General features: G+C 42.7%; 1 protein-coding gene across 2 annotated transcripts; it reads right to left on the bottom strand.

The window, feature by feature from the left end:
• Positions 1–21,101: 21,101 nt before the first annotated feature.
• Positions 21,102–45,727, bottom strand: LOC127323149 (DNA polymerase epsilon catalytic subunit A). 2 transcript variants are annotated; one of them, XM_051351336.2, is made up of 50 exons: positions 45,420–45,727; positions 45,265–45,330; positions 45,138–45,197; positions 44,902–44,997; positions 44,311–44,471; positions 44,050–44,138; positions 43,741–43,958; positions 43,307–43,393; positions 43,082–43,216; positions 42,659–42,781; positions 41,343–41,426; positions 41,016–41,180; positions 40,340–40,516; positions 40,049–40,162; positions 39,497–39,601; positions 37,977–38,095; positions 37,771–37,912; positions 37,605–37,699; positions 37,307–37,412; positions 37,150–37,229; positions 36,861–37,037; positions 36,156–36,240; positions 35,965–36,045; positions 35,685–35,828; positions 35,473–35,568; positions 35,166–35,366; positions 34,883–34,937; positions 34,654–34,796; positions 34,405–34,585; positions 34,158–34,329; positions 31,858–31,999; positions 30,686–30,883; positions 30,525–30,599; positions 30,218–30,408; positions 29,477–29,648; positions 29,326–29,390; positions 28,414–28,546; positions 28,220–28,321; positions 28,030–28,113; positions 25,915–25,989; positions 25,470–25,529; positions 24,774–25,030; positions 24,630–24,678; positions 24,226–24,386; positions 24,088–24,154; positions 23,861–23,986; positions 23,593–23,763; positions 22,740–22,943; positions 21,878–21,984; positions 21,102–21,749 (listed from the first exon to the last, which is right to left on the bottom strand). In XM_051351336.2, exons 1-50 carry the CDS (start codon positions 45,645–45,647, stop codon positions 21,389–21,391), a joined length of 6,585 nt encoding a protein of 2,194 aa, XP_051207296.1. In that variant the 5' UTR covers positions 45,648–45,727; the 3' UTR covers positions 21,102–21,388. The 2 variants fall into 2 exon arrangements, with proteins under 2 accessions (XP_051207296.1, XP_051207295.1); XM_051351335.2 differs by having other exon boundaries at positions 34,158–34,585.
• Between the last annotated feature and the right edge of the window lie 26,362 nt (positions 45,728–72,089).

The raw sequence follows: 72,089 nt of genomic DNA, 5'->3' as shown, positions 1-72,089 counted from the left end.
CTGCCGATGGCAACACCACCACTACTCCTTGCAGCATCAGCAACCGCCATTTGTAGCACCGACGGCCGCCGTTGGTAGCACCGCCGGTCGGCGTTGGTAGCACATGCAGCCACCATTTGCAGCCCCCTAGCCTCCGTTGGTAGTACACAACTGTAAAGCCGAATCTGATGAGCGGGTCAGGCTATGGTCGGAGCAGGACGAAGAAAGGAGAGGTGCACGCGCCACACTAGGACGCAGCGGTGCAAGGAGGTTGATGCAGCCTGACCTTCGGTCTTAGCCGCATCATGGTCGTCATCAAGAACTACGCTCAAGTCCGATGTCACAGAAGCATGGAAGAGGAGACGGAAGAAGACCTGGCGAAACCGGGGCACAAACCGGCACCGCCGGCCCCCACGGCGAACCCAACCGACGCACGAACCGGCATGCCGAAATGCTCGCCGAACCAGACCGGCGTCCAGGCCGGCACCACCGGTCTTACCGCCGGAATGCTACGAGGAGTGCTGCATTTTCCATTGGTCTTGTACCTAAACTACCCCTCCTTAGTGGCTCCCTATATATAGTTGCCCCTCCCCACCTAAGAACCCTAGGTCATAACTTGACATAGAACTTGGCTTATGCCTCCACCATCCCTAGTGGATTAGGGCAACCCCCTCCTCTCTTAGACATCAATCTTAGAGTTGTATCAAGGCACTCATAATATGATTTATCTTTCGCACATGTGATTCTACCACCGGTTTCTCACACGTGTGACTCTATAGATCGAATACCGGTCTATCTCTCGGGGATTCAACCTCGTGTCTTTTCCTCGAGAGATTCTATCGGGATAGTGGTTCGGTCTATCAAGAGTAAACCGGAATTGTATCGGGTTACGTTACGTGCGTTCATCGTATTCTTCGCCGCATTTTTCGTGTTCTTGGTGTTCATCCCTCTCCCCCTTTTGTTCATGGTCAATTCGTGAAATCACGCCACAAATCGAGGATTAAGACCTCATCATATTTTATTGCGCCACGAATTTGACGCCAAATCTTTCCAATTTCGCCCCAAAAAATAGCTCGAAATTTAATTCTCCAATTTTATTGCGTTTTTTGTGATTTTGATCTAGCAGTCTACAATTTCCTAATTTTCTGTGCTCTAATTCGTCTAATTTCCCATCAAATCTGAGAATTTCTTGGCCAATTTCCGCGCGTGTTCTTCGCAGATGGACATCGAAGTTCATCGGGTGGTACTACTCGAAGGACACTGGCGGTACTACCGTCGTCACCCAGGCCAAACCCCACCGCCGGCCGCCCGCCCGCTTCTGCCCCAGCGCACCACCACATGCTTCCTTCCACCAGTCGCGTTGATCATTTCCTTGGTTGCATCTCCAACCAGCGCCCGTGGAGCCGCACCAGCAACCAACACGCACGCAGCGCCCTCCAACTCCACCTTCTCGCCTCAACTACGCTCGATCCGTTCCCCAGCACGAAACTGCATGCTACTCCCGCAAGCAGCACCGCCGCACACCACTCCCGCGCGCGCCGCCCACCCTCGGTCCGCTCAGCTCTCCAGCGCCTGGCCCAGCACGCCGCCGCACAGCTCCACCCGCCAGGCCATCTCCGCTCCACCAGCAGCCTCCGCTCACGCGAGCGCAGCACCCGCCCGAGCCTCCCCTGATTCCGCTCCCCACGCGCCGGATCTCCCGCTGCTCCGTCTGCATCAAGCTAGCCCGCCCCTTGCTCCTGCCCCGCGCACACGTAGGCCCAGCCACCGCTCCACGCTGCTCTCGGCCACCAGGCCAACTGCGCCTCGCTCCACCCTCCTCAGGCCGCTCCCGCGCGCATCTCCCATACTACAGCGCCGCTGCCATCGATCGATTCCCTGCGCTCCTCAGCTACGACGCAAGCCGCGCCCTCGATCTCCACCTGCTCGTTTCCAATTCGCGCACGCAAAATCGCTAGAAAATCCTTTGACCGGTACTACCATCAAATCACAAGCGGTACCACCGCTACACCTCAACCGGTACCACCGGTGCCACTACCGGCGTCATTACAGTCTAAGAACTTGTTATAGGTGATTTTGGTGATGTGAAGGAAATAGAATAAGGAGAGAGAAGAAGGTTGTCGGTAAAGTTCCATACAGTAAGCTCAAACATCTTACAGCTACCATTTTTATTGTTGTATGAAGAATGTCTATAATTTATAGGTGATATAGCTATGGCTAAAAATAGACAACTTACAGACAGATTATTGTATACACTGTTTATATCATTGTCTATAGATGACATGGACTAGTACTACAGACATCACTACAGACACCATCGGTTTAAACCAATATACATGCCCTTACAGTATACCATTCACTATTAACCGGTACCAATCACCGGTACCACTAGCGGTACTACCGCCTAGGCTTAATTCTGTTCAGTTTTTTACCCCATTTTGACCCAAACTTTTGACAACTTTTTCGAGCCCGTTTGACTTTAAATTGTGACAACTTCAACCGCCCGTTTTGACCTAAATTTTCGAGGACTTTGTGTTCGATTTCCGTTTTAGAGTGCATCGGTTGTCTATTTCGCTTCCGCGCCTACATCAACACCGCGACGACACCTTTGACACCCCGGATTCCGACGCAACTTTGACACCATCATCGACACCACTTTGACATCGCAAATTTGTGTGCTTGACACCGTCTAACATTTTGAAAAGGTATAACTTGCCCCTCACCCCTTGTAGCCATGTTTTCTTTCTTTGTGTACCTATCCCATTTAGAGTGGCTTTCCGAGTGTTGTGAATCATTGTGCAAGTATCACGTCCGTGAGAGTGTGTGTGCGTTGTGTTGAGCAAAGCTCTAAAGCAAGCTCAGTGAGAAAGACACACCAAAGAAGAAAAGTGTGACATAGAGAAAAAAATAAAGGTTCTAAGCATAGAGAAAAAAATGAAAAATAGAAAATAGATACAAAAAAAAGAGTGTGTGTCCACCGATACAAAGGAGTCCAAAACTTCTAAGCGCAAAGAGAGAAAGAGAAGAGTGACATCTTGTGCAAATCTAGTTGCTTCTCTCATATGCAACCAAGCTACGGTCTCTCTTGTGTTGGCGTGACACCGAGCGTATAGTCTTCGTTAGGACCATTTTATTACTAGCTCACTTCCTTGGTTGCGCTAACCTTATTGTTCTTGTTGTGTGTGTTCCGTGTTTCCTTGACATAGATCACCACTTTTGACATTTGAGTTTGGATCTTACCCACATTTGACAATAGACTTTTCTGTTGGTCTTTTTCGTTTGATATCCACTCCTTACCCACCACATATAGAGTTTCTTAGCCTTTTGTGTGTGCTTTGAGTGCGTGTGTGTGTGTGAGAGTAACCCCGATACATTTTTACTTTGCTCTTCACTTGAACCATTTTTTCGATACTTTCTTGAAAGGTGGGATACTTGTGTACTTTTTCGAGAAGCCAAGATGACCCCCCCCCCCTCCCCCAAGACAAAGCCGAGTGAAAATACTACTTCAAACACCTTGAGAGCAAGAGCGACACACCACATGAGTTGAGTGAGGATGTTTTGATTTCTAACAACTTAACCTCTACTCATCTTGTGTTATCTTCCTATTTGCTAGGTTGCTCGGACATCGACGATGTCATTGCCATGGAGATGAGGGACTCCACTATATGTGAGATGAGTGATTCCACCATATGTGAGCTTGAGTGCCTCCACTTCGAGAGCATGAGTGATACACCAAGTGAGATGAGAGTGGTAGTTGATAGGTTATATGAGGCCATTTTCAATTCTAACATCTTACCCTCTACCTCTAGTGTGTTTCCTTATGTCTCATTAGGTTTTATGGACGACGAGACGCCGATCATAAGAAGAAGATGTACATGGTGCATGAAGATGATGATATCACACCATGCTTGCTTGAAGATGAACATGGAAGTCACATGGAGCCTACAACTTCCACAACACCTACCTCATATGAGCGGGATTACAAAGGTACCTATATAGGTGTTGATGATGCCATGATCCCACTAGTGGACATGATGACTTATGAGTGCATGCATGATCTTGATGATACAATTTCCATGTCATATGCTTCATTCATTCTCCCATGTGATGCTGCTTCATAACATTGTTGATCATGTGGAATTGGTTGCTTGTGACAATATGATCATGTCATGCTATGAGAGTTTCACTTTCTCTCCTATTGCTTGCAATATATCGAACAATTGTTCTTTCCCATGTATTGCTTGCAATGAAAATGATAATGCTTGTGTTGTGACAACCTTGATGAAACAATTGCTCTTTCCCTAGGTTGGTCGACAACAATGATAAAATCTTGAACATGTTTTGTGCAAAATGCTTGCAATATTCCCCCATTAGTGTAACCAAAATGTTGAATACTTGCTCTTTCCAATGCTTGGTTTGCAATGATGTTAATATGTTTGTGAATGAGATTTCCCCCATGGCTCTCTCAAATTTTTGAGATTTTGCTTATGTCCATGTTGAGCATGTTTCCATGTTTACTCCGCATATTCACCATATCTATTGTGATGCTTTGCTTAACGCTAATGCTGATGTGCAAAAGAAATGGACCATCATTATGTATGATGTATATATATATCATGCACACACGTTCTTTGCTCTGCCTGTTGTGTGTGTAGGTACGCGGAAGACAAGGTCAACCTCGATTGAGCACGAGTTGACGAAAAGAGTTGTTGCGAGCATGATACAAGTGAACTCCCATGAGAGGTTAGATCCCAACAGGCCTACTTCACATGACCTCTCCATGAGAGCCCACCGGCACTTTGATAAGGTGACCTCCTACTTAGGTCTATTGCTATACCCATTGGACTTTGGCTAAGCTTTGAGTGTTCCTTTCCTTTTCTTGTGTTATTGATAGGGTTCATGACAAGTGAAGGGACATTCAAGTGTTGGTGTCATCTACCTCCTCTACACGTTCATGATGCATTTTCGTCGAGGACGACTCTTTTTCAAGTGGGGGGAGATGATGCAGCCCGACCTTCGGTCTTAGCCACATCATGGTCGTCATCAATAACTACGCTCAAGTTCGACGTCACGGAAGCATGGAAGAGGAGACGGAAGAAGACCTGGCGAAACCGGCGCACAAACCGGCCGCTAGCCCCCACGCCGAACCCAACCGGCGCACGAACCGGCATACCGAACCAGACCAGCACCTAGCCCGGCACCGCCGGTCTTACCGCCGGAATGCTACGAGGAGTGCTGCATTTTCCATTGGTCTTGTACCTAAACTACCCCTCCTTAGTGGCTCCCTATATATAGTTCCTGATCCCCACCTAAGAACCCTAGGTCATAACTTGAGATAGAACTTGGCTTATGCCTCCACCATCCCTAGTGATTTAGGGCAACCCTGATGAGGACATCCCATCTCTTGATACAACCGATGTACCTACAGCCACACAAATACAAGGACCAATCACTCGAGCTCGTGCCAAACAACTTAACTATCAGGTACTTTCGTTTCTTGGAACTATTCCTCACATACATGAGAATATGATGCTGCCTAAATCAGATATGTTTGTTACTCTTAGGAATGATGGACCGAGCATGGATGAGGAGGACAAGCATTGGAGCATGATCACGCATGGAGGAGATGGCAGCAAGCGTTTGAGGATTGAAGATGACGCCGCAAGTGGAGATTTCAGAACTTTGAAGCCACCATAAGAAGAGATGAAGACATGGACGAAATATAGAGTTTCCCACTTCATAATTTCGTCCATAGCATGTTATGGTGCTGCGTCACCTTTAGTTTTGGGCCAGGCCCATGTTATTTTCGCAGGAATTAAGTCAGCCACTTTTTAGAGTCCGTATTGAAGGGGGAAAGGCCTTCTAGGGTTTGGTTCGACCACCATACGTATGGTTGGCCGAAACCCCACCTTTTCCTCCTTTAAATACCCCCATAGCCGTCACATTTAGACTCGGATTTTGATTAGATTAAAAGTTAGCCATCGCTGCAACTCTCGTGTACTTCTTTTGAGGCCAACGCCCAGAACAAGACCGACTATTCGGAATCCCACCTTTTTCAATAAAGCTTTCATCTTTCATCCGCAATATTCTGATTGCATCATTAGTTCTTACTTTTCTCGATTTCAGGTAGGAATTAAGACCCTCGCTGGTCAGGCTGATCGTGCATCCGCAAGATCAGTAACTCCCGGAGATTGTCCTAGCGATTGCATTGGCGCACGAGCTTTGCACGTGTAGTCGGATCGTCAAGCACGAACTCCACCAACAAATCGATCTATCCACGTCTCATCGAAAGATCAGCCACCTTTGCCCTATCAAGTGGTATCAGAGCTCAGGTTGCTCGGTGAGAATTTACTGTTTTCCTAGTGTAGATTGCATCTGCCATCATACCCATAAACCACGAAAAAGCCAAAAAAAAATACTATTAGGGTTTAGATCATATCGTCCCATAAATCCCCTGCCACGCCTTGCATTGTCTTTTCAGTTTTGCATAGTTGAATTTGTGTCTGCATCTTCGTGTCGAGTTGTTGGTCTTAGCGTCTAGTTCCTTTAGAGTTTCGAGTTCTGGTCATATTGGTTACGCCACCGCCGCCACTCGCACCTTACGCAGATCACCGCCATCATCGCCATACACACCTGCCACATACTTCCGCCATTTCTATATACACCTGCCATATACTTCCGCCATCACCATATATCATCGGGAAGGTTGAGATTTTTGACGTTTAAGTTTACTACCCGGAAATTCCTGTGTTCTTCACTTATATCTCGCTTTTGAGCTATTCCTTTGTGCTTGTTGGAGCCAACCACCACCATATATCACTCCATAGCTGCTCGTTGCTTGTGTGTCGCGCCGTGACATCGTTGGTGCACTAGGCTCGCGTCTCTAGTACGGTCTAGCCTAGGACCAGCACAGTACCGTCGTTGAGCATACTTTCAATATTGCATTGCTGTTTTGCTACCATATTAGCCTTCCTATAGCTCTACATATTGTCTCCACGTGCACTGTGTCGACACCTGGTAATCGCTTTGGCAATCTTTGGAGACGCTGATCCTTGCTGGTTGTTAAGAACTTGTAAGAGCTTTGTATTTTGCTTGACGAATTACGCGTGAACCACCATATTCCGTAGTTTGTAGGCATATACATTTGTGCTTTTTAGTGTACTAACCATGTCAGGACCTGTTGATCCGGCCACGATGACTAGTGAGGCGTTGCATGCTCATTTCACCCACCTTTTGGGAGGGCATGCACGCGACACCGATGCGCGCATTGGTGACGTGGATGCCAAACTCACTGACGCGCTGGACAAGCTGGATGGCCTCGAGGCAGCTTTCAACTCCAAGCTCGACGCCAAGTTCCAGGAGCTTTTGACTCGGTTGCCGCCTCCTCGCGACACCGGGCGACGACGCGCACGCCGCGTTCCTCGTGCGGATGTGCCTGCGGGTACAGCTCCTGCTGCAGCAGCCGCACCTGACGCACCTTCTGATGAAGGATATGAAGACTATGAAGGGGATGAGGACGAGCTGGTAGATGAGAACGTGTTGGATGGCGAGGAAGTCGAACAACCTGCACCTGGTCGTCCACGCCAACTGAACCGCAACGCTCGCCCACCTCCACGGCTGGTACGTGATGATGATCATGTTGCTAAACTTAAATTGAATATTCCGCCATTTGAGGGTAGATATAATCCTGATGCATATCTTACATGGGAATTGGAAGTAGAACAGCGCTTTGCATGTTTAAAATACCCTGATCACTTGCGTGTTAGTGCTGCTACTTGTGAATTCAAAGATTTTGCTTCTATTTGGTGGTCTGAATATTGTAGAGCACATCCAGCAAATATTCCTACTACTTGGGTTGGTTTCAAACTTGCCATGCGTACTCGTTTTGTTCCTCCACATTATCAACGTGATTTGCTGAAAAAATTGTCTCGCTTAGAACAAGGAAAAAAATCTGTAGAAGACTATTATCAAGAATTGCAAACTGGCATGATTCGTTATGGTATTGTAGAGGATAATGAGTCTATGCTTGCACGTTTCTTTGGTGGTTTGAATAAAGAGATTCAGCATATTTTAGATTATAAGGAGTACAACACTATTACTCGCTTGTTTCATCTTGCTTGCAAAGCTGAACGTGAAGTGCAGGATCGTCAACCACCATGGAGAAGAGCTAATATTTCTGCAGGTCGTACATTGTAACATCCCTGTTTTGCTAAACCTAGATTAGGGTTTGATGTGCATCATTTGCATCATGATTTTCTAAGAAAATTGCACAAAAAGAATTTGTGAAAACCCTAATGTGTGCAAATCTTTATATACTTTGATTCTCTCAAATTGTTCAAATATTCAAAACCAAATTTGTGTGAACCTTCTAAAATATCTCAGGATCATCCCTGGGCGATTTTGGTAATTTTAGAAATAGGTTTGAATCACCAAATCTTGCAAAATATTGTGTTGTTGCAAAATAACCCAGAAAACCCCAAAATCGAGGGGGCTTTTTACAAATTTCGCCCCTTGTCTTCTAACTCCAGCCAGGCACACAGGTGCGTGTCCCTGCCGATGCCGTCGATCCCGCGAGGGGAAGCCCGCCGCCGCCGAAGCACCTCCAGGGGATAAGAACGCCACGACGCTCCTCTCCCTCGCCTCGTCCCTATCCTCTCACTCTCCCTGGCTCTCTTCTCTCTCTCTGCACGCGCGCCGAGCTAACCCTAGCTTCGGCCACCGCCTAGCCCCGCCGTTCTGCACCACCCCGCGGCTCGCCGAGCTGAGCCTCCACGTCGACGCGCCCTTCCTGGGAAGGCCCCAATCGGGCCAATCGAGCCCTCCTTCCCCGCCTCCGGTGACCGCCGTCGCCGTCGATTCCGGCGGCCCCGGGCCTCGCCGTCGCCTCCATCCTGCTCCTGGTGAGCTTGCGGTGCTCAGACACCCCTTTTCCCTCTCCCTCTTGCTCTGTAGCGTTGTCCCGTCGTGCCACTCCGTCCGCTGCCGCTCGGCCACCTCGCCGTCGTTGCTCCGGCGACCAACTGCCAGCAGCGCCGCCTTCGTATCGCTCCATGTGCTCGTCCGCGTCGAACGAGCCTTCTAGCGCTGCCCCGCACGGCCTCCTCTGTCGCGTCCATGCGCGAGTAGAGAGAGCTGTTTCACCAAGTTTAAGTTCGAAGCTAACAGAGAACGAAGGAGCTTCGGCCATGTCAGTTCAATGATGCGTTTGGTAAAATAATCCTTCTAGATGGCTGGAGCTAATTCTACTGGATTGTTGTACGTACATGTTTAATCCCTGTACTTACACGTCTCTGGAGATAACTGAATGCATCCATTGCTGGCTTGTTCCTCTCTACTGAAATCCCATGCCGGCGTGCAAATAACTGCTAAACTGAACCTCCTTTTCCTCCTAGCAAAGAAACAAGCTAACTATATTTCCGAATGCATCCAGTACCTGCAAGTTCATCTCTGCTGAACTCCCTTTTTTTCTTTGTTCTGCTAATACTTGACAACCTGAACCATGTCAATCCAAATTTCAACTACCATCTGAAATATGTTAGTGCTCAGGTACTAGTTGTACATCCACGCCTATGTTCAGTTTTGTTATTTAGGAGAAGATTTAGAGCTCAGGGAACCATCAGCTTAACCTACTGTTTGAACTAGTGGTTGTACGTAAAGTCTACAGTACTTAACCTCTAACTCAGTGATTGCTGACAGGATCAGTGAGACCTTCGCAGAAGGTTTAAAAAAGCAATTTCATATTCTGTTGTGTTTTCTGTTTTCTTAAAGTATCCGGACTTGTAAATTTCATAACTAATTCTTTTTAAATCAGAAAACATGTATAATATATCAAAATTTTCAGAAAAATGAGATCTACATTTTGGCAGCAAAATCATGCATTGATAAACAACTTTGAACCCTAGTTGTTTTAGAAGAACTAAATCAACCCCTCTGGGGCTCCGGAACTACTAACCCTAGTCCCGTCGAACCCCGGTTAATTTGATGATGTCTTAGGGTTACTTCAGTACCTAATTAACATGTCATCTCATCATACTTGTATGCGCATTGCATCGATGCCATGTGTTGATTGTTGCTCTACATTTCCGGTGTTTGCTTCTTCGCGATCGATAGAGCAAGTGCCCGAGACGATGAAGATCGACAATGACGCAACTCCATACTTGTCCATCGGCGAACAAGTCAAGCATGGGTTCTCCGAAGATCCATATCGGTTTGTCAGGGACAAAGGCAAGCCCTAGCCTGATTCATATTATGATTTCGAAATGCTTTTACTTCTGGTTCCTACATATTGCATTCGTTTCCAATATGTTTTATCGGCAGGTATAGTTATCCTATGTATGTTGCATTTACCATCCTTGTAGCCTAAATACCCTGATCCACTGCTCCCAGCAAGACTAGGTTTGAGCTATGTGTGCATCGCTAGAGCTGTTATATCGGATATGCTTAGCCATGCTTAGTTGACGAATTCTGATCCATCCGGTTGATGAATCAGAGCTGCGAATGAACCTAGTATGGCAGGATGACGTGGTAAGATCAGTGATGATAATTAAACATTCTTAAAGGCTTGGATGGGCCGCCACATGGGGATGTGGTGATTTGACTCGTTCTCGCCGATACTAGGACCTGAGGTTCTCGCCTTCGGAACCAAGACTGAGCGTACAGCCACACGGGGCCCATGGGAACCCCTTGGCCCGAACTTGCCTAGCTTACCCATGAGTCAATTAGTTTGCGAGTTCCATTTGGTATTCTGCATGGCGAAGGCGTGGAAAAGGTTTTCAAAGGTGCATCATACAGGGCGTGGCCGGGGTGAAGGATGCTGGAGGCATTGAACTGGATCCCCTGCGCACAATGACCGGGACCGCCTTGGAGAATGGCTACCTACAATGACGGAGTTCCCCAGTTAGATTGACCCATGGAATAGGCGAAGCAAGGGAAAGGTTTTGGTCGACCACCCTCTGCCGGCACACCAAGGAAGTGTGTTAATCATGTGGCGTTAAGAGTCGGTCGGCGCGTGTGGGTAAAGTTGTACACCCCTGCAGGGTTAAATCTTTTCGAAAAGCCGTGTCCACGGTTACGGACGACTTGGGGAAGGACGTGTTGATCATAGACAACTTTAACCTAATCGTAAAACTTGAAATCAATGTGTGATAAGGATCCCTCCTCAGGGTATCGAGGGGGTGCTCCTAGTGGATAGGTTCAGCATATGATGAAGATTCGGTGGATTCAATATGATGATCAGTAGAGCTAGTGATATCGCTCTCTTATCCCCTTTTAAAATGATCTGAATAGACGAGCTTCTGCTCCCTCTTGTTTATAAAGGAAAACTGGCTTTCCGCAAAATAAGCTCCACATAAAGCCTCGCATACCAGCTTTGCTAAAAGGTTGTACTAAGTCTTGCTGAGTCCCTGTACTCAGCTTTGCATGCTTTGTTTCAGACGAAGTCTCTCCAACAAATGAAGGTTTCTAGGTCGACATCGACGAGTAGCTTGGGATTCCCAGGTGGCAGCCTGGAATCTATGGGCTGGGACGTCGCCGTTATGCTCCTGGCCTCTTAGGCCTTTTGCTATCTTGCTATTTAGAATAGCATAATTTCGCTTCCGTTGATTGATGAAATGTCAGGTCAGTGACCTCTGCTTGTAATACTTTGGTTCTTTGCTCAGTTATGAGCTTGTATTACTCTTTGAGTTGTAGTCACTGTTGTGTTATCGATTCACACCCTGTAGGCCCTAGAGATCTAGGTTAGGCTTATGCCAGATGAGGATATGGGTTTGTCTAGCCTACGACCCCCGGGGTCTCCCACATACATCGTCGTGGTCTCCGCGACAATCAGCGCCACCATCTCGTGGGACTACACCAGCACCTCCTACCTCCAAGTACACCGCGCCTGCATCACGAGCGCCACCTGCTGCTACTCCACCACCATCTGCTGGTCCTCCTCGGAGTTCATCTTCCATGGCCTCCACGGGGAAGACGCGCGACATTCAATGTCGCAAATGCATGGGATTTGGTCACATAGAGAGAGAATGTAGAACCAAGCGTGTGATGTTGGTGCGTAAAAAAGGAGAATATGATTCTGCAAGTGATTTTGATGAAGACACATTGGCCCTTATTGCTGCACGTGATGGCGCCAATTCTGATTCTGAGAGAGAGATGGAGGTAATGGAAGCTGACACTGCTGATCAGTACAGGAGCTTAGTTGCACAGCGTGTCTTCAGCGTGCAATTGAGCAAATCTGAGCATGATCAACGCCACAATCTGTTCCAAACAAGAGGTGTTGTAAAAGAGCGAGCCATAAGGATCATCATTGATGGAGGGAGGTGCAATAATCTGGCTAGCGTTGACATGGTGGAGAAGCTTTCTCTCTCTACAAGACAGCGCACACATCCATACTACATTCAATAGTTTGAGAGCTCTCGGAAGCTCAAGGTAACAAGAACTACACATGTGCATTTTACTATTGGTACATATTCTGATTTTGTTGATTGTGATGTTGTACCTATGCAAGCTTGTTCTTTGTTACTTGGTAGACCTTGGCAATTTGATAGAGAATCTGTTCATAATGGTAGAACTAATCAGTATTCTCTTATGCATGATGGAAAGAAAATTGGTCTCAAACCTATGACTCCTGAACAAATACTAAAAGATGATCTTGCTAGAGCTAGTAGAGTAAAAAAAGAGGGAAAAAATAAGAGTGAAAATCAGATTGTTGCTGCAGATTTTGTGCCTCATAAGACTAATACTAAATCTGATTCAAAGCATGCTACGGAAATTCGTTTGAAGAATCCTTGTTTGCTTGCTAGCAAATCTGATATTGCTGAACTTGATGTGAACACTACTCAATGCTATGCTATTATTTGCAAAGAAGTTCTGTTTTCATTTGAGGATATGCCTCCTTCTTTGCCACCTGCGGTTGCTAACCTTTTGCAGGAATTCATTGATGTGTTCCCAAAAGATGTTCCACCTGGATTGCCACCTATTCGTGGGATAGAACACCAGATTGACTTGATTCCAGGAGCTTCGTTGCCCAACTGTGCACCATACCATACCAATCCTGAAGAGACGAAAGAGATTCAGCGACAAATTCAGGTTCTTCAAGATAAAGGTTACATTCGTGAGTCTCTTAGTCCATGTGTTGTTCCTAATCTTGGTACCTAAGAAGGATGGTTCTTCACGCATGTGTACTGATTGTAGAGCTATTAATAATATTACCATTCGATACCGTCATCCTATACCTCGTTTAGATGATATGCTTGATGAATTGAGTGGTTCTATTATGTTCTCTAAAGTTGATTTGCGTAGTGGTTACCACCAGATTCGTATGCAATTAGGAGATGAATGGAAAACAACGTTTAAAACTAAGTTCGGTTTATATGAGTGGTTAGTAATGCCTTTTGGTTTAACTAATGCACCTAGTACTTTCATGAGGCTGATGAACGAAGTTTTACGTGCTTTTATTGGATGTTTTGTGGTGGTATACTTTGATGATATTCTGATTTATAGCAAATCTTTGGAGGAACATTTGGATCATTTACGTGCTGTTTTCAATGCTTTACGTGATGCACGTTTGTATGGTAATCTTGAGAAGTGCACCTTTTGCACCAATCGAGTTGCGTTTCTTGGCTATGTTGTTACTGCGCAGGGTATTGAAGTTGATCCAGCCAAGATTGAGGCAATTGAGAGTTGGCCGCAGCCAAAGACGGTCACACAAGTGAGGAGTTTTCTTGGCCTCGCTGGTTTCTATAGGCGCTTTGTGAAAGATTTTGGATCCATTGCTGCGCCGCTGAATGAGCTTACAAAGAAGGATGTGCCCTTTGTGTGGGGCGATGCACAACAAGACACCTTCATGATTCTGAAAGATAAGTTAACACATGCTCCATTACTACAACTTCCTGATTTCAATAAGACTTTTGAGCTTGAATGTGATGCTAGTGGAATTGGTTTGGGAGGTGTGTTATTACAAGAGGGCAAACCTGTCGCATATTTTAGTGAAAAATTGAGTGGGCCTAGTCTGAACTATTCTACTTATGATAAAGAATTGTATGCGCTGGTTCGGACATTAGAAACTTGGCAACATTATTTATGGCCTAAAGAATTTGTTATACATTCTGATCATGAATCTTTGAAGCATATTCGTAGTCAAGCTAAGTTGAATCGTCGCCATGCAAAGTGGGTTGAGTTTATTGAGTCTTTTCCTTATGTTATCAAACACAAAAAGGGTAAAGATAATGTTATTGCTGATGCTTTGTCGCGCCGATATACTATGCTATTGTTGACACCGATTTTGTCTTAAAATATAAATTATATAGAAAAAATGTTGCTTGTCATACAATATAGAGAAAGTAAAATTTTCAATGCCTAAACTATTGACGGAGCGTTCCTAAATTCTCGGCATCATGGGTCATCCCATATTTCAAAAGAAATCGACCATGGGATAAATTCAACCACGAGATTAATGTAGGACAGGTGTACTAATATTTGCCTGAATTCTCGTCGCGCGTGGCGGCATCGAAATATACTCAATTGTGGGATATATGTCGACATCATCCCCGCAACTCTATATATAAATACGGTCCAAAGATATAACAACAGAATATCGTCGGACATAAAAAAGATGTATAGTGGCTATTAAAGATAAATTATTAGTCCACTAAATTATCTAGCTAACATACAATGGTAAAATAATCAGCCATTATAGTATTATAGGCAGGCTAAGTCTACACTACGCTTGCATGAAAGGCAAGGAGCCTACGGTGTTGACTAGAAGAAACGATGCCAAGCACAAAGAAAGAAAGGCTACATGAAGCTGCTAATCACGTGCCTGCATGAATTAGCCGGCGTCATTACATAACTAATTAACTCATGAAAATAATAATGGTATGGTCCACGTGACAGCAGTCCATAGAAGAGAAAAGCCAAATCAATGTGGCCGAAGCCCTGGCCGACTCTCATCGTTTCAGAAACTTGAGAGTATACTGAGTCCACGCCAATCGCTAGGAAACTTGACGCCCAAATACCCAATCAGCCACGATGCCCACGTCTATGCCCACGATGTCTCCAAGACGTGCGCGCGCCGTCGAGAGACTCTCCGATTGCTGCCTATATAAACAACAACGAGCCAAACGAGCCAGGCGGATCACGAACCGCAAACAGAAATTCATCGGCCGAAAATCCATCGCTTCAGTCCATCGCTGCTGCCCATAATGATCAATCGGTGATCACCGATCAATTGCTAATAGCTGCTCGCTGCCATCGCTCGCTAGCTGCTCCTCATCCTCACATTCATACACACCGTCGGTTGCTTATGCATATACGATGCCGGCTGCCCATTGTCGAGTACATGTCGATGGCTGCCCGCCGCTGAACAGGCACACCGCCGACCGGTCGCTGTCTGTGTCGCCCGCTTCCGGCCGCTCAACATACACGCTACCATACGTGTTGTTGTTGTGCTGCCGCCAGGCCGGCACCAGCTCATCCGATTGTGTTCATCTCCAGGCCAAGGTGAGAAAAGGAGGTAAAATCATAGCTCTCTCCCTCCCATGTTGATGATGCTCTCGTACACATACTAGATGCACTAGCTTGCCCAAATTAATCTACTCTTGATTCGGTCTAATGGCGATTTCGATCCCATGATGATACAAATCAAGACAATAAACAAAATCCTAAATTTGGTCTCATAGCGATCTCTGATCCTATGTTGATACAAATTAGGTGCACATAGTAATTAAAATCAACCCTCCCTGATTCGGTCACATGGTGATCTTGATCCCCATGTTGATACAAATCAAGGATACAAGTAAAAGATAAAGTTTATATATTGTTTTAGCCTCATATATATGCTTGAAATAAATTATGGCAAACTTCCTCCATATAAGATCCTAGTATGGTCTCCCCAAATAGATAAAACTAGTTGTTTTATGTGGTGCTAGCCGTATTGACATGAAGCAAAGACCAAATAAAATTATGATTGCATGTTACCTACCTAGGGATCTTGATCAGCATAGGGTCCACTTTGGTAAAATAAACTCTGATGCATGCTTGCCCATTGGCATACTTTAAACAAAGATTATATATTCCCTCCATATGGATGCATATATCATATGAAAAATAGATTGATATCTACTCTTGTTTAGTTACACTACAGGCATACACTCTATGCTTTGTTGGTGATAATACAACCAAGATAAATAACCATACTTCACTCAGTTGTTCTGCACGTGGGCATATTATCACACGGTGCTAGTAATAATACAAGTGAAGCGAAACTTCATTAAACATGTTCACAACAATATGTAACTAGTCTCTTACAAAAAACTAGTGCATTGGCGTAGGTGTAGAAATCATATTGCATCATCGACCTGCATGTGTATTCAAAGAAAAGATAAACATGCTTATAAATTGACATATACTCTTGTTTGGTCACACTACATGTTATGCTATGTTAGTGATGATACAGACAAGAGAAAATAACCATACTTCACTCGGTTATGCTACACGTGGGCATGTTGCTACACGGTGCTAGTACTAATACAAGTGAAGTGAAACTTAATGAAATTTGCCCATATAGAAACACTAGTCTCTCATACAAAACTAGTGCATTAGCATAGGTGGTGAAATCATATTGCACCATCATTTTACATGCATATATCCAATATAAACTCGGCATGCACATAAATCAACATATACTCTAGTTTGGTCACGTTCCATGATATGCCATGTTAGCGATGATACAAACAAGATGAAATTACCATCCTCCACTTGTTTAGGCTGCACACGGGCACAATATTGCTACGTGATGTTAGTACTAATACAAGTGAAGTCAAACCTTATAAAATGTCATCGAACATATGAAATACAAAGTCATATAAATATTTAACTAGTTCTTCATGATATATTTGGGAACTAGTATTGACAAAACGAATGTAGGCAAATAAACTTACATGCCATAAGATAATCTCAGCATGCATCCCCTCCATATAGATGCATGCATAAAACGATCATAACCTACTTTGTTTGCGCTAAATATAACATAGTGCACCCAAATATGTCATCATCTTATAAGATAGTCACATAGCGACTAAAATTATCATGCACTCCTCCCATATAGGTGCGTGCATCCACAAAACTAAGTTATAACTAGGATCGTAGCCTATGTTATTTGTGATAAATATAACATAGCACACCCAAATATTTACCATGTCATTAAATAGTCTCATAGAGACTAAAAGTTAAACCATGCGCCCCATTCATATACATGCATGCATCCATGAAGATATATTCTAACTAAGATCATAGTCTATGTTACTTGCACTTGACATAATTAGTGCACTTAAATATGTCGCCATCAAATATCCTTCATATATGGTGGCTTAACACAATGCTATACACATTGTCGTCACCAAGTAAACCAAATGTTTCCTCCACTCCATGTATGCATATAAATAATCACATTCGTGATAAAATCAACTCATATGAGTTAATTCATATGTTGCACACATGCTTCTTAAGCCGGCTAGCTGACCATTAAACAAATCTGCACATAAACACTATTCACTACTAAAATTGACAATATTTTATGGGCTAGGTAAAAATAGCCAAGGCGTGCATGCATGTGCCATATACACGAACAATGTGTACTACTAATATTGGTACAAGTCGATATATGACCCTTAAAATGTCATATGCTCCTAATAAATCAAACTGTGATTATCATGCTACACATAGGTTAGCACCGACGAAATCCAAGTGTCTCCGAGCATATCGGCAGCAAGGAAGACTTTAGTTTCTACATTTTGTAGTCTTCTTTATTTCTACATTTTGTAGCGCTCATATGTTGTAGTGCCATGTAATAGCTATTGTTGGAATTCTTAATCAGGGGTTTCTCTCCGGAGATGTAATTAACAGTTCTTTTATGTAAATGTGAAAGTTCTGGAAATAAAGTACCTGCAATGTTTGATATCTTTTATTTATCTTATGCACTGCGCATTTAAAATTTCTATCTGTCTCTATGACGTGGACGCGTACATCAGCCATTTTTGTCGCCGCCATTTTCCCGTCATCAGCTATCTCAACTTGACTTCAAGATTTTTGGATTAGAAACCATAAAGGAACAATACTTGCATGATGCTGATTTTAAAGATGTGTTGCTGAACTGTAAAGATGATAGAACATGGAACAAATTCGTCCTCAATGATGGATTTGTGTTCCGTGCTAACAAGCTATGCATCCCAGATGGTTCCGTTCGTTTTTTGTTGTTGCAGGAGGCGCATGGAGGAGGATTGATGGGACATTTTGGTGTGAAGAAGACGGAGGATGTACTTGCTGCACACTTCTTTTGGCCACGTATGCGTCGAGATGTTGAGAGATTTGTGGCACGCTGCACTACATATCAAAAAGCTAAGTCTCGACTTAATCCACATGGTTTATATATGCCTCTTCCTGTTCCTAGTGTACCGTGAGAGGATATTTCTATGGATTTCGTTTTGGGTTTGCCTCGTACACAGAAGGGGAGGGATAGTATCTTTGTTGTTGTGGATAGGTTTTCTAAGATGGCACACTTTATTCCATGTCACAAAACTGATGATGCTACACATGTTGCTGATTTGTTCTTTCGCGAAATTGTGCGTTTACATGGTGTGCCAAATACTATTGTTTCTGATCGTGATACTAAATTTCTTAGCCACTTTTGGAGATGTTTATGGGCTAAGTTGGGGACTAAATTGTTGTTTAGTACTACATGTCATCCCCAAACTGATGGACAAACTGAAGTAGTAAATAGAACTTTGTCTACTATGTTGCGGGCTGTTTTGAAGAAGAACTTAAAATTGTGGGAAGAATGTTTACCTCATGTTGAATTTGCTTACAATCGTTCACTGCATTCTACCACTAAGATGTGCCCATTTGAGATTGTTTATGGTTTTGTACCACGTGCACCTATTGATTTGTTGCCTTTACCATCTTCTCAGGCAAAATAATTTGGATGCTACAGACCGTGCTGAATTGATACTAAAATTGCATGAGACTACTAAAGACAACATAGCACGCATGAATGCTAAGTATAAAATTGCTGGGGATAGAGGAAGAAAGCATGTTGTGTTTGATGTTGGTGATCTTGTTTGGTTGCATTTGCGCAAAGATCGTTTTCCTGAATTGCGCAAGTCTAAACTAATGCCACGCGTTGTTGGTCCTTTTAAGGTGTTAGAGAAAATAAAAGATAATGCATATAAACTTGAGCTTCCTGCAGAATTGGGTCCGGTTAGTCCTACATTTAACATTGCAGATTTGAAGCCTTACTTTGGTGAAGAAGAGGAGCTTTCGTCGAGGACGACTTCAATTCAAGAAGGGGGGGCATGATGAGGACATCTCATCTCTTGATACAACCGCTGTACCTACAGCCACACAAATACAAGGACCAATCACTCGAGCTCGTGCCAAACAACTTAACTATCAGGTACTTTCGTTTCTTGGAACTATTCCCCACATACATGAGAATATGATGCTGCCTAAATCAGATATGTTTGTTACTTTTAGGAATGATGGACCAAGCATGGATGAGGAGGACAAGCATTGGAGCATGATCACGCATGGAGGAGATGGCAGCAAGCATTTGAGGATTGAAGATGACGCCGCAAGTGGAGATTTCAGAACTTTGAAGCCACCATAAGAAGAGATGAAGACATGGACGAAATATAGAGTTTTCCACTTCATAATTTCGTCCATAGCATGTTATGGTGTTGCGTCACCTTTAGTTTTGGGCCAGGCCCGTGTCATTTTCGCAGGAATTAAGTCAGCCACTTTTTAGAGTCCGTATTGAAGGGGGAAAGGCCTTCTAGGGTTTGGTTCGACCACCATACGTATGGTTGGCCGAAACCCCACCTTTTCCTCCTTTAAATACCCCCATAGCCGTCACGTTTAGACTTGGATTTTGATTAGATTAAAAGTTAGCCATCGCTGCAACTCTCGTGTACTTCTTTTGAGGCCAACGCCCAGAACAAGACCGACTATTCGGAATCCCACCTTTTTCAATAAAGATTTCATCTTTCATCCGCAATATTCTAATTGCATCATTAGTTCTACTTGTTCTCGATTTCAGGTAGAAATTAAGACCCTCGCTGGTCAGGCTGATCGTGCATCCGCAAGATCAGTAACTCCCGGAGATTGTCCTAGCGATTGCATTGGCGCACGAGCTTTGCACGTGTAGTCGGATCGTCAAGCACGAACTCCACCAACAAATCGATCTATCCACGTCTCATCGAAAGATCGGCCACCTTTGCCCTATCAAACCCCCTCCTCTCTTAGACATCAATCTTAGAGTTGTATCAAGGCACTCATTATATGATTTATCTTTCGCACATGTGATTCTACCACCGGTCTCTCACACGTGTGACTCTATAGATCGTATACCGGTCTTTCTCGGAGACTCAACCTCGTGTCTTTCTCTCGAGAGATTCTATCGGGATAGTGGTTCGGGCTGTCGGGAGTAAACTGGAATTGTATCGGGTTGCGTTGCGTGTGTTCATTGTGTTCTTGTTCATCTCTCTTCTCCTCTTGTTCTTGGTCAATTCGTGAGATCAGGCCACAAATCAAGGCTTAAGACCTCATCAAAGGTGAAGGCCGACGAGAAAGTGAGACAGCACGGTGACAGGGAGAAAAAGCCATCCCGAGCATGGGGGTCAATCACGCGGAGGTAGGAGGCAGTGGCGTGTGGAGGCTTGAACAAAGGTTCAAGATGGTGTTAGGATGCGGAAAAGATAAGGCGCTAGCATCGCAAGTGGTGGGCCCCAAACTTTCACCACCACACCACACGGCGAGCGATCCAATCAGAGGCAGGAAATCATTGTAGCCTCCAGAGTATATACATTATTTTCCCTCAAAACCCTTGAAAAATGTCAAAGCACTCAACTCTTCAAACAAATTACTTCCAGTCATTTGCGTCCACAAGCGGCACTGACAAACTATTCATGAACAAGTCAAAACCACACCAAATCTAATCTAAGGGCAACTTGATTACATGCCAAGACAACAACCCCTTGTGTCGATTGATTCGAGCTTTCTCAGGCTCAGATTTTTCTGACCTACTACTTGCAGGCCAACAGGTGCGATGAACTTGTGATGTCAACACACAATCATGGACAATATAGTAATGAGTACCATATAGAATGTATAAACATGAGATAACCGATTCTCTACCAGCTCAAGTCATCGAGAAGCAACAATGACAGGCTTGACAAAGCTTCTATAAAATGAGAAATAATAGTAGCAGGGATCTAATGGCTCACAGAAATGGACTCATGGACGGCACATTCTTGTTATACCATTACATTGTATCTGTACATTCTTTGAGGCTGTAAGTTGGCTGCTGGAAAACAGAGGTTAACTGTGGTATGTTAAGTCGCTAACTGAGATACCATTGGCATCACCTGACTTCCAGAATCCATTTGACACAATCCTGAAGCAACTCAAACTTTTGACTGACGGCAACATTTAGGAAGACCCGCATCTTGGTAAGGAAGTATGACGATTCTTCCTTGCAGCGGAATGAGCCTCCACAGGAGCACTGCTCAGATACATGAGCTGCTTTCACTTGCCTGCAGCGGACACAGACCAAATCCTGCAAGTGGTATAGCCTCTCTCGCTGACGCACAACCTGTAGAAGTGCATTTTCCATCTGCTCGCGGTGGTATGGCTGCCCACATTGTGGTACCGCGCATCTCCACTCCTGACCTTGGAGTGCTGAATCACGGCAGAGATCAAGATCCCGGCAATCATTGCAATAGCTGCCAACATGATTTGAATTGTAAGATTAGGTAACACTAACATCAAGGGGAAATGAAACTATGTGTATATTCCATGAAAAGAGCTTACTACCCAAGGGTTTCTACAGTTTAGTTCAAGGGTGCAATACCTGCAGATCACGTTTGGGAGAGTGAATGATGCACAGGGATCTTGGAATTGTGCCTCTGGAGCGAATTCCTTTACACGAACCAACTTCAACAAGTTCTTTCTCATTCTCTGTCAGAGATATAAGACATGATGATAGGAATATTTATTATATATATGACTATGAGTGCAAAACCTAACCAAGTAAAGGTATGATGTGAAACAGTGGGACAATTCCCGACTGCAAATTATATTTATAATAAAATGTACAGGTGTTAGAAAGGGTTAAAATATTAAAAAAATATTGGTGATTACTTAGCAAATATGTAAGCTGATCTGCATACTTCTATCTGTGACCAAGCTTTTTTTTGGAGAAAAATTAAAGGAATCTTTGCGTTTCATTTCATTGAAAAGGTAGAAAGTTTTACATGCCTCCTAAGAGGTTTACAGCAACTATATTACAGATATGTAACGAAAAATGTTATTATGGTTATGTTTTCATTTCTGTGACCAAGCTAGTAACAAAGGGAAATGTTATTATGGTTATTATTTGAAATAAAAGGAGTTAATTTTCAAGTTAGAACGCAGCAAGGAGTTAATTTTCAAGTTAGAACGCAGCATAGTGTTCTTAGATACGTAACGAATAATTCAGCACCAGGAAAAAAACAATGCTACACTTGAGAGATTTAACTGAAATGCTCAGTACATATGCCAGCCAAAAAAGAAAGCCATGCTATTAGAATGCATTTCACTCTGTAACTAAGGTCTGATACAGGAGTAGAACATGCAGGACACTGAACAGATGACGATATAACACATAATACTAGTTTTAAGTTGCTACGGAGAAAAAGTAGCTATAGGTTGAGTATGGATCAATAGAGATTTACCAATATATCATGCTGAACATTCTGATCGAGAGCAAGAACAGCACATATATGTTTAATGAACTCTAATGCAGCATCGCCTTTATGTGTGTGAGAATCAGGCTCCCTATTTGCAGATTCAGCTGATTCAGACTTGCCTTTTCCTTTAAAATGGAGAAGTATATCACTCACAATCGTAAGAAGCTTTTCTGCAAAGTAAGTACCGATCTGCCAAATCAAATACAAAATTCAGATTAAAGGAGGCTGGGTTGTCAGCTCCAGCAAGGGGTAAAAAAATGGCAGTAAATGTCTTCACCGCTAAAAAGAAAGTATCAGTCTAAAATGTTGAAAAAATCCATTTGAATCTTGGAATGATGATACTATATGAGCACGTGGAAGCTAATGAAACCTACTAGGCTACTACCACCAATGGGTTGAGCGATTTCCATGATCAGCTAGGAAGACCAATATAAACAAATGGTACTTCAGTACCAATGTTAAACATTCATGTTGTACTTAACAGTTTACTTTATATATCTGTATAATTACATGTTCAAATTCATTGCAAGTTAAGAGTAACATAGGCGAAACAAAAAAATGATACTAGTAAATCAAAAGTAAATGAAAGGACAGATATGCACAAAATTTCATGTCACAGACAACTTATATTTTTGTTTCGTCTAGTATATTCGCAATTTCATGTTGAACTTCGAAGAGTATGTGGACAACCTCTATGTAATACATTTCATCCATCAATTTTTTGAAGGAGTGCACAACAAACATCTATTGCATAGCGTAATTGCCAGAGGTTACGCGTTAGATTACACTAGAATCAATATCTATATTTATGAGAAGAGGGGGTACTGAATGGAGCTACCTGCGCACGAAGGTAATCTACAACCTGGCCCTCAAGATTCTCAGCAGCCATGATTGTTATAGACGGAGTACATGAGGTATCATCCCTCGTAGCAGCTCGACAAGCTACTTGTTCGTTCATGTATTTCCATGGAACATATAGGAACTCGGATACGATCAAGACAAAGTGATCCTGGAATTTTTTAGAGTAGTGAGATCAAATAGTTCAGTATCAATTGCAGAATAGTTAAGGAACATTTGATGCACAGTTGAGAATGACAGTGTTTGACCTGTGTAGCTTTGGGTAAGTATTCTGCAATGTTCCAACTAGACACAATGTCGATATCATTATCACCATCTGAACTGTCGGCAGATGTTACATTTTGTGTTTTAGCCTGAATCCCGCCATAGTTATACTGAAACATAAAACAGAACATGAAACGTCAAGGACGGAAGCATATTCTCAAGACACAATTAATTAATTAATCCATCTTTGGTAACAATCAAATTTGCAAACCTGATCCATGAACAGTAAGGAATGCCAATAGTGCAAAGGTTCCAACTCTATCCACTCAAAAAGATCCCTAAAACACAGATGCACTTAGTTTCACTTAGGTGATAACACACATATTTGCAGAAGGAGGTCAAACAGTACCTTGTCTGTAAGGTTTTTAGCAAGCTATCACAGTATGCATGTGCTGATGGCAAGTCCACCTTTCCAGTATCTATGATTATCTTAGAGAAGTTTGCAAAGATAACATTAGCTCCAAGCTTCCGAAACTCAGCTAACAATAGAGCAAAGACCTTCTTCATGACCTGAGAAAGTTTGACGATCCAAAAGAAAAGACATGTTAATGAAAGTTAGAATCGGAGAAACAAAGGGCCACTGGTATAAACTATAAAGTGATACATAAATAGAAAAGAACACTTGTCATTAAGAAAAAGTTTAGTACATCTCAAATGTACTAGCAAATAACAGATAACTTGTAACTCTTGCAGCAATAACAGAAGTCCCAAAGATGTGTGAAACAGGACTGAAAGAGAAGAAATTTAGCTTACATTATGAAGGAGGCGATGGATAGCTGGGTCATGAAGTTTCGATCGTGGGCTGAAAATGTTGACACGTGAGAATGTGGATAGCATATATTAAAATTAGAAAAGACAATTACTAAGACATTCAAGTGCAAACATATGAATTATTACCTGCAAAGCCAACGGTACAGATGTTGCAATATTGCATCAGCAAATACATTTCCAGAAGACACTGCATCTGAGATGCATCTTTGAATGAGTTGCTTCAGCACTTGGAAAGCAGGTTGACATAAGCTGGCATCATTGAAGTCAGTTTCAGTGGCATTTGAACCAGGAGGAATGTCATTTTCAAAGCTGCCGATAGATCCTCCTTCCATTTCATCCACTTGACTGCTCTTAAGGAGAGAATTAACTGCCAGATGATGAATCTGAAGAAGAAATGTCAAAATGCAAATAAATTATCAGGAGATATACAACCAGACATGCATGCAATTTTGCAAGAGGCTAGACCACGGATCAGCTCTCCCATCTGCTTTGAGCTGTTTGCTTTAGTGACATGGGGTATTTGGAAAGAATGCAACTGTCTCAAGCCTTCCGAACCTGGATGCATAGATTTCGAGAGGATCTATCTCTGCTAGTCTATAGGATCAAAGAAAACTTTAGGCACATATTATCTCCTTTCTAGAGCACCCGTAATTTTGCTTTATTTTGATTTGGGCTCTCCATGGGACCCCTTTAAACTTCACAGATATTGAGATTTCATTAATAGAACACAGCAGGAGCCTCCTACTTTTTTCGGAGCCCAAATAAATTGCCAGGAGATGCAGGATGAGCTTATGACATTCTATAAATGCATTAGAGACCTACCTTAAGCTCAACAGAAACCCTTCTATAAGCGCCAGGATATGTTAGCGCGGGCTGAATGACCTGTAAAATGATGTCATATTTAAGTCAAGCAGCATAACAAAATGCAAAGAGTAAAACACCAACCAACTTAGGCCTTGTTTGGTACTAGTGTATCAGTGCGGATTACTGGGGATAATACTCTAGAGTATTGGGTGAATTAGTGCTGTCACCCAATCCCCACAAAACCTCATCCCCAATCCACTAGGTAGGGGTAGAGTATTGGGGATTGAAAAAATTACACTAAAATTTGGGGGATAAGTGGGGATTAAACTCTCTCATACTCTAGCACCAAACATGCATTGGGGATAAGTGGGGATTTAAAATTTCGAGCGGATTATCCCCGCTAATCCCCACTAAAACTCTAGTACCAAACAAGGCCTTAAGAGAGCAAAAGAAGGCATCTCACTTCATCAGCAAAGCATGTATCTCCTTCACACGTGCCTCCTAAATCAGGAATACCATCGTCAGATATCCATAGTACCTAGCATGTAAAACATGTCAGTAAGAAACTTAAGAATTACAAGTAAATACCACACCATGCTAATTGCACTACACTCTGGAGAAAATAAAGAAATTTGAGAAAGCACACATGCAAGGGACAAAGAACTTTTAGGACATATGAAAACAATCCGATGAAGGTAACGTAATAAAGGTCTTAGCCTCCATAATTCCAACTTTCATCAAAGACCGGCCATTCGCGGGAAGAATCAATAGTCTGAGACTTGTTACCGTCAAGTCCACCCCAGACTATCACAAAAATACCATGTTAAAATACAGCCTGGGGTAGTTTTGCTAACATTGATCCAAAACACAATGGCTTTGCCACATCATCTGATTTTTCACTAATATTTGATAGTAGTTGCTGCTGCAACAATGCAAGGCAAAAATACATGATCACCTTGTCCCCCTCCTCTGTAGAAGAGCTCAGCTGCCTTGCCTTCACTAACCTCTGAACAAACTTGTCCCGTTCCCGCAAAAAAAAATCTCTCCTAGTGATGGAGCTGCTAGAGCAAGGAGATGGCTCGATCTGATATTGCGCAGCTCAAGGATTAAGCTCGGTCTCTCGAACTCATACACCTCATGTTCAAAGGTTACTAGCCTAACCAACACACTCCATGCGTTCCAAAATAATTGAAGTTCTAGTTTTGTCCGAAGTCAAACATCTCTAGGTTTGACCAAGTTCATAAGAACACCAATTTCATTTCACTGGATTCATCATGAAGTACATTTCCATACCATATGGATTTAACATTGATATTAGCATACTTATCTATAAAGATGGTCAGACTTAGAGATGTTTGACAGAGGACAAAACTAGAACTTCAACTATTTTGGAACAAAGGTGGTGCATAGTAAAAGTTGTTTCTATTATGCGCTCTGCACTGGCTGCATGTGCCATCTCTGATGCTGCCAGCACAAGACCGGCCTTGTAGGCCCGCACCATAGCCATGTGGACCTCAACGTGCTGGGACAGGCACCATGTATGGATCAAAGGTGACGAGGAAGAGGGGGTCACACTGGGAGGTTGAGGTGGAACCAATTAAAGGATAATAATATCAATATCAGCAAAAATCAAGTGATGCGTGGCAAACCAAGGTTGATTTGGATCAACATAACCAAAACCACACTTTCAAACTTCCTCACAGTATAATGGAAAGAAGTTTCCCCTACTCGAGATGAACTTAACCAGAAAGCAGTTGGTTCCTTGCAAGAATGGTCCAAGTTGTTTTGTCCTTTTAAACGTAGAAAAAAGTCAACTCTTCCATCCTGAAGTTTTAAACATTTTGAATTGAAATTCAAACAATCAAAACATGCTCTTTTTCTCCCTCGGGCAATTTCGCAAGTGGTTACTGCCATGTCATCATCTTCCAATTTAATCTGCTTCCATAGGTGGAGATTGGTTTAAAGTGTTTATTCTGGCAGCATTTGTTTGTTCATGGCAACAATATATGGTAGTGATGTGGTGGACAAGTCCCCCAAAACCACTCCTGAGTCCTGAAATTATCTCAGGGTGAAAAGAGAAAAGTATCGATATTTTAAGGTTGCGGTTTAGACGTTTTAGAGTTCATGGTTGTAGAATGGACCTTTGCCAGAGTTCAGAGTTGAAATTTTGACATGTTTCTAACATTGAAATAATATGTTCTATTGAATAACCAACTTTAGACTAGGCATGATTGCTTCAGATTGGCAATGACTTTGTATAAATTAGCTGATTCCCAGCTCAGATAGCAAACTGAACTGAGCCAGACAATACCTGGTTATTTTTTGTTCCATGGCAAAACATATGTGATTCACAACTCAGAAGTCAGAAAAAATAAAGAGCATATGGTAATTCTGTCAACTAATATATTTAGTTTTACTGTAAAACTTCATATCATTTATTAAGCTAGAAATCTCGTGGTACAAAAAAAAAGAACATGAGGAGCTCACTACAAGTAACAGAACAGAAGTATTGTGTAGTTTGCCAAATTAGACAAAACAAAATACAGCCTGATTGTATCAACTCGAGATAAAAACAAACCTGCTGTTGATCATGCAATGCCCTTGAGAAAAACACATCAGCAGTAAAAAGAAGCCAATCAAGTTCAAAGTTTCCCAATGGCACCTATTTAAGTAAGAATTGATGTGCATGTCATTTTCCGTCGAAAAATGTAGAAGTCATTTTCATACGAACTGAATAATTCACTAGGATGACAGTAGAGAATCCTTACATGTGCATATCTAGCGAGTGAAATTCTTTCATTGAACCATTGGGTTGATGCAGCACAGCGCTGCATGCTTGTTCTACCAGCTGTCGCTTGCCAACCAAGAGCCTGGACAGATAGCCAGATAGGTGTAAGCAAAACAACAAGGCAAAGAAAGTAAAATCACAAGAAAATGTAACAACTAATGACCCATTACGTACCTGATAGTTGTTGTCCCGTGCATTGCAAGGAATGGTTACACATGGGAAATCATCAAGTGCTCGTACTGATTCCCTTAAAGCTTGGAGTTTAGGGCATTCTATGATGCCTATGACAGGTCCAGGATGCTGTTGTCTACAAAACATTTTACATAGTTTATGTCACACATCAGAATGTCGCACCGTAGACATATGTGTAGTGTCACGGACTTGGGTGCGGTTCTTTGACACGTTCGAGTTCAGCGGGCCCGGGGCCATGTGTGTGTGTTGGCTCAGCCCGTGTCGTGTGCGTGTTGTGGTTGGCTATAAGCCTGAGCTGTAACGAGACCAAAGACAAGTCTGATGAATGGAAATAGAGATCCAATTCTCTCCGCTATCTCTCTCTTTCCTCTACCTCTATTCCTGAAATCAGCACTTCAAATTCGAGTGCCTCACGCTAGCAATCACTAGCAAGGGGGTGGTTACAGTTTATCATAAGAGAATATCTGAAACAATGATCATTTCTTGGCTAGTTTTCTTTTGTTGAAAACTTCGACTAGTATAGTGCCAGCTAATAAGCACCCTAACTGGTAGAGACAAATATTTGTCAGTTTAATACCATTTGACCAATAAAAGACTGTACACCCTTCTTGATGTATCTGTATATTTATGATATTATGCATCACAGTTTTTCCCATAGAAAAACTAAAAATAGAATAATAATTGCTGAATCTTTTTTGGTTAAGTATATGTAATCGGTAAGATGCCACCAAAATCAGGCTACGAAAATTGCATATATACATGTTTGCACTTGTCAGTGTCATACTGTCATAGCTTACTGAAGAAATTCAATAGTGTAAACTGCTCACAGAAAAGAACCAATGGACTATGATTGATTGATTGATTGACGCTTGCTTTAAACAGAAAAAGGCATACCTGTACTCAAGTAACATTTTTTGCACAAATTTGCTACCTGCATCAATAGATGTGTGGTAGTCCACCTAAAAAAGAGAATGAAAAATCAGAACTTAGTATGCTAAACAGCAAGGTCAAATTTATGCTTTATGGATCATTTTTTTCTCCGTACATGGGAAGTAAGATTTTCATGCAAAGGGCCAGGAGTTTGGCAAGCATCCCGAAATTGCTTTTCGAGAAATGCCGGAGATAGTTCTTTATTACGGAAAGGATTGACAACCACCGCATGTATTCTGGAAGATGTAGGAAAGTACATGACATATACAGCCCTTCCTTCAGACAAGCTGGAAATAAGAGAATCCATAAATCAGTCTCAAATTAAAACTAACATGTATCGCAAGAAGAGTACACCGGCTTATCCACGAAACAAGATTTGTATTCACGTTGTCTCCAGCGTGTATTAGTACAGTCAAGATCATTAGTATTGGTAAAATTGCAGGTAGAAGTCACTAATGTTCATCCAGTCATACACATAAGAGGGTAACAATAGGTTTGCTGGTCACGATAAACTTTTCATGAAAGCAATCTTTGGGTCCTGGAAAGGAGTAGAAATAGCATTTTACTCTGTAATGTGCTCAAATGAATGAACTACGCATGCCTTTTCTAATTTGACAGAGATAAAGAACGGTTACATGTAATGACTCAAGGTAAAGCATATAACAGGTGAAGATTACAAACATAATGAACAAAGCATTTATAGAAATGATAATATCTCATGCAGAACATCTATAACTCTAGTGAGGATAGTAGTACCATGATTTTTACGAAGAGCAACATATATAGCTGGTAATAAAGCACTGAAATCAGTTTAGGTCACAATAATAGGTCTTATCATAGCTATCGTCAGGCCTACCTGTGGTATAGATAGAAAAATGAAACTGTTTGTTCCAGGTATGAGCACTCTGCAGTTGTTTTCATTTGCAACTCAGCAAGATCCCATCCGTCTTGGATACTACGTTTCTTTGCAGACTTGTCCACTTTGCAGACACAGCCAATTTGGAGAATAGCATTAAGCTCCAGTGGAATTTTTGTCTCGTATATGCCCTAAACGCAATTCCAATGTTTATAAGGGTGATAAAATGAAAACCACATGCACAAGTTGCCCTAAACCTTTTTATTAAGTAATAAAGCGCCCTTTATCGGAAAAAAAAAATACTCACTTCGACATCTGGCTCTGCAAGATGAGCAGCAAGTTTTCTTCCTTCAGCCCTGAACTGTTCTTCACTAGTAACAACCTGAATGCTTAGTCATTAGGATGTTACATGTTACAAAGAAAATTGTATCCCTACTTATTTTGCAGGTAATGATCATTAATTTTCACCTCAATGAGATTGAAAGATGGCCTTCCATGAGGAAGAATCTTCTTTACACGCCTTCCTGGAAATTCGTCTGTGACAGGAGCTTTCGAGTTTAGGTAGAAAACTCTAGGCACGTTGATAGGAATCTTGAACATGATCCCATCAGCAACAACCCACGCAAAAAAACGGCCAGGCAATGTACTTGTAGAAAGCTGGATTATCTGATGTGGAAAGTACATATGGACTGTTAATTATCAATATAAATGACCATGTTAACTAAGGAAGTTAATAGATGATATAACACAGATACTACAGAGAAAATAGTCGCATCCTGCTCTTCCTCCCCCATGCCGCCGAACCCTAGGCAGCACGGGGGCGACTGCGCTAGCTTCTCCCGGTGGCGCCCCCCTTCCCTGGGGTGGCGGTGATGAGGTCTTGCAGTTCTGCAGCAGACCGGTGCCATGGCCCCTGGAGTTCCGGGTCCGGCTTGGGCCTGGGTAGGCCTGCGGGTCCATGGCTGCAGGCGGGGACTGGCTGCGGACCTCCCTGGCACCGTGGTGCCGGCGACGATGGGCTAGATGATGGTGGCCGAGGCTCCCAGCGGTGCAGCTGGATGACCTGTGGATTTTCTTGGCGTGGGTGTTGTTGGCACAGGACGGTACTCCGGGTCCTCTGAACTGAGGCGGAGCACTCTGGTGTTGCTGCTGCTCAGGATTGAGCTTCCAGGGTGCAATGTACGCCGTTGTCGGCGACTCCAAGGAGACGCCTTTCCGGGGGATGGCCAAGTCCTTCCACCAAACTGCCGACTCTTACACGCTCAAGGGTGGTTGGCATGTTGACAAGTAGAGTCCAGAGGAGGCTAGTTCTGGCACAGTGTGTGTGGTGGTTAGTCTTCGGATTAGCAGTGTGTGTTGTAGCCATTCTTGGCGCTGTATCGGCCATCAGCCACTTCTTCTATGTGGCTGATATGTCTCCCAGGACATATCCTTGAAAACAAATACTACAGAGTGATAGAATACGTATATGTTACGTATTAGGTGTTGTGTATAATCTGTAACGTGTAGTCATGTAACTCTGCAATCCCCTATATATATATGTCATATGGAGGCCGGCCGCATTGTGCCGTGCAACTCACCCAAACCAATCTACCCTAAACTCTTTCACAGAGAATAATAAATATAGGAAAATTACATACCTGCCAATGTGATCTAAAGAGGGACAATTCCTGTTTCTGGAAAAATGTAGAACGATTCCTGCCATTAGCATGCAACTGACTGCCAATTCTTGCAGAAAACAAGTTATTAGTGGGACCCTCGGAAGAGGCTGCACCACCCAACCTGATAGAAGCAGAAGGAATCATAAGCTTTGATTATCGATCAACTTAGTTTACTCGCATTAGTCCCACACTCCCACTTACATCAATAGCTCCAGCATAAAAGAAGAAAAATACCTGAGTTCAGATAACATAATGTATCTATCTAATCCATACAGTAGAAACATACATGGTCCATTGCTTAAAACAAAATATTAAGAGAAAATATGTGCAATGGTATCTGGAACACTAGAACCCAGTGCAGCTATCATAGCACCTGAGTAAGAGTTGAACTGTTTTATACTATGCCTTTATCTCAGAGGCACTAGATAAAGAGTATGGTCAGCGGGCATGCTTAGGCCAGTACCCCTTGACTCGGCATATGGGTTAAAGCTTACAAACTGAAGCTAAGAGGTGGACACTCTACTGTAAAAAATATTCAATAAACTGAAGTGCACCTCCACATAGGAGCACCGCAATGTGTACACTGAATTCGGACCAGAACATCTGTATTCTCATTAGGAAAAAGTAGATGAGTTGGTGTTGGCACTCATTTTATGCATGTGCAAGGTCTATTTTCCTTCATAAATTGGTAGGTGCCAAATATTGATGATTATTGGTGATGGGTAACCCTAACCCAGAATTAAAAGTGTATCTTTACAACTTGATTTCCAGATAAAAATGAAAATTAATCTGCCAAGATCCCAAAAAATCAAAGCGCAGAACTCAGACAAGTCTAATCTAGTCTCCACAGGCAACGCTGTTGGGAATGGCACAAACAGGACATAAGTAAGCCAGTTCCAGAGATTTGACTCATCTGGTTCGTAGCTCCACTTTTGGCAAAATCCCTTTTTCTACCATGTGGACCCACGTGTCGAAAGTGTTAGGTAACAAAAACTGTGGCAACCTTAGTACATGAACCAAGCATCAATGCATCATGCCCTTTGAAACCGAACCTGCCTGGAGTGGAATGATTCATCCATGGAGTGGAAATAGAACTGGAATATGGATGGCAGCGATTAGACAGCATCCAGAAGGATGAGGAAGAGTCAAAGACAAAACCTAGCCAGGACCGTCCCTGACACTGAAAGGGACCAGGCCCATCTCTCCTCAGATATGAAAGGTAATCCATTCCATCGATTTTATACATCCCATCCCTTGAGTTCGACCAAAATTCCATGAGTTCCAATTATGAAACTTGGCTTATTTTAGTTGATAGGGCAGCAGAAAGGTGTTAGGTTCCAGACCTTAGTTTTAATGTCTATGATGGTGACTATTGGTGAGTTGGAAGCACAAAGGTGCTAGATTCCCATCAAGTTCACACTGATGAAGTTCTACTTCTAGCCTGCCTTTTTGTCTAGTTCATGAAAAGTGTTTTCTCTATATTAAAAGCCATTCTATTGATTAGCCGGTCACTCTAATCGTAGTGGTTAAGTTGATTTTCTGGATCCTTGCAGTTAGTTTGATTATTGGTTTTTATTGTGCACACGTTCAGTGCATCCTTACAATCAAGGGCCATCACAGCAGCTAGTGGTGACATCACCACATGGTATTCAGTCTATGACAGTTTCACTATCAAAATCATAATTGTTGCTCAACTGTTCAGAAGTTCACTTTTTTTTTCTTCATGGAGGTCATGAAGGTTCACGAAGCTAGGGTTAGACTAGCATGTCCGAGAAGAACCAGAGATGAGCAAGTTCAAAGTGGTAGAGTTGGGTTTGGGGTTACAGTGGCTAGTACTGGGCAAGAAACTATAAAGTAGCAACAAACCGATTTGCTAGAGGCTATCACAACAGAGGAAGATAGAATAATGTGCTCTCCAAGTAGGAGGTTCATCAGATTATGAGCATGCAACCTTTGAGTCATCATCAATGAGTTTGTGGACCAGTATTAAGATCATTTTTATGCAGTAACTCAAACTTCTGATGTTAGATAAAAATCATTGTAGGAAAACTAGGTCAATTACTTGTGTTTGATGAGCCTTGGAAATTTTCATAGGAAAAATCTCTGCTGACCTGTGCACTGGTTATTATCTTAGATTCTGCTCAGTAGGACTAGCCTGTATGGAAGCTAAGACTAGCGGTCATAAAACGGCAAGCTCCCAATATCAAACTTAAAAAGGCTCAAATCTAACAGGTAAAAAATGATTTAATTATGTATAGAGATTAGTTGTGTATCATTACCTTCGACGTTTCTTCTGTTCATGAACATATTTCCATTTTCTCTTCCTAGCATCAAGCCATCCTTGATAATCAGTACTTCTATCAACTCTTTCATCCGCAGAGTCATCTCGGAGTGGCTCATTTGACCTGGTTACAGATTTTTGCTGGTTTTTCCTATGATCTGAACCACCTTCTGCGGATGGAGACCTATTCAGATGATTTTCTTTGCCACTGTTAAAACCATGGGATGCAGTAGTTTTTGTCAGACCTTTGTCTGATGTCAATAAATCCTCTATGTCTCCAGTTCCATTCAAGTTCTGCATCACCCTGTCTTTCTCCAAGGGACTGAACATATCACGTAGTTTGCGTTGGCGAAATCGATCATCCTTCTCTCTCACTTTTTTGTGCAGCCAGTCAGGATGAAGAACTCGGGGAACAGGATTTGAAATCTGTAGAAATTGAATATCAAGAAAATGGTGCAGATAATTAACGGCAACAAGAAAGAACTATATAATACCTTTTGCATTGCTGCAGGAATAGTTATGATTTTCTGAATAGCCGAGCTTAGGCGTTGCTTGTAGTAAGACCAATCAAGAATAAATCGGATGTTTGCCTCCGTGGAGACTTTACACCATTTTCTTAAATAAAATTTTGCTATTTCTGTCAAATAAGAGGAGAGCAAGAAAATGCAAGTAAGGAGCAGTTTGGTTGATACAAAAGCAGTGATGTGCATGAAAAATCGGTACCAGCATCTGTCTCAAAAATAGCCACTGGAACAGCACGCTCGCTCACTGGAGTACCCTACACGATTTGTAAAAGACAAAATAACGATAGACAAATTAAATACAACAATTCAAACAACTCAAAATTGTAGGAGCAAACTATTGCCATGAAATGAATGAGATCTTTGCCCAGATGCTGAAAGGATACATAATAGACAGCAGGAAGAAATATTGGCAACTATCAATATTTAAGTTATGAGGTAACTACACGATGATGATGGTAATTGCTTAACACTTCAGTACTTACTTGTGGCTCTCGGGCAACTATATATTGGCAGTGCAGTCCTTTGTCTTTAACCATTGAGTCTCCAAGGAATTCAGCAAGTCTTTTTGCTGTAGTTACAGCACATGACTTCTGTTCTCCATAGTCAACTAGGGATTTACTCATTGTGCTTGACTCTGATATGAAGCCAAGCAACTCGCTGTCAGAAATATCAATTCCCTGATTCTGCAATAAATAAATATTGTCAGATAATACTGCATGAAATTTAATAATGCAAGCGGGTTGGTTAGACTTAAAAGCATATCATTGTAAATTTTACAAACCAACTTACGTCCAGTAGATCTAACCAACGGTTAGCAACAGAGGCAACAGCTGCATAGCATTCCTCTAAAGTTGAACCGTGGAGAAATTTATCAAATACCTCCGCCTACAAGTAAAAATAGAAATCTAAGAAATTAAACTGGCCATACTAACTGATGTAGTAGTTCTTGTATTTCTGTTTAGGACATAAACATTAGTAACTGGTCCAACTGGAGCATATACCTGAAAAACTTTGATGAGCTTCAGCTCACCTCGACGCTTGATCTCAAAACCTTTAAGTTCTGCCAGGGTGCCATCTTCATTGAACACAGCATACCTCTTCTTTATCAGAATCCCTTCCTCTTTAGAGGCAGGTAGGATCATAGCCTGTAATTTTTAGCATGCATTGTGACACGCAAAAATAATTAAGATCAGATCTGAGTATTAGCCGAACTAACTTGGATCAGAGAATGGAAATACTGGAAGGTAGAACGAAAATGCTTATCCCAATAAATCACTTCACCTTGTATGGTCCATCTACCTCAAATTCGATGGAGCATTCACTGTTTGTTGTATATAGCTTATTTACTGGATCTTTCAGTGTCTAATACGACAACAAAGAGATCAAGCAATTAATAGTATTAGAATTGTTAGTAAGAAGAATATCAAAGATGAATGAACCTGATAATTAACTTGCAGAAGAACAGCTCTTACTTGATATTGATCATTGGTGTTGGTTCTTGCGACATCAACATTAAGCATCACACAGGGGTAAGATATCGTGAGCTTCTTCTCAGCTCTGAATATCAGCAACAAGTATTAGCATATAAAACTGGATGTAAAGACGTAACATGAGAGCATTTATGTCTAATAAACTTAGTAAACAAATCACATTCCTGGATACAAGTTGTTTTATACAACCTCTAATCCAAAATAAAGGTAGCTATGATTCACATTAAGTTAAGAGGTCAAGATTATCCAATTTTAGCCACTCACATATTAAGACGCATAAAAATAACAAGTAGACTTTCAAACCAAATATAGTATCACGATTTTATAATTTTAACTAGCTTATTATGATGAGTACAAGTAGTTTAAGTAGTGTCTTGGAGAATGAGCAAAATCAAAGCAACTGTTGCTCAGCTCTTTGATGAAACATAAGTTTTGTTGCTCATAATGCTAACTCATTGCTTGGATAACAAAAGCAGATATTAGTATGGAAAAGAAAAAAGGAAAAAGAAAAATGATTATCAAACAAGCACAACACTCAAAAGGGATAAATACTTAAAATGAAATACTCTAGTAGCTACCTAGCAACAAATAAATAAGTCGTGAGTTATAGCAGCAGCAAGAGTTTAATACAAATGACACTTAAAAAATTTATGAAAGAAAACCAATTAATTTTTGTAGTGTCCTCACTTTGTCTTGAAAGTAAAATTCTCTGGAAAAGAACCAGGCAAAACACACCAAATGCCATCTGTGTCAAGTTCCAGTGGTCTTCCAATTTTATCTACAAGTAATCGAGCATTTTGGATGATCTTCGCACCAGTATATGTTACAACACCAGCCATTTCCATAGAGTACCATCTTGCACCCCTAATCAGAAAGGACATGTCTTACATAACTTCCTTTTTATAATTACTTATTAAAATACCATATCAGAATAGATGAAGATAAAGGAAATATTGTCTGTATAAATAACACTTACTTGCGCATAACATATCCATAAAAAGAATTCAATATGCACTTGTGAGCAAGTTGCAACGAATCATATAGCACAACCATGTCCTGCAAAAGTAAAGAAGACATGCACTTAAAGAAAGCTCAAGATTACTGAAAACACACCTAAATAAGCATCACTGAACCTGTGCTTCCTGAATTTTGATAGAATTTCCACTAGCTTTTGCTTCTGCCAGTTTTCCTTTCCATGTTTTATTCAGGCCTTTGTATTCATACCTTCTATCACGGAAGCTGCAATACCAACCAAGGGGAGATTTTAGAGCAACTGTACAAAAACACTAGAACAATAGTATGAAATCAACAACAAAAAGTGCACATTTCTTCACCAGAAATTATCACGTGACAGTAAGATTCATCCAAGACAAAGTTACTGTATATACATCAACTTAACCAGAACAAGAATATAATGAACTTCTGACAGACCTTCGGACTGTATCTACATAGAAAGAATTTTCGCGCATGCATATTCCAGCTTCTCTAACTTCTGTAATTGGCTTGTCAACAACTCTTCTATACGCCTGCATTGTGCCACAAGTATAGTCAACGAAAGCTCGCCAAAAGAATTAATCCAGGAAGTCCAATATGCTACCTTCTGGCAGTACTTCTTCAAACGATCCTTCAGTTTTAGTAAATGCTCTGGTTTTGAGAGGTCAAGGAAAGGCTTCGAAGATGTAACCCCACCAGCTTGAATCATCTCTGATTCAATTTGTCTCTTTATATGATGATAGTCACTACAAAATAAAATAATATTAGATCAGAAAACTCAACATATCCATATAAATTTGTACATTATACCTCTTTTTTGCCATGTAGGTTTCTCCTCGCCAGACCCATTCAAGCGTTCTAAGGCAATTCTTTCCAGGGCGATTGAAATCACATGCTGTGCAGTCCACATCTGTAACTATGGATGGCGGCTGCCATCAACAGGAAGGAAAGAAAATGCCTAATTTAGTTGTTATAATCATGTAATATCTTATATGACAGTACAATCAATATCATAAAGCTGAATGGTTTTGGTTAAATATTTCATGATATAGGGTGATTAACACAAAGAGGCCTACTCCTCTCATTTCTGTGCAGAACTGCCGTCAGCACTCAACAGATATAAATGCATAATACAAACGTCCACCTAGGTACCTTATGAAATATGTGCCTAATATTTTACAAACCCATCATTCCATAAGGACCATAGCAACTAAGCTTTTAAGCCAATCGGTTTGCTCTTTGCCTTTTTGTTTTCTGGTTTTTCTTTCTTGTTGCAGTTGATTAGGTTTATACTTTGTGCGTTCTCAGGATTCTTCTTCAAATCTACGAAGACACACTGACACACATTTTGATGTGTGTTCAAGAAAAAGTTTTGGGGATGAAACATTTAGCGCTAAAAAAAAGTTGTGCAATAATAAAACCTAGGCAATACAACAGCTTAAAATCCACGAACTTTATATTTTCTATAAATACCAGAATCAAAGAGATTTTGCATCTCAACCAGAAAATCCTCACAAATCACCATTCCATAGAATGCCAGAAAGGGATTTCCGAGATGTTCTTAACTTGCTAGACAGACAAAACTTTATATAGATCATGCATAGAAACATGATTTTTGAGTCGCCGAGTCAAGCCAAGTCGCCATGGCTGCGGCTAGTGACTTGCTGACTTGACTCAACGACTTGGCTTGATTAGTCGCCCCAAGTTGCCATGGCACTACAGCACCTGATTATGTCATTTGCATAGCCCATGCATATGAGCAAACTTGGCCTGTTATCTATCGCAGCCAGGCCGGCCAGGCCCAGCTTTTTTCCCAACTAAACAGCCCAACTAACCCCTCAGACCCTCACCCACTTGCTAAACCTAGAAGCCACCACGTTCACCTCCTAGCGCCGCCAGCCAGCAGCCACCACGCATCCTCGCTCTCCCCTCGTACCATCTCCTTCCTCTGCGCTGCCGGCGAGGATAGGCGGCGGCTCAAGCCTCTCCTCCCGAGCTCTGCCCTTTCTCTCTCTTTACATCTCTCTCTCTCTCTCTCTCAGAAATCCTGAGGCAGGAGAGAGCCTATATTCCCCCAAAAGAATCTGGCAGGCAACCGGTGACTATCAGCCGCCGCCGTATAGTCGATGTATAGTCGCTGGCGAGCCAGCAAGGCAGCAAGTCGGAAAAAAATGACTCGCTCCATGAGTCAAGTCGCCTGAGCGACCCAGCCACACCGCGCCGACTCAGTGACTATACGGCGACTCAAAAGGCATGCATAGAAATTATTCTGTTGTGATAAATAAGAGCAATGCAGCATTCAAATACTTACTGAAGTATAGAAAAATTACCTGGAGCCTATTTGTCAAAATGATATTTGGATACATTGCAGCAACATCCAGATGATATATAAGAGGACATTCTTCACGAGTTGGGTGGTCTCGCAACGAAACGAGCTGTGAATTTGACATAACCAAAAAAGGTCAATCAAGCTTGGTGCTGACAAGTTACAACATTTTAATGACACCATTTATGTAGCTATTATGTTCAGAAAGATCCTTCATAAAAAAATAATGACTATCCCTGATATTAACCATTGAGATTTATAGCAGGGTCTCACAGCACAACGCGATGATTAACAGGGCTGCTTCAATTGGTGTCCAAGTTTGCCAAACCGAATTTTGGTCTGTATATTACGCATGTTTCTCCTCACATTAGCTTGCACCAATTTCGGCACCCATTTGGCTAGCCCTAATTCTGGCTTGAAAAACCTAAATTTATGTTCCAGTTTACTCAACTTTGGAAATTGGTACTATACTTCAGTTATCACATTGGTCTTTTAAGAGACTGGAGACTGAACACAGAGTGAAGATCAAAGACTACAGCAGGACTAAGCATAATACCTTTTGCTTTATGGCATCCTTGACTTCATCATAATTTGTGACAGAATGAATATCCAATTTTCCTTCGACAGCAATGGCATATTGCAGATCACGATCAAGATTTTCAATCAATTGCTGGAAGAACAATATGTACGAAGTTAATATATACTAAGCATATCCGCACAATTTCTTGTATGAAACCACATCATGTCCAACAAATTAATAATCCAGCAAGGTACAGAAATGGTTACAAAAAATTGCTATTTTTAAGCTAAATTAAAGAACACTCCATAATATTATAACTCGAGTTACCTCAAATGCTGAGGGTTCAAGCTGAAACTTTGTAGGAAGATCAGATCTAAATACACCAGTTTCAAGGCACTCAACATGACCACCGATGTATGTTTCGCTTTCTACTAGACGGTTATTGTAGAACTTCTCCAGATCAGCTTGGTGCTTGTTAGGACAAATGATATTGGCCTTGAATGCCTATACATCAAAGAAACTGATTTCAGCAAGAATCAGAAAAAAAATCAGAAACAGTTGAGGAAGTGGTACTCCTATTGTTGGGACTTGGAAGTCCAAAGTGCTTGCAGTGGGTTCAAATCCTGGGCAAACAAAGCGGCAAAAAGACTCATTCGAAAGAATGTTGAAAGAACAGTATTAGTTGAGCAGTATGCATCAATTGATGCAGAGGCTGGAGCTACCCCATTTTGAAAAAAAAAACATTATCACATATCATTAAAAAACAGACAAGTTAAGTGCCGCACATAGTTGTCCAAGGACAGCACTTCAACACCAAACATAACAACAATGTTCATGAAACATAAGAAAACATATAGCTTCTGCAAGAAAGATTAGCAGGCCATATCACCAATTCATGGAAGTGTTTCCAACTTTCCAGTTTCCATGAATGGAAATGCCCAGCTTTTGAGTTACAAAATAACTAGGATAGAGAAAACATGGCAGCAAAGTTTATTCAACACACCTGGACCATTAGCAGCATTTCACAAAGTGTCCCACTTCCTTTCCGCAATACTTCATCAGGTGACATAGGTATTATTGTCGCAAGGGAGAAAATAAATGGATGGACATAAGTCATGTATAAGTAGTATGTCGCAACAGCATCTGATACAGAATAAGAAGCCATTGTCTGAAAATAAGACAATGCAAGGAAAAATGATGTCAGTGTCATTTTAGGATAATTGGCAACACAAACAACCCAAAACAACAATATAGGCAAGCAGCGGTATTCACGGTTACTTTTCAAGTAACCAGTTGCGCTTAAGGTACTTCTCTCAATAGCTAAAGATACCTGTGGCTGCTCCATTGCAAAGCGAACCATATCTTCTGGATTGACTTCGAGAGGATCATAACCAAGCTTGGCTTTTGTAACAGCCTGTAAGTGAAAATACAAGGTAAGTTACCAGGTGAATGCAAAAGAAGCATAGTCAGAATAAGCAAGGTAACAAGCAAATAATGTCATCTTCAACGGCAAGAGATTAGTTGTTCTTATCATCTAGCCTGGGGCACAGGTGAGGGCGTTGGCCAGGGCTAAAGGACTCCAGACAACTATACCAGCCATATTAGGTTAGTTTGTAACATGGAGTCGGACTTCCGTAAATACATTATCCTTCCTATCAATGCATCAAGATGCAAGGGTTTTGCGTTCTACCCCCCCCCCCCCCCCCCCCGAAATAAAGAAAATAATGTAAAAAAATTATTCTGGCAATATGAAAAGGCTAAATGAGTACTTGCTAACCTTTTTAATGATATTTAAGTACCAAGACTTGAAATAAGACATACCTACGATACTACTAACTGAACTTTTTATAACAGACTTTAAAAAACTCAAGTTTAACAAATCATTTACTACTCCCTCCGTCTATAAATAGATGTCTGAGATTTACTTAAATCTGGATGTATCTAGACACTAAATGGCGTCTAGATACATTCAGATTTAGACAAATATCAGACGTCTATTTATCACAGAGGTACTGAAAGCAAAGGGATGTTCCATGGTTGCTTGGCGCTTAAAGCGCAAGGCGAGGCGACGCCTTTCTACATGAACACGATCACACCACAAGCAGAGAAGGTCAGCGCGGAGAGGAAAAGAGGCCATGGTGGGGAGAGGGGAGATGGTTGCGGCAGGGGATGGGAGGCCCAGAAGCTTGGCTGGAGAAGGGATGGCCGGCGGAGGAAGCTGGGCGACGAGATCCGGCGGAGGAGGAGCTGGCCACCTGAGGAGAGAGCTCCTCTCTCTCTCTCTCAATTCTTTCGATTTGGCACTGGTCTGTTCCCTCTCTCTCTGCCCTCTGTTTTCCCTCTCTTTGGCTCCAGATTCCCGCCCCAATTTTTTTCCCACCATGGTTCCCGCTCAGCGTCTGTGCTTCCCGCGCGAGCTTGCAAGGGCGTCCAAAATCGTTGAAGGTGACGCCTACCTTGACTAGTCGACGACTTGGACGCCTCAAACAGGGAATCTGGACGCCTTAGGTGATTGCCTAAGGCGACAGCAACGCCTTCCCATCTCGGGGCAGTCCGACACTTAGGCGACGCATATGCGATGCCTTAAAAACCATGGGCTGTTCGCTTTGATTTAGAGTATTTTTCCTTCTGTAAATAAAGTATCACCTTTAGACCTTGGCTCCCCTGTGGAAGGTAACTGTCTCGCTTCACCCAGGCAAAACAGTCAAGGTGACAGGAGAATTTAGCTCGACATTCCCCTTGATTACTGTCGCATTGGAAACCAATCTCCTGTGAGAATACATAGGAAAGAACACAAGATTGAGAAACATAGTTTTTCATTCAACTTTTTTTTTATCTGAGAAAATCTAGACCAAAAACAAATATAGAACACATATGCATTATATCGCTTGAAACATTATATCCCTTGGCTGCAGAAGTGCAGATAACTTTTTTCAGACAACTTTATCTGGATGTAACTGTTTGGCCAGATTTTTTTAGCATCTTACTACATTGTATCATATCATGCTACATGAGTCATACCAAAAGCAACAAATGTATGCCTAAATTTTGGAGAAATTACCAGCATACCTCATTCATTTTTATCCCATGATGAGCAGCTCTCTTCTCCAAAAACGGCCAATCAAAAAAGTCGCCATTATATGTAACATAAATACCAGGCTTAACCTCTTGCATGTGAGAAAACCAAGCTTTAAGTAGACCCACCTAAAAGTAGCATATTAAGAGAATCAGATAATTAGTTAAGATGTTATAATTTATATACTACTGAACATAATATGTAAAAGTTGTTTATACCTCGTCTGCGACATTCTTAACTCTAAAATGCCCCTCGAATTCTGGTTTAGGTGTGTACTCCAAATCTTCAATATCTTCCCCTACACACTAAAATAAAGAAAATAATGTCTTCTGCAAACCATAGTTGAAGGAAAGTAGGTTCAGCTAATTTAATTATCTAATTGTTTCATGTTTGTAGACATGGATTCTGAAGTATGCATTTGGTGATCAATGCATATGACAGATATTTGGTTTCCCCTTGGAAATTACCAACTTCTAAAATACATAAATAACAAAGACTTTTTTTGCCAGATGAAGGAGAATTGCATATTGCTTCAAACGAACAAAAAAGCAAACAGCATATAGACATGTCAGGTAACTGGTGCTGGCCAGGACAAGGCAGGATGAACTGGAAAAGCAATAAGTAACTAGAGCGCAAACAAGACAATTTGTACCTCTCGGTTGATTATCAAGTACCCTTGCCCATCAATCATGTAGGAGATCATCATTACGCTGTCATATTCAGCATCAGGAAACTTTAGGGGCAGCTTTGTGGTCTCAATATCAAATGCACATACATGAACTTCTGCACGCTGAAGCAGATCTTCCCTTCTCTGCAGCAAAACATCGGAACCAGATACAGTAACATTGTACCACTGCCCAGATCTTACATCTGCAAATAAGTTCAGTGCAGAAAAAATAGAGTCAGTGTCTCAGTACTATAGCACCTGAGAAAAACATGAACTTGCAAACTTAAGCCTCACCCTTATCTGTAGCAAAACGAACATGATAGGGAACATCATATTCACGTAAATCAATGATGCAATTTATGTAATCCTGTGGCCTTTCTACCCTGTCATAGTGCACAAGATCAACAAACTGTAGGTTCACAAATAAGCACACAAAATGCATATAATATGTAAATTTGGAAAGAATAGCACAGTAAAACTCACCCCATACAAACAAAACATAACTAGGATATACAAACAAACAAGGATCATTTTGCACTGTATAATGTAGGGTACCTTTTTACACCATAAATTGATTCAAATGCATCCACAGCGTCTCGTTCTTCTTCATTCTTTTCAACAACATGCAATAGGTCATTCCTCACGCGCATTAATTGTTGCACGGTATCAAACTGAATCTTCAAGTATTTTCTCTTCAAACCAGAAAGATGGTTTTTCTGCAACAGGAAGACAAGGAAAGATGGCGTGTTAAAATTATCTGCTACATTTGTCCCAGCAAAATTTAGATCACTGAAAAATCAAACATTCATGGAGCATTGGGACCTTTAAGGATTCATAACAGGGACAGTTGGACAGAAGTATAAAACAATAACAAGCTTAACATATTGCAATTAGCTTGTCCGATGATTCAGTTTAAGTAAAATTAGAACCACTTAGAATGTGAACTTCACTATAATGTAACAAGGAACCAAGGTAAGAAAGTACTGCTATGTTATCTGAATACAAAATGTTAATTGTAAGGAGATCAAAATTTCAAACAGGAAACATCTTAGATCTGAACATAGAATCAAATTCGTCACAATGATAGCATTTTCTGATGCATGCAATACAATATGGCATATTAAACATGCGTATTAAGGCACATACAAGGTCCAGATCTTCTTTCTCAATTATTTCTATATCAGCAATTTCCCCTTCATAACGTCGCCTGAGATACGCCTCAACTTCAAACTCCATCTTGTCCTGCACATTTTAATTCAACAAACCTGAATATCAGCAAAGGAACTGAGTGCATCACAGATAACTTAACAGAATTGCTATGAACTCTATCTATCCTTTAAAGGATATAAGAGAACAGATCCCTCTGAAAACCTTAGGCCGACCTTAGTTGCAGCATAAAAGTAAGGTGGGAACTTGTACTTCACTTTGAACGTAGAACCATCCTGCAAGAAAGCATAAATATTTAGACATGGCAGGTCAGACAGTGTTATGTAGCTGTGTTGTGTTTACCTGGGACACAAAGTAGAGGTCAACACAGCTGTAGATTTTCCCTGTATCCTCGTCCTCCCATGATGACTGCAGGTGTTATTGAGATGTAAGAAACCCACATACAAATTCAAGCTAGAGCAATTGCAAGGAGAGGGCGAGATGGAGAGGGAACTAACGGGGGAGAAGGTCAGGAGCCAGCCAAGTCGGCGGTCGCCTTCGGTGTAGGGTGCGAAGCCAAGCCGGCCCTCGAGAAGCTCCTCTGCCCCTAGCCGTAGCCGCTGCTCCTTGGCCGCCGACGATCCAGACCTCCGACCCCCCCAGCCGCCGGCGCCGGCGACGGCGCCGCCACCGCCTCCACCTCCTCCGACCGACGGTCTCCGTCGCCGACCATCGCCGCCGCTCATGTTCGGCTGCACTCGAGGGGGGCAATCGGCTAGCCCTTTGCTTGTCCGGTTGTGCGCGAAAACCCTAGATTTAGTTTTTGGAACGGCGAATAGGCGCCAATTATGAGGGGGCGAGGTGTTTTCCCGCGTCTTATTTTAGCCATCGCACAGTACTTACTAGTACTTGTGGCGTGGCCCATTACTCTTTCCTCTTTACATGGAACTTAGCCCATTACTTCTTTTTGGAGCGACTCAGCCCATTGCTTCTTTGAGGTAATTCGGACCATCCGGGTAGCACTGATTAAATAATCTTTACCTACTTACCTACTATAATAATAAAGGAAAGGAAGTAAGGTTTCTCCCTAATTTTTTCGTCCGTTTTTAAATTACCCTTACTTTTGAGTTGATATTACAGCCTCTGCCACCGCCTAGGTCAAATACCGGTTCATGCGCTCGATCCCACGAAAGAAAAGTCAACCGTGTCTCCCCACACCTCCTTCCTCCGCCGCGTCGCCTGGGCAGCTGGACTTCCTTCCCCAACCAGGCGACCTCCAGCCCCTGGGCATCATCACGGCGGCCGCCCCCGTGACCCTTCCACGTCCTTTCCCCTAAACTCGCGCAGCCGTCCTGCTCCTTCGCCTCCACATGGACAATGGGCGCCACGATCCCCGCGCCGCCGTGTTTCTCCTGGAACCTCCGCCTCCTCTTTGGTGTAGACCAAGGAGCCCTCGCCGTCGCATGGTTGCTGCGGCGCCTCACGGACACGAGCGACGAGGAATGGCATCTGGATGGCAAGTGATAGAAGTGGCGGCGCGGCCGGTCGACCATGGCGGCAGGGGTATAGCAGCAGCTGGGGCGGAGCAGGGTGCAGCGCGGCTCGGCGCGAGTGGCGAACGGGAAATCGACGGGCGGCGGAACGCGGGCCGGATGCGAAGCAAGTGTGCGTGTGTGCTCAGCGAAGATAGAATTGGGACGCGGGGTGGGAAGCCATCTGCTATTTTCGGGAGACACGAGGGAGCTTGGTCGCGGCGTACAGCCTCCCCTGTTCTCCTCCGTGGATGCATTATTTTCAACTAGATTTTTCCATCATAGCAGAAAGCTTGTAGACAAGAGATGATTCTTCAGGGAGGCGATTCTCAGTAACTGAAATCAAGAGGTATAGATTGCTCCCTAGGGCGATTGCTCCGTGAGATCTATGGATTTAGGATAAATTGCTTCCTAGGATCTTGGGGAGAATTCAGTTTGGACTTCATGGGATTTGGAGAGATTGGATGGACCACACAGAAGTTGAGATGGCCACGAGGGGCACACCGAGCTCGAGCCCGCCGTGAGAGACGAAATTAACGATAACCTGAATCGTCAGGTCCTAACGTGGTGCTTTCTTCCGTTTGCAAGGTAGCTACGGCCTCAACTCGAATTTAATTTTCTTTTGGGAAAATTTGCTACAGAACACCGTTATTTTCTGGCATTTGTTGAAACACACCGCTCGATTATGTATTTGCCAGGAACCATTACAATTTTGTGACACATTTAACAGAACACACCACCAGCCCAAAAACGTAAAGTTTTGCACTTTTGTCTGTGATGACTGGTTTTGAAAACAAAGTGCAAACCTTTCCCTTTTTAGCCAGGTGGTGTGTTCTGGCAAATGTGCCACAAAATTGTAATGGTATCTGACAAAGACACAATCAAGCGGTGTGTTTCAGCAAATGCCAAAAAATAACGGTGTCCTTCTGGACATGTTTTACTTGGTGGATAATCTTGAAAATACTACTTATATAAGAATGGTGCAAAAATTGTACTTAACTGAAAAATATTTCCGAGTGTCATAACTGGTGATATTGTCAACTATGAAAATATATTTATTTATTTATTTTTCTATGCTTAATATAGAGGCAGTGGATATTATTTTTGACGACGGAGCTGAAGGAGATATGCCCTAGAGGCAATAATAAAGTGGTTATTATTTATATCTTTATGTTTATGATAAATGTTTATATATCATGCTATAATTGTATTAACCGAAACATTACTACATGTGTGATATGTAGACAACAAGAAGTCCCTAGTATGCCTCTTAAACTAGCTTGTTGATTAATGGATGATTAGTTTCATAATCATGAACATTGGATGTTATTAATAACAAGGTTATGTCATTGTATGAATGATGTAATGGACACACCCAATTAAGCGTAGCATAAGATCTCGTCATTAAGTTATTTGCTATAAGCTTTCGATACATAGTTACCTAGTCCTTATGACCATGAGATCATGTAAATCACTTATACTGGAAAGGTACTTTGATTACACCAAACACCACTGCGTAAATGGGTGGCTATAAAGGTGGGATTAAGTATCCGGAAAGTATGAGTTGAGATATATGGATCAACAAAGGATTTGTCAATCCCGATTACGGATAGATATACTCTGGGCCCTCTCGGTGGAATGTCGTCTAATGTCTTGCAAGCATATGAATAAGTTCATAAGAGACCACATACCACGGTACGAGTAAAGAGTACTTGTCAGGAGACGATGTTGAACAAGGTATAGAGTGATACCGAAGATCAAACCTCGGACAAGTAAAATATCGCGAGACAAAGGGAATTGGTATTGTATGTGAATGGTTCATTCGATCACTAAAGTCATCGTTGAATATGTGGGAGCCATTATGGATCTCCGTATCCCGCTATTGGTTATTGGTCGGAGTGAGTACTCAACCATGTCCGCATAGTTCACGAACCGTAGGGTGACACACTTAAAGTTGGATGTTGAAATGGTAGTACTTGAATATGGAATGGAGTTCGAATATTTGTTCTGAGTCCCTGATGAGATCCCGGACATCATGAGGAGTTCCGAATGGTCCTGAGAATAAGATTCATATATAGGATGTCATTTTATGTGAATTAAAATGTCGCGGAAGGTTCTATGGAAGGTTCTAGAAGGTTCTAGAAAAGTCCGGAAGAAACCACCAAGGAAGGTGGAGTCCACATGGGACTCCACCTCCATGGCCGGCCAACCCTAGTGGGGGAGGAGTCCCATGTGGACTCCCCCTTAGGGGGCCGGCCACCCCCCCATATGGGAGGTGGAACTCCCACCTCTAGTGGGAGTCCTAGCTTGGCTAGGTTTCCCCTCCATATGGAAGGTTTTTGGTTCGGGTCTTATTCGAAGACTTGGAGACCAACTCTTGGGGATCCACCTATATAATGAGGGGCCAAGGGAGGGGGCCGGCCACCCCAAGACCACAAGCTGGCCGCCCCCCTTGAAGTGGCCGGCCAGCCCCTCCCCAACCCGAGGCGCGCCCTCTCCTCCATATCTCCCGTGTAGCTTTAGCGAAGCTCCGCCGGAGTTCTCCACCGCCACCGACACCACGCCGTCGTGCTGTCGGATTCAAGAGGAGCTACTACTTCCGCTGCCCGCTGGAACGGGAGTTGGACGTCGTCTTCATCAACAACCGAACGTGTGACCGAGTACGGAGGTGCCGCCTGCTCGTGGCGCCTAACCGATCGTGATCAAGATCTTCTACGCGCTTTGCAAGCGGCAAGTGAACGTCTACCGCAGCAACAAGAGCCTCCTCTTGTAGGCTTTGGAATCTCTTCAAGGGTGAGACTCGATAAACCCCTCGTTGCTACCGTCTTCTAGATTGCATCTTGGCTTGGATTGCGTGTTCGCGGTAGGAAATTTTTTGTTTTCTATGCAACGTTATCCTACAGTGGTATCAGAGCCGTGTCTATGCATAGATGGTTGCACGAGTAGAACACAATGGTTTTGTGGGCGTTGATGCTCTTGTTATCTTTAGTTTGAGTACTTTGCATCTTTGTGGCATAGTGGGACGAAGCGGCTCGGACTAACTTTACATGACCGCGTTCATGAGACTTGTTCCTCGTTCGACATGCAACTTGTATTGTATAAGAGGCTTTGCGGGTGTCTGTCTCTCCTACTATAGTGAAGATTCAATTTACTCTTCTATTGAAAACATTAGTATCAACGTTGTGGTTCATGTTCGTAGGTAGATTAGATCTCTCTCGAAAACCCTAAACCACGTAAAATATGCAAACCAAATTAGAGACGTCTAACTTGTTTTTGCAGGGTTTGGTGATGTGATATGGCCATAATGTGATGATGAATATGTATGAGATGATCATTATTGTATTGTCGCAACCGGCAGGAGCCTTATGGTTGTCTTTAAATTTCATGTTGAGTAGTATTTCAAAGTAGTTGTAATAGTTGCTACATGGAGGACAATCATGAAGACGGCGCCATTGACCTTGACGCTACGTCGACGATGATGGAGATCATGCCCGAAGATGATGGAGATCATGTCCGTGCTTTGGAGATGAAGATCAAAGGCGCAAAGACAAAAGGGCCATATCATATCACATATGAACTGCATGTGATGTTAATCCTTTTATGCATCTTATTTTGCTTAGATCGCTATTGTAGCATTATAAGATGATCCATCTCACTAAAATCTCAAGATAATAAAGTGTTCATCCTTAGTAGCAACCGTTACCAAGTCTTGTCGCTCAAGCATCTCGTGATGATCGGGTGTGATAGATTCAATAAGTACATACAACGGGTGCAAGACAGTTTTGCACATGCGGATACTAAGGTGGCCTTGACGAGCCTAGCATGTACAGACATGGTCTCGGAACACGTGATACCGAAAGGTAGAGCATGAATCATATGGTTGATATGATGAACACTTTGAGTGTTCGCCATTGAAATCACACCTTTTCTCGTGATGATCGGTTTTAGGTGCGGTGGATTTGGTTCGTGTGATCACTAAGACAATGCGAGGGATATTGTTTTGAGTGGGAGTTCACTTAGATTTTTAATTATGTTGAATTAAAATTTGAACTCAATTTGTCATAAACTTAGTCTAAACTTTTGCAAATATATGTTGTAGAGATGGCGTCCCCAATCAATTTTAATCAGTTCCTAGAGAAAGAGAAACTTAAGAGCAACGGTAGCAACTTCACCGATCGGTTCCGTCATGTGAGGATCTTCCTCTCGGCGGAAATCGCAATATGTGCTTGATGCACCGCTAGGTGACCCTCCTGCAGAAATCGAAACCGATGAAGTAAAAGCCGTTTACGAGACTCGGAAAATACGGTACTCTCAAGTTCGTTGTGCCATCCTATGCGCCTGAATCCGATCTTCAAAAACGTTTTGAGCACCATGATCCTCATGAGTTGATGAAAGAGCTGAAAGCTATTTTTGAGACTCATGCGGCCGTGGAATGCTATGAAGCATCGAAACAATTCTTCACCGCATGATGGAAGAAGGCAGCTCCGTTAGTGAGCACATGCTCGCCATGACCGGCATGCGAAGAAACTCATGACTTGGGAATAGTGATTCCTAACAGATCGGGATTAATCGTGTCCTTCAATCACCGCCACCAAGTTACAAGAACTTCGTGGATGAACTACAATATGCAGAACATGAACAAGGAGTTACTCGAACTCTTTGGCATGCTAAAAGTCACGAGATTGAGATCAAGAAAGAGCACCAAGTGTTGATGGTCAACAAGACCACCAAGCCCAAGAAACAGGCAAGTCTAAGGGAAAATTCAAGAAGGGTGGCAAGAAAGCTGCCACACTTCCCGTGAAACCTAAGAACGGCCCTAAGCCCGATGCCGAGTGCTATTATCGCAAGGAGAAGGGACACCGGAAGCGTAATTGCTCCAAGTATCTGGCTGATCCGAAGAGCGGCCTTGTCAAGAAGAAGAAAGAAGGTATATCTCGATATACATGTTATAGATGTTCATTTCACCGGTTCTCGTTCTAGTACTGGTATTTGATACCGGTTCGCTGCTCATATTTGTAACTCGAAACAGGAACTAAAGAATAAACGACAACTGCTGAAAGATGAAGTGACGATGCGCGTTGGAAACGGATCCAAGGTCAATGTAATCGCAGTCGGCACACTTCCTCTACATCTACCTTCGGGATTAGTTTTAAGCCTAAATAATTGTTATTATGTACCTGCGTTGAGCATGAACATTATATCTGGATCTTGTTTAATGCAAGACGGTTATTCATTCAAGTCTAAGAATAATGGTTGTTCTATTTTTATGAATAATATCTTTTATGGTCGAGCACCACAGAAGAATGGCTTATTTCTGTTAGATCTCGATAGTAGTGATACGCATATACATAACATTGATGCTAAGCGAATTAAATTGAATGATAATTCTACCTATATGTGGCACTCGCTGCCTTGGTCATATTGGAGTGAAACGCATGAAGAAACTCCATACTGATGGATTACTTGAATCACTTGACTTTGAGTCACTTGATAGATGCGAAGCATGTCTAATGGGAAAAATGACAAAGACTCCATTTTCTGGTATGATGGAGCGAGCTACTGACTTATTGGAAATCATACATACCGATGTGTGCGGACCGATGAGCGTAGCATCGCGCGGTGGTTATCGTTATGTTCTAACCTTCACAGATGATCTGAGTAGATATGGGTATATCTATTTCATGAAACGTAAATCCGAAACTTTCGAGAAGTTTAAGGAATTCCAAAGTGAAGTAGAAAATCAACGTAACAAGAAGATCAAATTTCTACGGTCTGATCGTGGAGGTGAATATCTGAGTTATGAGTTTGGCATGCATTTAAAGAAATGCGGAATACTTTCACAATTGACACCGCCGGGAACACCACAACGAAACGGTGTGTCCGAACGTCGTAATCGAACTCTCTTAGATATGGTTTGTTCTATGATGTCTCTTACTGATTTGCCATTATCATTTTGGAGTTATGCATTAGAGACAAATCGCATTCACTTTAAATAGAGCACCATCAAAATCCGTAGAAACGACACCGTATGAATTATGGTTTAATAAGAAACCTAAGCTGTCGTTCCTGAAAGTTTGGGGTTGCGAAGCCTATGTAAAGAAGTTACAACCAGACAAGCTAGAACCCAAAGCGGAGAAATGCGTCTTCATAGGATACCCTAAGGAAACTATAGGGTACACTTTCTATCACAGATCCGAAGGCAAAATCTTTGTTGCTAAGAACGGAACCTTTCTTGAGAAAGAATTTCTCACTAAAGAAGTGACTGGAAGAAAAGTAGAACTCGATGAGATTGATGAATCTATACTCGTTGATCGCAGTAGCGCAGCACGAAGTTGTACCTGTACCGCCTACACCGGCAATAGAGGAAGCTAATGATAATGATCATGAAACTTCGAACGAGGAAACTACTGAACCTCGCAGATCGACAAGGGAACGTACCACTCCTGATTGGTATGATCCTTGTCTAAATGTCATGATTGTGGATAACAATGATGAGGACCCTGCGACGTATGAAGAACGATGATGAGCCCAGATTCCAACAAATGGCAAGAAGCCATGAAATCCGAAATGGGATCCATGTATGATAACAAAGTATGGACTTTGGTAGACTTACCTGATAGTCGAAAGGCTGTCGAAAATAAATGGATCTTCAAGAGAAAAACAGATGCTGATGGTAATATTACTGTCTATAAAGCTCGACTTGTCGCAAAGGATTTCCGACAAATTCAAGGAGTTGACTACGATGAGACTTTCTCACCTGTAGCGAAGCTAAAATCTGTGAGGATTTTGTTAGCAATAGCTGCATTTTTCGATTATGAGATTTGGCAGATGGATGTCAAAACGGCGTTCCTTAATGGAGACATTGAGGAAGAGTTGTATATGGTACAACCCAAAGGTTTTGTCGATCCTAAAAATGTCGACAAAGTATGCAAACTTCAGCGTTCAATCTATGGACCGAAGCAAGCATCGAGAAGTTGGAACCGACGCTTTGATAAGGTGATCAAAGACTTCGGGTTTATACAAAGGTCATGGAGAGGCCTGTATTTACAAGAAAGTGAGTGGGAGCTCTGTAGCATTCCTGATATTATATGTAGATGACATATTATTGATCGGGAATGATATAGAACTATTAAGCAGTGTCAAAGGTTATTTGAATAATAGTTTTTCAATGAAAGACCTTGGTGAAGCATCATATATATTAGGCATCAAAATCTATAGAGATAGATCAAGACGCCTAATAGGGCTATCACAGAGTACATATCTGGACAAGATTCTAAAGAAGTTTAGAATGGACGAAAGTAAGAAAGGGTTCTTACCTATGTTACCAGGCAAAGTCTTGAGTAAGACTCAAGGACCGGCTACGGCAGAAGAAAGAGAAAGGATGAGTAAAATCCCCTATGCATCGGCAGTAGGATCTATCATGTATGCCATGCTATGTACTAGACCGGATATAGCACATGCTGTTAGTTTGACTAGCAGATATCAAAGTGATCCAGGAATGGAACATCGGACAGTGTCAAGAATATCCCGAAGTACTTGAAAAGAACTAAGGATATGTTTCTTTGTTATGGAGGTGACCAAGAGCTCGTTGTAAATGGTTACACCGATGCAAGTTGGAACACCGATCCCGATGACTCTAAGTCACAACTGGGTACGTGTTTATATTGAATGGTGCTGCAGTAAGCTGGGCAAGCTCGAAGCAGTGCACGGTGGCGAAGTCTTCAACAGAATCAGAGTACATAGCGGCTTCAGAGGCTTCATCAGAAGCGGTATGGATGAAGAGGTTCATTGTAGAGCTCGGTGTGGTTCCTAGTGCATTGGACCCATTAATCATTTATTGTGATAACATGGGTGCCATCGCCAATGCACAAGAGCCAAGGTCACACAAGAGGCTGAAGCATATCAAGCTGCGTTACCACTCGATTCGCGAGTACATCGAAGATGGAGAAGTAAAGATTTGCAAAGTACATACTGATCTGAATGTAGCAGATCCGTTAACTAAAGCTCTCCCTAGGGTAAAGCATGACCAACACCAGAATGCCATGGGTGTTAGGTATATTACAATGTAATCTAGATTATTGACTCTAGTGCAAGTGGGAGACTGAAGGAGATATGCCCTAGAGGCAATAATAAAGTGGTTATTATTTATATCTTTATGTTTATGATAAATGTTTATATATCATGCTATAATTGTATTAACCGAAACATTACTACATGTGTGATATGTAGACAACAAGAAGTCCCTAGTATGCCTCTTAAACTAGCTTGTTGATTAATGGATGATTAGTTTCATAATCATGAACATTGGATGTTATTAATAACAAGCATACCTGGGCATGTGTCGGGCCGGGCCGGGCCTCGGGCCGGCCCGAGGTAGGCCCGACGCAAAATAATCCGGCCCAAGCCCGGCCCGGCCCGACCAAATTCCCACCAAGCCCGTCGGGCCATCGGGCCGCGGGCCGGGCCGTAGTGTTAAATTGAGTTTTCGGGCTACCCAGGCCCGGCCCGGCCCGGCAGTCGGGCCAACATTTCTGGCCCAAGCCCGAGTTTTTCGGGCCGGGCCCGGGCCGGGCTGCCCATGGCCAGATATGATAACAAGGTTATGTCATTGTATGAATGATGTAATGGACACACCCAATTAAGCGTAGCATAAGATCTCGTCATTAAGTTATTTGCTATAAGCTTTCGATACATAGTTACCTAGTCCTTATGACCATGAGATCATGTAAATCACTTATACTGGAAAGGTACTTTGATTACACCAAACACCACTGCGTAAATGGGTGGCTATAAAGGTGGGATTAAGTATCCGGAAAGTATGAGTTGAGATATATGGATCAACAGTGGGATTTGTCCATCCCGATGACGGATAGATATACTCTGGGCCCTCTCGGTGGAATGTCGTCTAATGTCTTGCAAGCATATGAATAAGTTCATAAGAGACCACATACCACGGTACGAGTAAAGAGTACTTGTCAGGAGACGAGGTTGAACAAAGTATAGAGTGATACCGAAGATCAAACCTCGGACAAGTAAAATATCACGAGACAAAGGGAATTGGTATTGTATGTGAATGGTTCATTCGATCACTAAAGTCATCGTTGAATATGTGGGAGCCATTATGGATCTCCAGATCCCGCTATTGGTTATTGGTCGGAGTGAGTACTCAACCATGTCCGCATAGTTCACGAACCGTAGGGTGACACACTTAAAGTTGGATGTTGAAATGGTAGTACTTGAATATGGAATGGAGTTCGAATATTTGTTCTGAGTCCTGATGAGATCCCGGACATCATGAGGAGTTCCGGAATGGTCCGGAGAATAAGATTCATATATAGGATGTCATTTTATGTGAATTAAAATGTCGCGGAAGGTTCTATGGAAGGTTCTAGAAGGTTCTAGAAAAGTCCGGAAGAAACCACCAAGGAAGGTGGAGTCCACATGGGACTCCACCTCCATGGCCGGCCAACCCTAGTGGGGGAGGAGTCCCAAGTGGACTCCCCCTTAGGGGGCCGGCCACCCCCCCATATGGGAGGTGGAACTCCCACCTCTAGTGGGAGTCCTAGCTTGGCTAGGTTTCCCCTCCATATGGAAGGTTTTTGGTTCGGGTCTTATTCGAAGACTTGGAGACCAACTCTTGGGGATCCACCTATATAATGAGGGGCCAAGGGAGGGGGCCGGCCACCCCAAGACCACAAGCTGGCCGCCCCCCTTGAAGTGGCCGGCCACCCCCTCCCAAACCCTAGCCGCCCCCTCTCCTCCATATCTCCCGTGTAGCTTTAGCGAAGCTCCGCCGGAGTTCTCCACCGCCACCGACACCACGCCGTCGTGCTGTCGGATTCAAGAGGAGCTACTACTTTCGCTGCCCGCTGGAACGGGAGGTGGACGTCGTCTTCATCAACAACCGAACGTGTGACCGAGTACGGAGGTGCTGCCCGTTCGTGGCGCCGGAACCGATCGTGATCAAGATCTTCTACGCGCTTTTGCAAGCGGCAAGTGAACGTCTACCGCAGCAACAAGAGCCTCCTCTTGTAGGATTTGGAATCTCTTCAAGGGTGAGACTCGATAAACCCCTCGTTGCTACCGTCTTCTAGATTGCATCTTGGCTTGGATTGCGTGTTCGCGGTAGGAAATTCTTTGTTTTCTATGAAACGTTATCCTACAGGAGCAACAAGATTATTATTAGATATAGAATCTTTTCATAACTGTTGTGTAGTGGTGAAGTTTTTTTTCTCGGTGGGCAGCGGTATTCCGGTATTTCGGAAATCTCGGAAATACCGGCCGAGATTTGTCAAACCAACTCACTATTTTGTTCAAAAATTATTAAAAAAAATTAAATATGACCAACTTATTTAAATACCAGAGAATTTCTTTCAGTATTTTATTTTCTTGGTGGTAACCGGTAACGCCGGTTTTTGCCGAAATCCCGGAAATTCCGGCCAAGAAAAAAACCCTAAGTGTGATTGAAAATTCGGTAAAAAGAACGTACTTCTAAACAATGGTACAACCAAAATCGAGTTTTTAGTTAGACCAATTTATCTTAGATCCGTTGCAGCACGGGCTTCTTTTGCTAGTAATAAAATAAGTTGATTGAATGCATTTGCGCCCTTTAGCAAATGAAAGATATAATAGATTAAGTCAAACCCATTTTCATCAACATCATTTGCCTTTCTAAGTGACTTTTTATTCCAACCATGCATTGTTATCCTAATAATGCCATATCAGTGAGTAGTACTACATCTCGGATAGAGTTCACACAAAATCTTTAATGACTGGTAATGTGCCAAAGCAAAGCTCGTCGTCTATCGTTGGTAAGGTGTTCCGTGTTCCGCCTCTACGTGTTGGCTCGTGGATTCGTCCAACCCTCGTCGCCCACCGCTTGTCCGTCCTTTTTTTAAAAAATAGCCCCTCTAAACGCAAATCAACCTGCAGTTTCACCCCCGTGGCCGCCTTCGCCTTCGCCCCCGCCATGTCCGCCTTCGTCCAACCTATCGCGCCCCCAACGCCATATCCACCCTCTGCCGCTGCAGCCTCTGACTTCCTCTCCCCGATCCCCTCCGTTACGTCATGCCTAGCTGGTCGTAGGAGCACTAGTCGGGCGCCATCACGAAGGCCATTACCCGCCTCCACCCCCTGACGTTGCCCGCATCTTCGCCGTCATATGCCTCTTGATTCTCGATCTTGTCAAGACACTCCTCCCCTACTTGATGAGGACATCTCATCTATTGATACAACCGTTGTACCTACAGCCAGACAAATACAAGGACCGATCACTCAAGCTCATGCCAAACAACTTAACAAGAAAGGTACTTTCGTTTCTTGGAACTATTCCTCACATACATGAGAATATGATGTTACCTAAATCAGATGTGTTTGTTACTCTTAGGAATGATGGACCTAGCATGGACAAGAGGGACAAGCTTTGGAGCATGATCGTGCATGAAGATGGCAGCAAACATGTGAGGATTGAAGAGGACGCCACAAGTGGAGATTTCAGAACTTTGCAGCCACCATAATGAGAGATGAAGACTTGGATGAAATACACAAGAATATACTTCATAATTTCGTCCATAGCATAATATGGTGTTGCGTCACCTTTAGTTTTGGGACAGGCTGTGATGCCCCGAAACCGGTACCAGGAGGATTCCAGCGATCCCGCCGAAATCCGCACGATATCGATTCAAACATGCCCTCCGACACGACGTGCGCGAAGAATCACACACGTGATACTAGAGAAATTACCACGAGCAGTAACATTACAACAGGTTTACAATAGAGCCCACAAGAAACATATATTACAACAACGACTCCAACGAGTCAAGATACAAATATACAATATAAAGAACCGAAACATACAAAAGATCGAATGCGTCTGAGTACGGATAAGGTACAAATTGGACTAAGAGTCCTGAAGATAAACGATGGCGTCCATAACCCTGCCTAGGCTAAGCCGGAAGGGTAACCTTGCTAACGCCGTCTTCATCGAACATGTCTTCATACCTGCCCCGGTTATGTCTCAAAGCAGCAATAAGTACGGGTTCGTACTTAACAATACTTCAATATGTATAAGCATTCGTCAACCAGTCGTCATTTGTACTGGATGCACGCAGGGGACTTAGAGGATGCAAGAGGAACGTCATAGGCAATATGGTGGGGTTAAGCGGCAGTGCGCAAGCACTAAAAACCTATAGAGACACTCTACAACGTTCGTGTATCAGAGAAGGTGAGAGAGCACATAAACTAATAGTTCTATACTCTGTAAACATAACCCGATCGATGTGTTCCCCCTTCGCAAAGGAAGTACTTACAAAGGCACTCACACGGTGGACAAGTTTTATTAGATATTGGTTGTAGTAATGCTATATTACTATGCAAATTATTAGCACGTTATTAGCAACAACATAAAGGTGTAAGTTGTTCTATGATCAAGCCATACAATTTCAAGTCGTCCATAACCACGGACACGGCTTATCGATAAGATGTACACCCTGTAGGGGTTGCCCAAATGTAACCATACGCATGCTCGAACCCACTTACTACAGGTGGAGTCTCACAACAAGACCGTTCCCAATGCAAGAGAAAGTTTAATGGCAGCCACCCAACTAAGCTACTTGTGACGAAGTTCGGTCGTTGATAAGGGTTGAGCCCTAGGGGAGGCCCGATCTTCACGGATTTTGGGGCGGTGCGAAGAACACGAAGAACGCGAGTGGGGAGCGGAGGGGGTCGGAGATACAAACGCAACACACACAACCGGTTGTTCTTCATTGGCCTGATATACCAACCCAATGGATTTGCAAGGCAAAAACTCACAGGGAGTAGAACCAGATTGGCAAGCAACTGGTAGAGTTCCAAAGAGGCAAAGAGTGCAAATAGATAGAACTGCAAAAGCAAAAGATCCACAAACACTAGAATCCCAGAATGGAAGAGACCAATCACTCAGAAGATCCTTGATACACTTCATAGATTCATCTCTAGAAGGTTTTCCCATGGGGGAGGAGCAAAGCTCATATCATCTCAAAACAAGTCTAGCCCTGGAGAAGAGCTGGTGGGGAGGTACTTATAGTCTCAGATTCGAGCAGGGGTAGTTTGGTAATCTGGTACAAATAAACAGGGTCACAGATGGACAGATGGGCGGTCCAGATTCAATGTTGACTTGGGGTGGCGGTCGTGCCGGTCTTCATAGGCGACAGTGCCGGCCTGGCGTCGACCTGGGCATGCTGGCGGTAGTGTTGGCCCCTGGGGCGGCAGTGCCGCTTCCACCGGCGGTAATGCCGCTGCACTCGGCGGCAGTGCCGCTGCGTCTGGCGGCAGTAGTGCTGATCCTGGCGGTGGCTTCTCCTCCTGGCGGTAGTGTAGTGGCATCCGGCGGTAGTGCCGCTGAGTGGGGCGGTAGTGCCGCTACTCCTGGCGGTAGTGCCGGGGCATTAGGCGGCAGTGCCGCTGAGTGGGGCGGTAGTGCCGCTGCTCCAGTCTGTAGTGTCGTCCCTTCGGCGCCCTTGATCAGCAACGGGTGATGATGTTGTCCTTCTTCCCTCTCGGGGTCCTTTCCTGAGCGCCCCTCTGATAGGTCAAAGGTGGTCGATCTTTCGATGAGATGAGGATAAATCGATTTATTGGTGGAGTTTGTGCTTGACGATTCGACTACACGTCCAAAGCTCGTGCGCCAGTGCAATCACTAGGACAATCTTTGGGAGTTACTGATCTTGCGGATGCACGATCAGCCTGACCAGCGAGGGTCTTAATTCCTACATGAAATCGAGAACAAGTAAGAACTAATGATGCAATCAGAATATTGTGGATATAGATGAAAGCTTTATTGAAAAGGTGTGATTACAAATAGTCGGTCTTGTTCTGGGCGTTGGCCTCAAAAGAAGTACACGAGAGTTGCAGCAATGACTAACTTTTAGTCTAACTAGAATCCGAGTCTAAACGTGATAGCTATGTGGGTATTTAAAGGAGGAAAATATGGGGTTTTGGCCAGCCATACGTACGGTGCCCGAACCAAACCCTAGAAAGCCTTTCCCCCTTCAATACGGACTCTAAAAAGTGGTTGACTTAATTCCTGCGAAAATGACATGGGCCTGGCCCAAAACTAAAGGTGACGCAGCACCATATTATGCTATGGACAAAATTATGAAGTGTAATCTCGTATTTTTCGTCCAAGTCTTCAATCATCATTATGCTGGCTTCAAAGTTCTGAAATCTTCACTTGGGGCGTCCTCTTCAATCCTCACATGTTTGTTGTCATCTCCTCCATGTGTGATCATGCTCCAATGCTTGTCCTCCTCATCCATGTTAGGTCCATCATTCCCAGGAGTAACAAACATATCTGATTTAGGCAGCATCATATCCTCATGTATGTGAGGAATAGTTCCAAGAAACGAAAGTACCTGATAGTTAAGTTGTTTGGCACGAGCTCGAGTGTTTGGTCCTTGTATTTGTGTGGTTGTAGGTACTGCGGTTGTATTAATAGATGGGATGTCCTCATCATGCCCCCCTTCTTGAATTGAAGTCGTCCTCGACGAAAGCTCCTCTTCTTCACGAAAGTAAGGCTTCAAATCTGCAATGTTAAATGTAGGACTAACCAGACCCAATTATGCAGGAAGCTCAAGTTTATATGCATTATCATTTATTTTATGTAACACCTTAAAAGGACTAGCAGCGTGTGGCATTAGTTTAGAGTTGCGCAATTCAGGAAAACAATCTTTGCGCAAATGCAACCAAACAAGTTGGAGACACTTCCAAATATATAATATGTAACTTTTTTGTACTCATATCCTTTGATTACTGCATTCTGAGCAGTTGTTCTAAACCATTCCCTCTGTTCTAGCTTGATGGGTTTAACATGATCAAAGTTGCAGGTCCCCTGATGGAACAGGAGCAGATGTCACAAAGGGCACCCACACCAGCACCGGCACCGGCTTCCCACTCTCCTGCATCAGCACCGGTTCCTGTACCAGCTCCGTTTACTGCATCTACCCAGCAGGCCCCTACATCAGCATTGGTTCCCCGTAGAGGCCCCATATACTACACCCCGCCCAGAGGCTCCTCGCATCAAGATCGGTTCCTCTAGCCGCACCGCGATCGCACCTCGCCCAACGCCTCCTACATCGCACCGGTTCCTTTAGAGGCACCATTTATCGCACTCGCCAGCAGTCTCTGCATCAAGACTAACTCGTGTACCAGCCTGTGCTCCGCACTCGCCCCACCGTATCACCGAGGTCTCAGCTCATTGCTGTGGCCACCCGTGTGGTGACCAGGATGCATCTAAAGGCTATGTTCGTGAGTATATGACAACATAACTGCTCTTATCTTGATGTCTTCTCTGCTTAAAGTCTCACATGGTTCAGTGCATTGGTGCCATTGACTAATTTTTGGTGGTATCTCTTGCTTTGAATCAGAAATTGCCTAAAAGTATCTCCAGGGATCTCAATGCTGGCTGAAGGGGCAAGATATCCCTCGTCATGGAGAGTGAAGGTCTCACCGTGGAGGGATGGTACTCCGTCAGTCCCACAGATGGTCGCTTGGCTGTTACTTCCAGGTGGAAAAAGTTCATTGACGGTGCCAAACTTCGCATTGGATCAAAGTTGAAGGTCAAGATCTTTCGATGCCGTTGCGACATGCTGGTCATAAAGTTCGCGGTTGTCTAGTTCTGTTGTCCCATGAGCCCTTAGCAAATGCATTTGTAGTTATACTTATATAAGGTTATCTTATCTGAACTGCTAATTGATTGTATGGGTGGTTAAACTCTGGCAAGCTTTTGCTCTTAGCAAGTATGTATGTATGATCAGCTATTATGATAACTAATGTTTGTGTTCATCTTAATTTGCATTTCCGTTTTAGAAAAAAACTTAATTTCTATTTTGGCTGATCGACCTGCCAGCTGCGTCGTCATCGTTTCAAAGGGGGCAGGGGATCAAAAGAAAAAGGCAAATAGCCAGAAATTAGTGGTAAAAATAAATCCAACAAAGGAAACTTTTATTGTTCATAGAGGATGACATGTGGGACCCATGAGCCTGCAGCTTCCTCAACGTTTCAAAGTCGGTGTGAGATCAAATGAAAAAGGCAAGTGACCAAAAATAATCCAAGAAAAGAAACTTTATTGTACATAGAGGATGACATGCGGGTCCCATTTTGCAGCAGTGGTCTCAACGTTTCCAAGGCGGCACAGGACCAGAAGAAAAATGAAGTAGCCACAAATCAGGGGGTGAAAAAAATCCAAGAAAAGAAAGATTTCAATTGGGCTGCATCTGGACATCTGGGCCTTTGAACTATCCTGCTGGGCCTTCTCACTCGTACAATTTCAGCCCACTCCAAAACAGGAAAGTTCTGATTTTCTAAAAAAAACAGGAAAGTCATGTGCTTCGCAAAAACAAAAAACAAGGAGATTCAACATATAAGTTTGTTTATGTAAAAATAAAGATTTAATTTATCCATTTGCAATAGCTCAGAGCGAAATATACTGTTTATTATCTGCAAAATAATCAAGATATCACATGTTTCTTGTACGGGAAGGCTGACATCGGGGACCCATGAGCCAGCAGCGTCGTCAACCTTCTAAAGGCGGTAGGGGATGGAAAGAAAAAATAAACCAAAAATATGTTGGTAAAAAATCCAAGAAAAGAAACATTTTCGATCTGAGAGGATGACATGCGGGACCCATGAGGCAACAACATCCTCAGTGTTTATTGTTCATAGAGGCTGACATGTGGGACCCGTGAGCCAGCAGCGTCCTCAACGTTTTAAAGGCGGCAGGAGATCGAAAGAAAAAATAAGCCAAAAATCATTTGGTAAACAAAATCCAAGAAAAGAAACATTTACCGTTCTGAGAGGATGACATGCGGGACCCATGAGGCAGCAGCATCCTCAACGATTCCAAGGTAGCAGTGGAACAAAAGAAAAAAAAAGGAAATATCCAGAAATTAATTAGGGGTTCAAAATAAATCCATCAAAGGAAACTTTTATTGTTCATAGAGGATGACATGTGGGACCGACCTGCCAACAGCGTCCTCATCGTTTCAAAGGGGGCAGGAGATCAAAAGAAAAAGGCAAATAGCCAGAAATTAGGGGTCAAAAATAACTCCAAGAAAGGAAACTTTTATTGCTCGTAGAGGATGACATGCGGGACCCATGAGGCAGCAGCATCCTCAACGTTTCCAAGGCGACACAGGATTTTAAAAAAGGCAAAATAGCCAGAAATTAGAGGTCAAAATAACTCCAAGAAAGGAAAGGTTTATTGTTCATAGAGGCTGACATGTGGGACCCATGAGCCAGTAGAATCCTCAACGTTTCAAAGGCGGCAGGGGATCAAAAGAAAAAGGAAGTAGCCAAAAATTAGGGGTCAAAAGTAACTCCAAGAAAGGAAACTTTTATTGTTCATAGAGGATGACATGCGGGACCCATGAGCCAACAGCTTACTCAATGTTTCAAAGGTGGCATGAGATCGAAAGAAAAAGGCAAGTGACAAAATATCAGGAGCCAAAGATAATCCAAGAAAAAAAAGTTTATTGTACATAGAGGATGACATGCGGGTCCCATTTAGCAGCAGCGGTCTCAACGTTTCAAATGCGGCTTGAGATCAAAAGAAAAAGAAACTTGATTGTACATAGAGGATGACATGCGAGTCCCATGAGTCAGCAGCTTACTCAACGTTTCCAAGGCGGCAGGGGATCAAAAGAAAAAGGAAATAGCCAAATATCAGAGGGTGAAAACAAAATCCAAGAAAATAAACTTTTATAGCACATAGAGGATGACATGCGGGTCCCATGAGCCAGCAGGTTCCTCAACGTTTCAAACGTGGCATGAGATCGAAAGAAAAAAGGCAAGTGACCAAATATCAGGAGCCAAAAATAATTCAAGAAATGAAACTTGATTGTACATAGAGGATGACATGCGAGTCCCATGAGCCAGCAGGTTCATCAACGTTTGAAACGTGGCATGAGATCGAAAGAAAAAGGCAAGTGACCAATTATCACGAGCCAAAAATAATTAAAGAAAAGAAACTTGATAGTACATAGAGGATGACATGTGGGTCCCATTTAGCAGCAACGGTATCACCGTTTCAAACGTAGCATGAGATCGAAAGAAAAAGGCAAGTGACTGATACGTCTCCAACGTATCGATAATTTCTTATGTTCCATGCTACTTTTATGATGATACTCACATGTTTTATACATACTTTATGTCATATTTATGCATTTTCCGGCACTAACCTATTAACGAGATGCCGAAGAGCCGATTCTTTGTTTCTGCTGTTTTTGGTTTCAGAAATCCTAGTAAGGAAATATTCTCGGAATTGGACGAAATCAACGCCCAGGATCTTATTTTTCCACGAAGCTTCCAGAAGTCCGAAAGGGAAACGAAGTGGGGCGACAAGGCGCCCACACAACAGGGCGGCGCGGCCCTAGCGTGTGGGGCCCTCGTGGCGCCCCCTGACCTACCCTTCCGCCTACATAAGCCTTCGTCGATAATAGTTCCAGTACCGAGAGCCACGATACGGAAAACCTTCCAGAGACGCCACCGCCAATCCCATCTCGGGGGATTCAGGAGATCGCCTCCGGCACCCTGACGGAGAGGGGAATCATCTCCCGGAGGACTCTTCACCGCCATGGTCGCCTCCAGAGTGATGTGTGAGTAGTTCACCCCTGGACTATGGGTCCATAGCAGTAGCTAGATGGTCGTCTTCTCCTAATTGTGCTATCATTGTTAGATCGTGTGAGCTGCCTAACATGATCAAGATCATCTATCTGTAATGCTACATGTTGCGTTTGTTGGGATCCGATGAATAATGAATACTATGCTATGTTGATTATCAATTTATTATCTATGTGTTGTTTATGATCTTGCATGCTCTCCGTTATTAGTAGAGGCTCTGGCCAAGTCATTACTTGTAACTCCAAGAGGGAGTATTTATGCTCGATAGTGGGTTCATGCCTCCATTAAATCTGGGACAGTGACAGAAAGTTCTAATGTTGTGGATGTGTTGTTGCTACTAGGGATAAAACATCAATGCTATGTCTAAGGATGTATTTGTTGATTACATTACGCACCATACTTAATGCAATTGTCTGTTGTTTGCAACTTAATACTGGAGGGGGTTCGGATGATAACCTGAAGGTGGACTTTTTAGGCATAGATGCATGCTGGATAGCGGTCTATGTACTTTGCCGTAATGCCCAATTAAATCTCACAATACTCATCATAACATGTATGTGCATGGTCATGCCCTCTTTATTTGTCAATTGCCCAACTGTAATTTGTTCACCAACATGCTATTTATCTTATGGGAGAGACACCACTAGTGAACTGTGGACCCCGGTCCATTCTTTTACATCGAATACAATCTACTGCAATACTTGTTCTACTGTTCTCTGCAAACAATCATCATCCACACTATACATTTAATCCTTTGTTACAGCAAGCCGGTGAGATTGACAACCTCACTGTCACGTTGGGGCAAAGTAATTTGGTTGTGTTGTGCAGGTTCCACGTTGGCGCCGGAATCCCTGGTGTTGCGCCGCACTACACTTCACCGCCATCAACCTTCAACGTGCTTCTTGGCTCCTACTGGTTCGATAAACCTTGGTTTCTTACTGAGGGAAAACTTGCTGCTATATGCATCACACCTTCCTCTTGGGGTTCCCAACGGACGCGTGCTGTACGCGTATCAAGCTCTTTTTCTGGCGCCGTTGCCGGGGACGTGAAGGAAAATTACACCACAGAGATTTCTAACTCCCACGTCAACTGCACGCCAGCAACTCTTTTTCTGGCGCCGTTGCCGGGGACGTGAAGGAAATTACACCATAGAGATTTCTAACTCCCACGTCAACTACACGCCAGCAATCTTTTTCTGGCGCCGTTGCCGGGGAGATCAAGACACGCTGCAAGGGGAGTCTCCACCTCCAATCTCTTTATTTTGTTTTTGTCTTGCTTTACTTTTATTTACTACTTTGTTTGCTGCACTAAAACAAAACACAAAAAAATTAGTTGCTAGTTTTAATTTATTTACTATCTTGTTTGCGTTCTCCATATTAAAAACACAAAAAAATTAGTTACTTGCATTTACTTTATCTAGTTTACTTTATTTACTATTGCTAAAATGAGTAATCCTGAAGTTGAAGTTCGTTCGTTTAAGCAACAAGGGGGAGAATGTTTAAAATATGCTTGGTATAGAATTAGTGATGCTCATAATAGGTGCACTAAGAAACACTCCACCACTATCCTACTCAGGATTTTTTATGTTGGTATCTCTAGCTGGAATAGGTATGTTCTTGATTGTCTTGCGGGAGGTAATTTCCTAGGCACTCCCGCTTTAGAAGCTAGTTGCATAATTGAGAGTCTATTTGGAATACCACCTATCAATAAAGTTAAAATTGAAATCTCTCCTGAAGATGTCATGAAAAAGTTGGAGACCATAGAGCAAAATCTTCCAAGTATTGAGACCAATTTGGGAGTATTACTTAATAGCACTGATAAACTTGATAAATCTCTAGGTGGAATGAATGAGAGAATTGCCATCTTAGAAGCTTGTGCTATTCATGATAATCAAACCCAAAGGATTAGTGAACTTGAAGAAGCTATGGGAACCTTAGGTTCAACTTTTTCTTCTCTTAAGTTCAAGGAGAAAGCTTATGTGGGTAAGGAGCAAAAGTTCATGTATGTCTCTAAGGTACCTAAGCTAAAATATAGGCCTAAAATTGACAAAGCTCTTAATGCCACTATAGATAATGGAGCATCTAATGCTTCATCTCTTGATAACACTTGATATACACTTTCTGCGCCTAGCTGAAAGGCGTTAAAGAAAAGCGCTTATGGGAGACAACCCATGATTTTACTAGAACACTTTTGTTTTATATTTGAGTCTTGGAAGTTGTTACTACTGTAGCAACCTCTCCTTATCTTAATTTTTTTGCATTGTTGTGCCAAGTAAAGTCTTTGATAGTAAGGTTGATACTAGATTTGGATTACTGCGCAGAAACAGATTTCTGTCTGTCACGAATTTGGGCAGTGTTCTCTGTAGGCAACTCAGAAAAATCTGCCAATTTACGTGAGTGATCCTCAGATATGTACGCAACTTTCATTCAATTTGAGCATTTTCATTTGAGCAAGTCTGGTGCATCTAAAAAAATCGTCTTTACGTAATGCTCTGTTTTGACAGATTCTGCCTTTTATTTCGCATTGCCTGTTTTGCTCTATTTGATGGATTTCTTTATTCCATTAACTTTCAGTAGCTTTGTGCAATGTCCAGAAGTGTTAAGAATGATTATGTCACCTCTGAACATGTGAATTTTGATTATGCACTAGCCCTCTAATGAGTTGTTTTGAGTTTGGTGTGGAGGAAGTTTTCAAGGATCAAGAGAGGAGGATGATACAATATGATCAAGGAGAGTGAAAGCTCTAAGCTTGGGGATGCCCCGGTGGTTCATCCCTGCATATTTCAAGAAGACTCGAGCATCTAAGCTTGGGGATGCCCAAGGCATCCCCTTCTTCATCGACAACATTATCAGGTTCCTCTAGTGAAACCGTATTTTTATTCCATCACATCTTATGTGCTTTACTTGGAGCGTCTGTACGTTTTTATTTTTGTTTTGTTTGAATAAAGTGGATCCTAGCATTCATTGTGTGGGAGAGAGACACGCTCCGCTGTTGCATATGGACAAATATGTCCTTAGGCTTTACTCATAATGTTCATGGCGAAGGTTAAACTGCTTCGTTAAATTGTTATATGGTTGGAAACGGGAAATGCTACATGTGGTAATTGGTATAATATCTTGGATAATGTGATACTTGGCAATTATTGTGCTCATGTTTAGACTCTTGCATCATATACTTTGCACTAATTAGTGAAGAAATACATATAGCTTGCTAAAATTTGGTTTTCATGATTGGTCTCTCTAAGGTCTAGATATTTTCTAGTAAGGGTCGAACAACAAGGAAGACGGTGTAGAGTCTTATAATGCTTACAATATGTCTTTTATGTGAGTTTTGCTGTACCGGTTCATACTTGTGTTTGTTTCAAATAACCTTGCTAGCCTAAACCTTGTATTGAGAGGGAATACTTCTCATGCATCCAAAATCCTTGAGCCAAACACTATGCCGCTTGTGTCCACCATACCTACCTACTACATGGTATTTCTCCGCCATTCCAAAGTAAATTGCTTGAGTGCTACCTTTAAATTTCCATTCCTCGCCTTTGCAATATATAGCTCATGGGACAAATAGCCTAAAAACTATTGTGGTATTGAATATGTACTTATGCATCTTATCTCTTATAAGTTGCTTGTTGAGCGATAACCATGTTCCTGGGGACGCCATCAACTACCCTTTGTTGAATATCATGTGAGTTGCTATGCATGTTCGTCTTGTCTGAAGTAAGGGCGATTTTCCATGAGTTGAATGGTTTGAGTATGCATATTGTTAGAGAAGAACATTGGGCCGCTAACTAAAGCCATGATCCATGGTGGAAGTTTTAGTTTTGGACAACAATCCTCAATCTCTTATGAGAATATTAATTGTTGCTAAATTCTTATGCATTAAAGAGGAGTCCACTATCTGTTGTATATGTTGTCTCGGTATGGATGTCTAAGTTGAGAAGAATCAAAAGCGAGAAATCCAATGCGAGCTTTCTCCTTAGACCTTTGTACAGGCGGCATAGAGGTACCCCTTTGTGATACTTGGTTAAAACATATGTATTGCGATGATAATCCAGGTAATCCGAGCTAATTAGGACAAGGTGCGGGCACTATTGGTATACTATGCATGAGGCTTGCAACTTGTAGGATATAATTTACATAATGCATATGCTTTATTAGTACCGTTGACAAAAATGTTTCTTGTTTTCAAAATAAAAGCTCTAGCACAAACATAGCAATCAATGCTTCCCTCTGCGAAGGGCCTTTCTTCTACTTTTATGTTGAGTCAGTTTACCCATTTCTCTCTATCTCATAAGCAAACACTTGTGTTAACTGTGCATTGATTCCTACATACTTGCATATTGCACTTATTATATTACTTTATGTTGACAATATCCATGAGATATACATGTTACAAGTTGAAAGCAACCGCTGAAACTTAATCTTCCTTTGTGTTGCTTCAATGCCTTTATTATGAATTTATTGCTTTATGAGTTAACTCTTATGCAAGACTTATTGATGCTTGTCTTGAAAGTACTATTTATGAAAAGTCTTTGCTATATGATTCAATTGTTTACTCATTGCATTTACATTGCTTCGAATCGCTGCATTCATTACATGTGCTTACAATAGTATTGATCAAGATTATGATGGCATGTCACTTCAGAAATTATCTTTGTTATCGTTTACCTACTCGGGACGAGTAGGAACTAAGCTTGGGGATGCTGATACATCTCCAACGAATCGATAATTTCTTATGTTCCATGCTACTTTTATGATGATACTCACATGTTTTATACATACTTTATGTCATATTTATGCATTTTCCGGCACTAACCTATTAACGAGATGCCGAAGAGCCGATTCTTGTTTCTGCTGTTTTTGGTTTAAGAAATCCTAGTAAGGAAATATTCTCGGAATTGGACGAAATCAACGCCCAGGATCTTATTTTTCCACGAAGCTTCCAGAAGTCCGAAAGGGAAACGAAGTGGGGTGACGAGGCGCCCACACAACAGGGCGGCGCGGCCCAGGTGCTGGCCGCGCGGCCCTAGCGTGTGGGGCCCTCGTGGCGCCCCCTGACCTACCCTTCCGCCTACATAAGCCTTCGTCGATAATAGTTCCAGTACCGAGAGCCACGATACGGAAAACCTTCCAGAGACGCCGCCGCCAATCCCATCTCGGGGGATTCAGGAGATCGCCTCCGGCACCCTGCCGGAGAGGGGAATCATCTCCCGGAGGACTCTTCACCGCCATGGTCGCCTCCAGAGTGATGTGTGAGTAGTTCACCCCTGGACTATGGGTCCATAGCAGTAGCTAGATGGTCGTCTTCTCCTAATTGTGCTATCATTGTTAGATCTTGTGAGCTGCCTAACATGATCAAGATCATCTATCTGTAATGCTACATGTTGCGTTTGTTGGGATCCGATGAATAATGAATACTATGCTATGTTGATTATCAATTTATTATCTATGTGTTGTTTATGATCTTGCATGCTCTCCGTTATTAGTAGAGGCTCTGGCCAAGTCATTACTTGTAACTCCAAGAGGGAGTATTTATGCTCGATAGTGGGTTCATGCCTCCATTAAATCTGGGACAAAGGATGAGAAAGTTCTAAGGTTGTGGATGTGTTGTTGCTACTAGGGATAAAACATCAATGCTATGTCTAAGGATGTATTTGTTGATTACATTACGCACCATACTTAATGCAATTGTCTGTTGTTTGCAACTTAATACTGGAGGGGGTTCGGATGATAACCTGAAGGTGGACTTTTTAGGCATAGATGCATGCTGGATAGCGGTCTATGTACTTTGTCGTAATGCCCAATTAAATCTCATAATACTCATCATAACATGTATGTGCACGGTCATGCCCTCTTTATTTGTCAATTGCCCAACTGTAATTTGTTCACCCAACATGCTATTTATCTTATGGGAGAGACACCACTAGTGAACTGTGGACCCCGGTCCATTCTTTTACATCGAATACAATCTACTGCAATACTTGTTCTACTGTTCTCTGCAAACAATCATCATCCACACTATACATCTAATCCTTTGTTACAGCAAGCCGGTGAGATTGACAACCTCACTGTCACGTTGGGGCAAAGTAATTTGGTTGTGTTGTGCAGGTTCCACATTGGCGCCGGAATCCCTGGTGTTGCGCCGCACTACACTCCGCTGCCATCAACCTTCAACGTGCTTCTTGGCTCCTACTGGTTCGATAAACCTTGGTTTCTTACTAAGGGAAAACTTGCTGCTATACGCATCATACCTTCCTCTTGGGGTTCCCAACGGACGCGTGCTATACGCGTATCAAGCTCTTTTTCTGGCGCCGTTGCCGGGGACGTGAAGGAAAATTACACCACAAAGATTTCTAACTCCCACGTCAACTGCACGCCAGCAGTGACCAATTATCAGGTGCCAAAAAGAATGAAAGAAAAGAAAGTTTTATACTACATAGAGGATGACATGTGGGTCCCATTTAGCAGCAGTGGTATCACCGTTTGAGAGGCGGCACGGGATCGAAAGAAAAATGCAAGTGACCAATTATGAGGTGCCAAAAAAATCCAAGAAAAGAAAGTTTTATAGTACATAGAGGATGACATGCGGGTCCCATTTTGCAGCAGTGGTCTCACCATTTGAGAGGCGGCACAGGATCGAAAGAAAAAGGCAAGTGACCAAATATGAGGTGCCAAAAAAATCCAATAAAAGAAAGTTTTATAGTACATAGAGGATGACATGTGGGTCCCATTTAGCAGCAGCGGTCTCACCGTTTGAGAGGCGGCAGGGGATCGAAAGAAAAAGGCAAGTGACCAAATATGAGGTGCCAAAAAAACTGCAAGAAAAGAAAGTTGATTGCACATAGAGGATGACATGTGGGTCACATTTAGCAGCAGCGGTCGTAACATTTCCAAGGCGGCACGGGATCAAAAGAAAAAGGAAGTAGCCAGAAATCAGGGGGTCAAAAATTCCAAGAATAGAAAGAATTTTGGTTCATAGAGGATGACATGCGGGACCCATGAT

The sequence above is a fragment of the Lolium perenne genome, chromosome 6 (genome assembly GCF_019359855.2).
Source record: "Lolium perenne isolate Kyuss_39 chromosome 6, Kyuss_2.0, whole genome shotgun sequence".
Taxonomy (NCBI): domain Eukaryota; kingdom Viridiplantae; phylum Streptophyta; class Magnoliopsida; order Poales; family Poaceae; genus Lolium; species Lolium perenne.
Note: the sequence above shows the minus strand (reverse complement) of the source record. Positions and strands in the feature narration are given on the sequence as shown.

Coding starts and splice junctions, on each gene's coding strand:
- LOC127323149 (XM_051351335.2), bottom strand. CDS start 45,647: ATGAGCGGCGGCGATGGTCGGCGACGGAGACCGTCGGTCGGAGGAGGT. Junction 35,829..35,964: donor AGGTAGATGGACCATACAAG/GTGAAGTGATTT, acceptor TAAAAATTACAG/GCTATGATCCTACCTGCCTC. Junction 28,547..29,325: donor AAAATGTTACTTGAGTACAG/GTATGCCTTTTT, acceptor AATGTTTTGTAG/ACAACAGCATCCTGGACCTG.